Source organism: Silurus aristotelis, assembly GCF_946808225.1.
Source record: "Silurus aristotelis genome assembly, chromosome: 20".
NCBI lineage: Eukaryota > Metazoa > Chordata > Actinopteri > Siluriformes > Siluridae > Silurus > Silurus aristotelis.
In genome coordinates, this window is record NC_139593.1 from 15,247,549 (window position 1) to 15,319,637 (window position 72,089).

Genomic DNA, 72,089 nt, shown 5'->3' on the forward strand with positions numbered 1-72,089 from the left:
TTTTTATAGTTGCATTTAGGAACAACCAGAGAGGTAAGTCCAGAGGAGCGGAGAGTTCTGGCTGGTTGGTAGACCTTTAATAATTCGGCGATGTACGGCGGGGCCAGATCATTGAGTGCCTTGAACACAAACAGCAGGACCTTATACTCCACCCTAAACCGCACCGGAAGCCAATGAAGCGAGCGGAGGACAGGGGTGATGTGGGAGCATTTGGAGGTGTTGGTGAGAAGACGTGCTGCTGCGTTTTGTACCATTTAGTCCTGACACTCCAGGCTCTTCTTAACCTGCTCCCTACTCTCACCACAAATCACAATATCATACGCAAACAACATAGTACACAGAGACCTCGTCAGTCAACCTGTTCATCACCGCTGCAAACAGGAAAGGGTTTAAAGCCGATCCTTAATGCAATCCAACCTCCACCTTAAACCAGTTTGTCGTTCCTACTGCAGTTAGAATAACTGATTGCAAACTTTAAAAGGTGGGTGGTGCTTTAAATAATTGTTCTTCCTCAGCTGCGGGATCGAGGCACCACTAGTGCAGAGCTTGCTCAGGAATAGCAGCAGGTAGGTGTGAGTGCATCTGCACACACAGTGAGTTGAAGTCTTTTGGAGGATGGCCTGGTGTCAAGAAGGGAAGCAATGAAGCCACTTCTCTTCTAAGGAAGTTGGTTTACTCACAAGTTTGTCTAAAAACGCATCTATGAATAAAGAATGGTACAAAAACATCCTCCAAGAGCAACTTCACTCAACCATCCACAAACAAAAACCCACAAATTCTGACAAACCTCAAGCATTGATTATGCAAGAATGGGCTGCCATTAGTCAGGATGTGGTCCAGAATTTGATCGACAGCATGCCAGGGTGAATCGTTGAGAGCTTATTGTCTTAATGTAATTACTAATAAAAGCATTTGACATTTATAAAATACTTGTAATTATACTTTAGTAAACCATATTAACATCTGAATAAAAAGATTCAAAAACACTGAAGCAGCAGACTTTGTTCAAATTCATATTTATGTCATTTATAAAACTTGGCTCGGCCATGGCTGTAATAGCAATTTCGTAGTAGGTGGTACATTTTAGGGCTTGTAAAATGTAAGAATAGAAGCTTGAATTATATACCATCTGCATCTGACCTCATCAATAATACCAAGGACCCACCATCATATCTGAACTGCTTCTATTATCACTAACATTACAGTTACCACTACACTGTAACCCTGCACCTTAGACTTATTCAGAGAAAATATTATTGCACTGCCTCACTTACATTATTATTTACACTGCATCCCTTTGGATACCCTAAACAAACTGTTGTGTTATTGTACTATATGGGATTCTACTATATTTTTCTAATTTATTATAGGTTTTCATATGTTATAGCACAAGCACACCAATACAAATTCGTTGTACATGCAAGCCATGATACTTGGCAATAAAGATGATTCTACTTCTGAACTAGGAGTTACTCTCGAGTCATGTTGAAATAATAACTATAAGGATGACTATGATGCCAAGGTGCTACAGTGTGGATTAAAGTGCAAAAAGATGATCAAATGTCATGTTTGTTGCGTAAATAATAATTTATTTATTTATTTATTTTTAATGGTTTCCACCATTAGGTCTTATGTTTTTTGTGTCCAGGATTCTCTTTAATTCATCATAGTTTTTTAATGACTGTAGGATTTCTATAAAACTATCATGATGGGAGTCAACGTCACTCGACTTATCTTTAGTTTTTAAGGTCAAATGAAGTCAATCTTAAGGATAATTAAGGCCTTTAATGTAGTAACAAAAACGATTTGAAATCCTAGTTGTGAAGGCATCTACTTCTACACTGTTGGCATCCAGTTTTTACTTATTTTATGTTGTAAAATACTTGACCAAAGCTCCCAAACAGTGGCAGACACTCAAATTAGCATTTAAATTTGAGAAATTATGGTCCCATTAAAAAGAGAAGGTGAGGTCCATGTGTTTCTTGAAATCATGAGGTTGCAAGCATATATCAAACCAGTTCTGCAACAGCAGTGTCATATACAGTAGTGCTTTCTCTAAATATTCAGTCAGTGCACTTTAAGTAGAAAAGCTTATAAGGGCTGTCCTGTTGCTTCAATTGTTGTAAAAAAAAAAAATAATAATAAATGCAGATTTAATGCATGTGTCAGAGAAATGGTCAACTTCTTACATTTTTCTTTTTCTTTTTGACCATTAATATGAAATAAGCTATCCACTCCTCTCGTTTCCCAGAACCAACAGGAACTGCCTGTAAAAACTGTAGAAAGCTATTTCCTGGAATTGTACCCTTTTTACACACTAGACCTCATGTTTTTTTTTTTTCCCATTTCAATGTTTAATGACATATCATGTTGAATCCTATGTCTTAATTTCAAGAAATTTTGACTCGTAATTGGAACAAACCCAACTGGACTCTCTGATCGCTAATCAGCTGCTCAAAGTGTGTGATTTTTTTTATTCAAATGCCGAGCTACATGATGAAGATAATGTGTTGTGTTCTGTATTGCCAGTTTCACAATTGCATTCCTTGCTTCTGGTCAACAGCCCATATTCCAGCATTCTGCACTGTACCAAACTGCCAAACACACAACTGTCAGAGAGTAATGTAATGGATTTTTTTATTGGATAGAAAAGAATGTGCAGTACATTTGGGGTACTACCTGAAAAAGCATTTCTGTAGCAAAAATAAATAAGTCAGCATGGCATTGTGGGAGAGACAAACTGTTATAAAAGCATGTATAACAAATGATAGCTCAGAAAGGTTTTCCCTTTTGTAACTCTAGAACTAGACAATATTACTGAGTTATGAAAGTCGTGACTGTTAGTTTTTAATCCACTTATTTATGCCTGAGTCTGTACTTGTGTAATCATGGTAAGTCTGGTGTTCTAGTGTACGCTGCTTAATTGAGATGTCTCTCAGAGAGACACTTGTGTTAACAATAGACAAGGACTCTCAGTGCATGAGTCACTCTTAATGAAACAGTCTCATTGACAGCGCAACATTTCTACAGAAAATGTGGACAGAAAAAGGCCTCAGACACACCGATTAAACATTTTTTTTTTTGCTGAATAAATTAAAGGGTGGTAGTGTACAGCATGTTAAACCTAAACTATAAGCTGCCATCTATAGACTGTAGTTCTATCTATGTAAATCACTATCTATATAATCATTTATGGTGATTTACTGTATGTACTGTGTTATTACTACTGACCATCAGTTTAATCTAATGCTGATCATTTCAAATCAAAGTCAAGAAAAAAAAAACAGACTGATTTACATGGAAGTGCATTGGACGAGCTGCTTCACTCAATCACAGTAGACGCTTTATGTTAGTAAAGGGCACCGGAATGGGAAACATTTTACGGTACTAGAAAAGAACATTTACCCAATTTTGTAAAACTTTTATAATGGTTCATAATGACATTTATGGAAATCTTAGAACAGTTGGGCAGCCGAAAATGTTTACAAGAGTCCCATATACTGTGTCTGTTAACCAGTAATTCAATCAATAGCATGTTAATTTAATCAATAGCAAAAACAAGTTTAGGTCGTATTATACAAACACATTATACACATTGATTTCCTCTCACATATCTGTTTCATCAGGGTTCTATGTTTGTGTGATGTTTCACATGTTACACCTGTGAGTTTTCTGCATTTTTTTTCAGGTTTCTACCATTAAACATGCTAAAAGGTGGATTGTACACTAAATTTTCCTTAAGAGTGACATGTGTTTGTGTATACAAGACCCTGCATAGTGGGTATTCTGGCTTTGTGCAGTGTCTGCTGTAATAAAGTATGCTGTAGGTACATATTTGTGCTACTATACAATATATTCCCATTTGCAACATTACTGATTTGACACTATACATTGATAGGATAATGTTCCCAAACAAGCAGGTTTTCATGTCTTTTCTCAGTACAAGTAAACGTGTTAGCTCTTGTTCCTTTGTCTGTGGTATATGCATCATTTTCACATCTAGGACGCAACATACAGAGGGTTGATCCGAAAGAGTTGGCATATTCCTCTGATAGTTATAGTTAATGATAAAATTTAGTATTAAACATAAAACCTGGGTATGACAATAACAGTTGTTAAAAGTGGAAAAAAAAAACCACTATGTACAAATACACTATATGGCAAAAGTATTGGGACACACTTTTCCAGCCGTATGTGGCTCTTCCCTAAACTATAAGTACAAAGGTAAAGGCTCACAATTGTAGATAATCTTTGAAAGCAGAAGCATGAAATTTTCCCTTTAATTGAACTGGGAGATCCAAACCTGTTCCAGCATGATAATGCCCCTCTGCACAAATCCAGATCCATGAAGATATGCTTTACATGAGTTGAGTGGAAGATTTTAAATGGCCTGCTATAGAGCTCTGACTTTAACCATATTGAACACATTTTGGGTCAATTAAAATGATGTCAGCAGCCTAAGCCTTCTCACCTCGCCTCACCTAACTCAGTATATGATTTTACTAACACCCTTGTGGCTAAAAGAGCACAAATCTCCACAAGCACACTCCAAAATCTTGTGGAACAACCGTCCAGAAGAGTGAAAATTATTATAGCACCAAATAAAGACTAAATGTGGAATGGGCTGTTTAAAAAGTATATACGAGTCATATATTTAGGTGACCACAAACTTTTGTCCATATAGTGGATACAGGCATAAATAGGAAAAATGTCATAGGATAAAAAAAAACAAAATGATATTATTAACTGTCAAGTTTCTCAACTATATATTTTGTATTAAAAAATACATAGGCAAATTATGAGAAATGAAAAAGTACACATATACAGTAGCACATAATGGTTGTGGGCACATTATGTCATTGTGGAAATGAGAGATGCAAATCTCAGGACGCCACAAAAAACGTCATTCGCTGTCTGATCTCATGAAGCAGCATGGAGTGTGTCATCACAAAGACTTGTCTGTGCACTGTGCACAATTAAGGCCCCTTATGCTTATGGCCACTGTAGGGCTTTCATTACTCACACTGCTTTATCATGGTCCTGCAATGACTGTATGTGTTCTACCTGAAAAAACACAAACACATACTGTCCTATAAGTTCCTTTTACTTATATCTTTGTATCTGCTTGAACCGAAGCATCCACACCTTTAACTTTAAAAGTGTTCGAAGAATAAAAGTACACTTTCGCAAAGTGACATTCGATCTCACCACCAAACAACTTTCCAGTTTTAAGTTTCTTCCCCGCTTGAAGTGCAGAACAGGTGTTTTTATTTAAGAACGCAAAGCTTCTTTGTTAACTCGAGCTTCTCCAGCACAGTCTGGGTGTCGCTGCAATAAACACGAGTCCTCCTTTTAATCTTCAGAGCATTCCAGGATGAGCGTTCCAGGATGAAAACGAGCGCCGAATAGCACGTGAAAATATAGTGAGAAGATCAGTGGGCAGAAGCTTGGGAAGCGTACAGATGCCTGACTTTGCTGGTCAGACTATGAGTGAATCTCTGCTTAGGAGTGTGTTCTGTTACAAAAAAAAGAGAAAGAGAAAAAAGAGAAAGTGTAAATGACGCTTTGTGTGTTCATGCAATGATTAGTATAAGTAAACTGTGACAATAGTGCAAGTGAAGGGTTGTGAGTCAATTATTGGAATTTTTATTTCAAAATATATTATCCTGTTTTGTGTATATACAGTATATATAAATATATTCTGTATTTATAAATAACAAAAAAAAGCAGCATTAAGCAGCTAAAAATATATAACTAATCAGGGAAGTAAATTAATCATGGCAAGAGGAATAAGCAAATCCTACAACGATCCCTAAGAGTGCCTCCTATAACATTTCATTTGACTGTTTTACCCACATGTTTTTTAGTATTATGGCATTTAAAAAAATAGGTTTCCTTTACAGTCTCAAAAAAAAAATCACGTGTCTCTTGTTTTAAGATTATACAGGAATCCTCAGCCATAATGTCATGTTCCTCCGAACTACCCGTTTACGCTCTATGGGTGTTTGGGCTTTTTTCCTCACATGCACCAAAGATGTAGAATTCTCTCCCAACTGAGATTAGACAGGCCGAGTCTTTTACTGTTTTTAAATCTGCTTTTAAAAACTCACTTTTTCAGGATAGCTTTTATGTGATGTCTTATTTTTGTGATTTATTTATTCTGTGATGTTTATTTACTTATAAATTTTTATATTTATACTTATTTTATCTTTCTCATTATTATTTTTCTTATGATTTTCTTATTTTATATATATATATATATATATATATATATATATATATATATATATATATATATATATATATATATATATATATATATAATTTTCTTTTTTTTCTCATCTTTATTTACTTTTTTTTTACGCTTGGAAAGCACTTTGAGATGCTAATTTAAATGCGCTATAAAAAAAATAATGATTATTATTATTATTATTACCAGTGTGTCTATGCTATTTATAAACATTGGTGAAATCCATTATACAAAATATCAAGTATTTCACTGCAAAACGCGCCGTTCATTTATTTAACGCAAACTGTTTGCCTGAAAATGTCCACAGAAGCCCTTAGACACACCACCAGCACAACTCCACTGACACACAGCTTCAGTTAGGATTGTAATAGTCTTTTCTGTTGTGTCACCGAGGTGGCTAAATGAACTTCCCCTAGATGTCCGAAAAGCTGAGTAAACTGCCTATCTTCAAACAATGGGTGAAGGCCTACCTCTTCCTGAAACACTTTAAATAGCACTTATTGTCTCTGTTATTTTATGTCTTTGTTAAAAAAAGTGCTATAATGCCTCCCAATAGAGTTTTAGGCTGATGGTATCCTAAGTGTTGATTTATTCATTGATAGAGACGTAAGTCGGTCTAAATAAGGTTGTCTGCTAAATGTGGTAAAAGTAGTAGTTATAATGGAGCAAAGTTTAACCTTTTCTACTGTAGTTCTCTCTAGTTTCTGACAATCTAGTTTAGGGGTTTTTAACTGGTTCTGTGCCAGGGACCACCATTCTGACTAACAAGTAATCCGTGGCCCACTATTGTAAAAAGCGATCCATGCTGGTGCTGACTAGCAAACTTCACCTTAGTTAGAAACGTTAGCTAACAGCTCCACTCCAAATTTCAATTCACCAAAACTATTAAGCGTCTATTCAATAAAACCTGAATAATGTGTTTTCTTAACTCCGAGATGCTGGTCTATTTTGCGCGCAAGATGAATGTGTACGTATATGACGCAAAACACAACGTTAGCAAAGCATAGGCCTGATAGGTGCAAAGCTAGCCATCCTGTGTCAGTTTGAATATTTTAGATATTTTCATTAAATTCAGTTTTCCCACTAATGTGCAAATATTCTGGAAATGTTTGAAAAAAATTTATTATGGAAAAAAAGTGATTTTAATAGTGAAATTATGTAGGCTGTCACGGACCACATGCAATGCCGTCGCGGACCACCAGGGGGTCGCGGACCACCGGTTGAAAACCCCTGATCTAGTTAATGGATATTTTCAATCAGTAAAAACAACCATATTATTTGATTTTCACAAGTCTGTTATAATATTAGTCAGGATCCTGTCGTGTTTCTGTTTGTAGGGAATTTTGACTGTGTTTAGCTGCTTTTGAGTAGGATGATGGATGATGAACTATTTCACACATCTCTACAATTACATTGGTTCAGAAATAAACACAGAAAAGCACAACTAAAGGTTCTTTGGTAGCGACCAAAATATACAATTTAAAGCTTGTAGAGCTTTTCTAGGTTAAAGAAAAAAACAAATACTTCCAAAATACTGTAAATTGTTCAAAAGCTATTCAATATGACCGATGCCATTTACCTCTTTATGAAGTGTGACATTGGCAAATAAATGTATGCTGGACACAGGTTCCACATTTTGGCCTCCCAACATGACGTTAAGTGATGATAATGAACGTCTCAAATGAGGTGAATTGGGTTCGTAACTAAATGTCAATCACTGAAATAGTAATGAATATGACTGACATTTCGACCTTTAACTGATTACAGCGTGTTTGCAGTTGCAGTAGACAGTCAGTAACCTAATCTACTGTATATCCAATATGTTATTATGTCTTTAGAAATAGTAAACATAGTAAATACGTTGCAAATTTAAAGTTTTGCTTGATTGTTGGCATGCCTTTTATAACTTTATTTATAGTTCTAGATACATTCCTCTGTTAGATCTAGTTCTCAGAACAGCTACTTCTGTGTGCAACACAGCAGATATTAATAAACCCAGTTTCGGAAAATTCTTTGGATGCTTATGGATTCACAGACAGCTGTGCTTTTCCTATTAAAAAAATAAAACAATAAAAAACACCAGACCTATGTATTAGTGCTGTATGTAGCAATGAAAGCAAATATTAATCTCAGTGAAGCACATTACAAAGCTCTATTACAGTGTGTACAGGCAAAGCAGGTACGGGTTCAACTTAAACGCATTAAACCAATCAGTATAAAATGGCTAAAATAATTACAATTAGCCTCGAATCCAGGTTCATAATCATATGTCTGCTTTAGATTACATTTGATAGATTCAATTTGATTTCATTTGATTTAAGAAAGGCAGGACAGCATATTTTCTAAAGGTTTCTCTTACTATAATAATACTATTCTATACAACTGTTGAATGACTATATATTTCTGTTTCATAGAAACAAACACCCACTGCCTTTTCAAGTTAATACAAAATATACCAAAACATACACAATATGGACAAAAGTTTGTGGACACCTGCCTATAAGATTTCTATGTGCTTTTTTGGACATGCCCTGCCACCTTTAGTCCCCATTTGCTCTTCTGGGATGCAGTCAGTGTTCCAATTTATCCCAAAGGTGTTCAATAGGATTGAGGTCAGAACTCAATAGCAAGAGATCCTCCACTCCAACCCATATAAACCATATCTTCATGAAGCTTCAATGCACAGGGTCATTGTCATGCTGGAACAGGTTTGGGTCTCCTAGTTCAAGTAAAGGGAAAATGTAATGCTATTGCATCTAAAGACATTTTATACAATTATGGGGCTTCAACTTTGTGGTAAAGAAGAACCACATATGGTTGGAAAAGTCAGGTGTCCCAAAGCTTTTTTGTCCGTACAGTGTATAACTTTATTTGGGTGACATATTCTGCCTTATCACCTCAATCTGACCTTAAGCCAAAACGATCAGGCATAGAGTGAGCTCATACAATTTTCAGTCTGAACAATGGCAGACATAATAAATAAATGGCCACAAATATTTTGGGATTTTATGTACCGAATTAGCATTTAACGGTAATTGTTTAACATTTTACTACTTGGTTTGTAACTTAGATCCATATACATTAATTAATTGAATGAAGGAACTCAATTTCTTAATAAAAACCAACTCCAGCTTGTTGGTGTTTTTTTGATTCAGAGTGTGCTCACGGGCACACAAATCTTTATTTTGGCATCTCTCTAACTGTTGAAATGTTAGCGGTGTTAAAGGTTTGGGGGGAAAACTCAAACGGAAGCAAACCCATGCTTCCGAGTACATTTCTTCTCCTGTTCTTTTTACCTGTGTACAGGCTATTTTCTGTTGTTGAAGCGAGGTACAAAACGAACCGTGACTAAAAAACCTAGGTCTGAATCAACTTGTGCATTCTGTTCATCATAAAATGTCTATAAGAGATAAACATGAAATAATTGATCAAGATGTGAGTTTTGAGGAAATCTTTTAGAGTGCAAATACATGATATGGCTATTCTCCTCGGATTTCCTCACAAATCTTTTTTGTGTCCCTGAAATTTTCTTAAGCACTCTAAAGGAAGATTCATGAAACACTGAGCCTACATATAACTCACCACTTTACGCGGCCTACTCAGTTCCTCTCTATTTTCCTGTTCTTTTCTGGAGCGTGTGGAGGTTAAAGGTTGGTGGGAGTTCACGGAGCCTCGAAAACGTTCCGATTCCCTTTCTACATATGGAGGCAACGACTCGCCTTCTTCTGTTGGCCGGTGGCTAGCTGATCGGTTGCTGGGTGAGTGACTGTTGCTGCTCTTTTGAGAGCTATTCTTGGAAGGCCTGTCTGTTTCCTCGTCATTTTGGCCACCTTTCGAAGACAAGCTCCTTCCAGCTTTTGCTTTGCGTTCCAATAACCTATTAAGCAGGGCATCGTCATAGTCCTGCCCACACTCATCTTCCTGCCTTCTCGGATCCCACGCGTTGTGATCTCGCCGAAGATTGCTGTCCCCAGTACCTCGTCGTTTTGGATTTCCTGAAAGAGGAGCAGGACTGTGAGGACGGGGTCTATCTTGGACATCTTTAGGATAATAACGTTTGGAGCTGTAATTTGGATAACGGTCACGCTCCATCTCCCGTTCTCTCCACAACTCTCGTTCGTGTTCATACTGCCTTTGCTTTGCGGATGTCATGTATTCGGCCTCGTCGTCGCTAATGTCTTCGCGGCAGCGTCGCTGCACATAGCCCATTGCAAATTCTTCAAGTTCGTCCAGCGAGCCAGTGCGTCCTCCCATATTAAAAGCCTTCCTCTGCAAGTGTTCGGAACGTGGGTTCCACCTGTGGAAACATCACAATCACCTCTGCCCTTTCCAAGTTACCCTAAAGATAATATCTTCCCTATATATATTTATTTCAGTGCATATACAATAGACTATTAAAAAATACAAGAATACACGTACAACAAGACCAACACACACGTCAAAATTTGCTATATGATTCATACATTCATCTTCACTATATGCTCTTTTTTCTGCTCGGGGTTGTGGTGGATCCAGAGCTTATTTAATGAAATTACACCCTGGAAAAAATGCCACAAAAATTCACTCTTATACATAGCGACAATTTCACATAGCCAGTCCAGTTTTTGCAGAGTAGAAAGGCACTGGAAAACCTAGATGGAATCCAAGTGAACATGTGAAGAACCTGAACTCAGGATCAAACCGGGGAGGTTGGACCTTTAAGGGAAACATATTACAAATCTTAGTTACCTTGGGTGATCTTCGTTCGCTCGAGGAGGAGGATGCCGAGCGGACGTTTGCGTATGCCCTGACGACATGTTTCTATCTCTGCTCAGTACAGCTGGAAGGTCATCCATATCAGGAATGGATGGTAGTGCTTTCTTCTGAACCTTCCGATAAGCCTGGTGGAAGTCGGTTTCTGCTTCATGTAAAGAGCTCAGTTCTGACATACTGCAAGCTGGCCAACAGGAGGAAAACAACAAGGAAATAAAGAAAAAAAAAACACTCCTAATGTTCATTTCACAGATAAATGCATATATTTTAGATTAAGCAAACAAATGTTTATGCTTTTATGCAAAGTCGTTAAAGCAGTCACTGATTACATAAACTCTTATTAAGTCATATTTCAAATCAAAAATGATATTTTCAACAAGAAATGTATTAATCGGATAAACATAAAAGATCATTTGAATAAAAATATTAATTCATATTAGGTTATGTTCAAGCTGCTTATGGTAAGTATAATTGTCTAAAATACATTTATATATATATACAGTGAGGAAAATAAGTATTTGAACACCCAGCTATTTTGCAAGTTCTCCCACTTAGAAATCATGGAGGGGTCTGAAATTGTCATCGTAGGTGCATGTCCACTGTGAGAGACATAATCTAGAAAAAAAATCCAGAAATCACAATGTATGATTTTTTAGCTATTTATTTGTTTGATACAGCTGCAAATAAGTATTTGAACACCTGAGAAAGTCAATGTTAATATTTGGTACAGTAGCCTTTGTTTGCAATTACAGAGGTCAAAAGTTTCCTGTAGTTTTTTCACCAGGTTTGCACACACTGCAGGAGGGATTTTGGCCCACTCCTCCACACAGATCTTCTCTAGATCAGTCAGGTTTCTGGCCTGTCACTGAGAAACACGGACTTTAAGCTCCCTCCAAAGATTCTCTATTGGGTTTAGGTCTGGAGACTGGCTAGGCCATGCCAGAACCTTGATATGCTTCTTACAGAGCCACTCCTTGGTTATCCTGGCTGTGTGCTTTGGGTCATTGTCATGTTGGAAGACCCAGCCTCGACCCATCTTCAATGCTCTAACTGAGGGAAGGAGGTTGTTCCCCAAAATCTCACAATACATGGCCCCGGTCATCCTTTCCTTGATACAGTGCAGTCGCCCTGTCCCATGTGCAGAAAAACACCCCCAAAGCATAATGCTACCACCCCCATGCTTCACTGTAGGGATGGTGTTCTTGGGATGGTACTCATCATTCTTCTTCCTCCAAACACGTTTAGTGGAATTATGACCCAAAAGTTCTATTTTGGTCTCATCTGACCACATGACTTTCTCCCATGACTCCTCTGGATCATCCAAATGGTCATTGGCAAACTTAAGACGTGCCTGGACATGTGCTGGTTTAAGCAGGGGAACCTTCCGTGCCATGCATGATTTCAAACCATGACGTCTTAGTGTATTACCAACAGTAACTTTGGAAATGGTGGTCCCAGCTCTTTTCAGGCCATTGACCAGCTCCTCCCGTGTAGTTCTGGGCTGATTTCTCACCTTTCTTAGGATCATTGAGACCCCACGAGGTGAGATCTTGCATGGAGCCCCAGTCCGAGGGAGATTGGCAGTCATGTTTAGCTTCTTCCATTTTCTAATGATTGCTCCAACAGTGGACCTTTTTTCACCAAGCTGCTTGGCAATTTCCCCGTAGCCCTTTCCAGCCTTGTGGAGGTGTACAATTTTGTCTCTAGTGTCTTTGGATAGCTCTTTGGTCTTGGCCATGTTAGTAGTTGGATTCTTACTGATTGTATGGGGTGGACAGGTGTCTTTATGCAGCTAACGACCTCAAACAGGTGCATCTAATTTAGGATAATAAATGTAGTGGACGTGGATATTTTAAAGGCAGACTAACAGGTCTTTGAGGGTCAGAATTCTAGCTGATAGAAAGGTGTGCAAATACTTATTTGCAGCTGTATCATACAAATAAATAGTTTAAAAATCATATATTGTGATTTCTGGATTTTTTTTTTTTAGATTATGTCTCTCACAGTGGACATGCACCTACGATGACAATTTCAGACCCCTCTATGATTTCTAAGTGGGAGAACTTGCAAAATAGCAGGGTGTTCAAAAACTTATTTTCCTTACTGTATATATTCACAAATTTTGAGATTTTTAATTTGTATTGACATTTCCTGAGTCAGTGAGACATCATTAAGTAATGAACAGAGCATGAGGGTTATATAACTGGTCAGTTTTATGAAAGAAGGAAGAAAGAAAAAGCCTGTAAAGCTTCATGCAAAATACTGGTACTAATTTAAAAGCAATCAGACACTGTATGGAGTCTACAGGACATGCTGTGCCACTGTATGAGCTCGAACTTTAAATCATGCTGACTGCATTCGGTAGGCTATTAAAGAATAGAGAAGCAAAGAAAAAAAAAAAGGGAGCTACTGGAGAACATTTTGTAGCTGAATAGAAAATTGCAGCCTCATATTAGGAGGCTTTTATGATAACTGCATTTTTGAGAGCTGCACGTGGCTTACAATCATGACTGCTGTGGGACTTGGACGGGTTGAAATTCACCAGTTCTCTTTCCACATACTGCAGCACCTTCAGTGAATTCTGATCAGGTGTGGGCTGCAGACGATACCCACTGTGCACTACGAGGGAGGGACATGTAAGTGTGAGTGTGACTGCATTCATGTGCAAGACACAAAATTTTTATGCTTGAGCGAAATTCCAAAATACATTTAATGTCCATATCATCATTCATGTCATTATCTGATCACCTCAACAATAATGGAACTATAATGAATGAACATTTGGTGTCACCAAGACGAGAACAGGTTCCTTTTGAGGTTTCTCTCTCATTTTGTCTCATTTTTTCTTCCCATTATCGCTTTTGGCTTACTTATTAAGGAGAAACTTATGAATTTAACAATGCATTATAATGTTATAATATTCTATAATATTCTGTAAAGCTGCTTTGTCTATTGTTAAATCACTACATGAAAACATAGATCATCAGGAAGTACAAAATCATGGAAAGTTTGGTCAGAGTTTGGTCAATATTTAACGTAGAATATCACAATGTGAGGAAAATGATCTCAATGATATTAACTTGGACTGGTTTACTATTTGAGAAACTGCAGATCTTTGTTAAAATATGAATAGGTTAATTAATGAACATCATTTATAAATAATAAATAATAAATATATAATACCACGCCCTCCGGTCTCAGGTGTCAAAACATACAGCACGTGATGTCAGTTATTCGCCTCTAGAAGCCGCTCTCGTAATGACAGCGGACCGGAAGCCGGAAAAACTATTGGTATGGATTTTTGCTGATAGCTGATAGTTCCAGCAATCAATTATCGGTGCTGATTAATCAGAATCCGTCGACCTCTAGTAAAAATTGCAGGGATCAAACTTTTTTCCCCAATTCTGATGTAAAAATGACCTGAAACTCTTGACTTGTATCTGAATGATGGTTATGCACTCTGTTGCTGCCACAGGATTGGTTGATCCTTGCATAAATTAGCACAGTAAAGGTGTTACTATTAAAGTGGCCATTAACTGTACTGTATGCATGCTGTAGAATCTTTATAGCTCTGAAAACATTCGCTACATACAGTACTGCTTTGCTTAACGATAAAGACAGAAATAACAATAAATTCAGTGCCAAGTGCTTTTATTCTCTCTGTGGGTCTTTTATCGAGGGCCGTGTTTGCACACATTGACATTGATAACCTTTGCCTGATAAGAGCCTCTGAGTTGCATGAAACAAAAATAAAAGCACTACCAGCTATAATCCAACTGGTTCTTATCTGTCTATATTTCACATCTGTTTGCTAAGCAAATACACTTTATGAGGCTTAAACAAGCATATAACTGTGCTGCAGAGCAGTGTACTGTATCAGTTGCATCATCTCACTGACACAATTGAATGGTAGTTACATTTCCATTTTCTATTCCAGTTATTAAATTTGTATTTTAAGTATGTGTATTAAATCTTAGTAGAAACAACAAAAATAAAAACGCATATCACATGAAAAAGTTAGTGTATCAATACTAGGGAGAAGGCAAAACTGTTTTTGGAAATAATATTTCTAGTTTTTAGCATTTGGCTAATGCTATTGTGGTCACATCATTTTTAGACTAATCATGTAATATCAGCAAATTGTCCAAACACAACATAACACAACACAACAATGTGCATTGTCTTTTGTGTAAAATGTGTGAAATATTCACCCAAAGACTGCTGAGGTGAAGGGATATTACTATCGATGGATGGCGCAGCAGACACCTTGGGTTCTATTAGTGAAGGAGGAGGGATAGGCACCATTGCAGGCATGCCTTGCATGTAGTACGGAGGGTAGATTGCTACTGGCGTGGAGGGTGATGTCTTTATTCCTTTTCCTGCTTCATACACTGTGGGGAAAGTATATTATTTAAAACACTAAGTATACAGTAGATGTTAGGTCCTACTGGCTCATGCAATCTCTTTGTACTATAGCAAGAAGATTGTAAAATACGGCATTCTGTACAATGTTTTCTGTACACACAATACAGCCTTATCTCGAACGTTAGCAATTGGATGGTTTATGTAAATAAAAATGTCACAATATTATATTAAACAGCCGAATTCTTGTGGACATCAGATCCATATTTGCTTGGGGAATACCCCATTTCCGATTTAATCCCTTTTTGCAGTTATAATAGTCTCTGCTCTTATATAACTTCTAAAGCAAAATAGAATAATGCACTTGATAACTTAAAATAATATACTAATCAGTGTAATAATGACAAGATATGCTGCATGCAAGGCTCCGTCTCGACTATATTCAATGCCAGAGATCACCAGATCATTAACAGCCACCAGAGATCATCAGTACTAACGCAGCTACACACATTTAATGAACTGTCATACTGTATATAGCAGGATAAATATCCGCTTTTGCATGGCAAACAGTAAATCCTAACCAGTGTTGGACGCTAGAGGTGTGCAATATCAACAAAAATATATATTTTGGGGGATTTTTATCAATAACGATAATAAGACGGTGTGTTATTGTGCTGGATAACATAAGAATTTTCCAGAGATTAATTAATTTAATTGTTCCAATAAGTTTGGATTGATTTTTTATCATTAATGGGCATTTTATACTTACCTTTATAAAGCAATATTTTCTAAAAATGTGCATTTTTTGAGTCAAATTCTTACATTTAATAAGTCATTTTGGCTGTTAACTAGCAAATTAAATCAGTATCCACAAAATTCATCTTAGCAATGCAGAGGAAATAGAAGCTGCATTTAAAGTGGCATTTAGATGTATTTAAACATGCTTTAATTCAGCTCAGAGGAACATGTATTGCTTTAACCCGCAGTTACAATTGCATAAATAATGTTTTGGATTTAAAACATTAATTTTATTGATTTTATTTTAAACATAAAACGTTGAATACGGATATGCGCGTAATTTAAAAAATTTGACTTTATATGTGAAACAAAACCGCCAGTAAGTCACTGTTAATAACTGAGTCAATGCGATTGAGCGAACCACCTGTTTAAATGATTCGGTTCAATCGAGACACAAAACAGCGCAAAACGAGACGCTCAGATACGCAACACGGTGCTGTCGTTTTGTTTGGAACTATATTTGTTGGCAAAATAGAGCAAAATAAATGTATCTTTAAAAATGTATTTCTTGTTTATTAAACTATTGCATAAAATCAATACTCGCATAAATTAACTGTATGATATGATATAAATGTAAATTTCTTTGCCCCCATATTTTTTTAAATGCATTATATTAGACTGAATTATAAAGTTAAAGAACGCACTCTAAATGCACAAGATTCGAACCTACTAGATTTCATCACGTAATATATGCGTTCACTCTGTAGTTGTGTTTTTTTAAATTTTGCAAATATATTAGGTAATGCCAAATCATTAAAACAACAATTACGATATTATCGTAGACGATATATATCATACACCCCTAGAGGACACTAATGTCTTCTTTACTGTACAGTTCAAATAATCAGAGTATGTTCATTTTTAGGGGAAATTTTCACTCCTCAACAGACTTGCAGACTTTACAGACTTGTTAAGTAAATACATATATACATTTTGTTGAATGAGAACCTGTTGCGAGACCACAAGCGTAACCCTAAGGTTCTTGCAGAGTTCGTGTTGAGTTAACATATCAAGAAGCTTTTATTGTCATTTCAACCATATACTGTATAGCTGACGCAGTACACAGTAAAATGAGACAACATTTTTCCAGAACCCTGGTGCTACATAAAACAACATAGAGCTACATAACAGAACATAGAGCTACATAACTGAACAGAGAGCTACAGCTAACAGGACAGAAAGTTAAGGACTAAAGTAAGTGTCCTCACCACATAAAGTGCATCGTGTGCAACCTGGTGCAAACAGTGCAAGACAAAGACAGTGCAAACAAGCACCATAAACAAGAGTGTATGTGCAGTTGTGAACCCAATGTTGTTCAAAAACAGCATGTAAACAGTATACTATGATTAATATATTATGGGTGGTGCTGAAGACCCGGATGCGTACGAAGTAAAGTGGAATGAGTATTGAGTGTGTGTGGAGTTCAGGGTGTAACAGTTCAGTAACTATAGAAAACTCTCTATTTTTAATGGATCGCAAGGATCAAATGATCTTTGACTTTTGATATTCGAGTACATTATAAAGCAAGAACCTTTGCACTTTTACTCATGCAGAAATGCAAAAGAAATACCTTTCCTAGTAATATGAAACGATTCCATTGAAATGATGCACCTGCTGCACACTGCTACAACTAATTGTAGATAGCTACTAAAGTTGAAAGGCCACACACAATCCGGTTTGTCTAATTTGAGTCAATAGTTTGCATGTGTTACAAAATATAACTCTTAGTTCACCTGTCACATGATTGATGACAGATTATGCCGGATTGAGTGGATGTACTCACAGTGACGAGGACAACAGCAGGTTTCGGGGCAACAACAGCATTGCACGTAGCAGCAGCAGGAATGAGGACAACACTGACACCAGCACACACCCGCCAGGACAAAGAACAGGATACTACCCAGAACTACAGCTCCTACAAACACCCACTCTGAAAGAAAATGCACAGTGTTGGGATTAGAAAATAATGGATTGATTTTGCATGATAAGTCACAATATATGCTTGAAATGGCTGACATGACCATAACACAAGTCCTTTACACTATAACAGGTATACAATATACACTTTATTGAAAAGGGTATTGGGACACCTGACTTTACCAGCTATTTGTGATTCTTTCCTAAAAAGTATGGAGGCACAAAAATGTATAGAATGTCTTTGGCTGTGGTCGCATTAAATGTTTCCTTTACTTGAACTAGGGGACCCAAAACTGTTCCAGCATGACAATGCTTCTGTGCACAAAGCCAGCTGCAGGAAGATATACTTTACGTAGGTTGGAGTGGAAGATCTTGAGTGGCCTGCGGTAGAGGTCTGACGTCAACCCTATTGAACACCTTTTGGATAAACTGGAATACTGACTGCACCCCAGGCACAAATCTCATTTAGTCCCACAACCACACTCCATCTTGTGGAATAACTTCCTAGAAGAGTGGAGGTTATTATAACAGCAAATGGGGACTAACTGTAGAATGGGATGCATGGTCAGGTGTCCAAAAACCTTTGTCCATAAAGTGTATATTGCCTGAATGACAAGGAAGATTATTACAGTCTTAAAGCAATGACACTCAGCAATCATAAAATATCAGTTCTAATGCTTTTCAAGGGAAGAAGGTACAAATCCTGTTGAAGAAAAGATTACAGTTACAGGAAGTTCCACAAACATGCCGTATTTACGTATAGCAAAAAGACGATATTAACATATACGTAAGTGAATGGAATAATCAGGAAAAATGGTTGATTCATTACGTCCGCAAACACAAATCTAAACAATCTGAGAGAACCATGGACATTTTGATAACGCTATGAACAAGCAGTCTGATTATGTCAAGGACAAAAACAAACCTAGCCTTGCCTAGTAATATGTCCTTTACAAATTGTAGGATTTTATGTTTATATATGGTGTTTTATCACCAATATACAAAAATATTTTTTTGTTTTAGAGTGCACAAAGAGCATCTTACTCACAGTATTATAAGACACAAATCAATATACTCACATTCTTATGAGATATAAACCAAATATACTGACATTATTATAGGATATAAACCAATGAATACACATTATTATGGAATATAAACGAATATACTCACATTATTATGGGATATAAACCAATGTACACACATTATTATGGATATACTCACATTATTATGGAATATAAATCAATGAACTCACATTATTATGGGATATAAACCAATATACTCACATTATTATGGGGTGTACACCAATATACTTACTTTATTATGGGATATACATCTATATACTCACTTCATTTTGGGATATGAAGCAATATACTCACATTATTATGGGATAGAAACAAATATACTCCCATTATTATAGGATATAAGACAACATACACATTATTATGGAATATAAACAATAGATTATGGTGTTAGCAGGTATTGTTATTGTTAGCTGGTATTAGCTGGTATATGGTGTTAGGTGTTAACTGATAATAAGTAATTGATTACTGAACAATAGCAGAGAATGTTCTCAGGACAAAATTAAATGAGTTTTGGATGTCAAAACCAAATAGTTTAGGAGATTAGACTGTAGAGGTATGTTGTACATCATGACTACAGCACTCACTGAAGATAAGACTTAATAAAATCAGCTGTGACTAATGTTGTAAAATTCTGTTTGTGCTTCATGAGTCAGCCTGAACTTAGATGTTCATGCAAAGCTGCTTTGAGACAATGTCCATTCTTAAAAGTGTTATAAAAATAAAAATGAATTGAATGTTCATACTGCTGAGTACTAACATTGCTCTCTGTACTTCTGTTTAAGACATTTGGTTGTGGTTAATTAGCTGAAAAGCCATACATATTCCCAGAATCATTCTGATATGAAGGAAAAAAATGAACAGCTTTATTGCTTCGTGGTAAAGGACATAACACTATATAGCATTTTAGAAGATACATTATATCGACAACATTTTGTGTGGACACTGACCATAAGATCTCTATGTGCTTTTTAACATCCATTTATGTCCCTATTTGCTGGTATAATAACCTCCACTCTTCTTGGAAAATGTTTCACCAGATATTGAATTGTACATGTGTAGATATGTGCTCATCTAGCAACAAGGGTGTTAGTAAAATCAGGTAATGATGTGGTGTAGTCAGATTTCAAGTTCATCCCAAATGTGCTTAATATGATTTATAGCTCATCTTCCACTCCCACTTATATAAACCATATTTATGGGTTTCCTAGTTCAAGGGGAAATGTAATGCAACTGCATCCAAATACGTCCTATACAATTGTGCCTCCAGCTTTTGGTAACAGTTTAGGAAAGATCCACACAAGGCTGGAAAAGTCAGGTGTCCCAATACTTTTATCTATATAGTGTAACAGTTTGGCTTTGCGTATAAAACATAATTGCAGCACAACTCGTTCAAAACGATAGGTAAAATAAACAAATTTTTTAACTATGTATTACTGAAATCTGTGTGACTTCAATTAATTTTTATTTGTATTGTGCTTTTAACAATGGACATTGTCTTATCCCTACTAAGTGAGCCAGTGGGGACTGTGAAAAGAAAAAGTTATCTTAGATGGCATAAGGAAGAAACTTTGAGAGGAACCAAACTCAAGAGTGAACCCATCCTCATTTTCAACGAATGTCCAGTTATTAAAGATAAACAATTTTGAGGAGTGCAGTAATGGTAATTAACAAACCCCTTTAGATTCAGGTCTGAAACAATGCTGTATTTCATCTAATGTCTATGCAGTCATGATAAAGAAAGTTAGGTGATTGGTGTGAAAAACTAAGGCAGGTGGGAAGTTCCCATACCTGGCATAATCTCCAGATCTACCTCAGGCAGGAGATCGTCAGCCACACCTGTCTGACCTGGAGAGAAAAGAGACAGAAGGAGAGGAGGAAGAAAAGCAGAAGTTAATCAGCCAAAAAAAGAGGTGCAAGATAAGATTTGAGAAGAGTGTTGGCAAGAAATTGGTGGCTGGTGCATGCAGCAGAAAATTAAAGAGGAAGAAAGAATCAGCTGACCTACCTGTGGAAGGCTGGCAAATTCTGCACTAGTTTGCATATACTGGGTTACTGCATGCATGATTGTGTTAATGAGGGTAGCATGTGGCATTGATGAATCTAAACTGATGCTTCAACTCAGTTAGAGTATAATGGAGATGAACTGACTGTGTTCACTTCAAGACTAGTGTCCACTGAGTTTGTCAACAAGACAAATAGTAAGAAACCAGTCTGACCGTTCACAATTACACAACACATACCTATTCACATGATGCTAAAAACTCATACTTCCACATATCCATCCTTTCTGCTCACAGGAGGTTCCTGAGGTTTCCTTTGGGGGGCAAAGCTTAACCAATATTGGGTCCTCCCGTTCGGCCTGGTGCTCTCCCCCCGCACCTTTACAAAATGCATGAATGCGGCTTTGACCCTGCTAAAGCTTCGGGGCATCCGCATTCTGAACTATATCGATGACTGGTTGATATTAACTCGATCAGAGCTTCTGGCAGTCCGACATTCTCGCCTGTATGAAGGAGCTGGGGTTAAGACTAAACACCAAAAAGAGTATGCTTTCTCCAGTAAAAAGAATCACCTTCTTAAGCGTGGTGTGGGACTCAACCAGTATGCGGGCACAGCTGTTTCATGCTTAGATCAAAGCTGATCAAGAGGCTGCTGGGAATCATTGCAGCAGCGTCCAGTGTGATTCCACTTGGCCTCCTGCACATGTGACCTCTACAGTGGTGGCTCAGAGACAGAGGGTTTTCCAGAAGGGGCAATCCACTCTGCACTATCAAGGTCTCGCGGTGAGCCCTTCAAGCCTTAGATATATGAAAAGAACCCGCGTTTCTGTCTCAGGGCCTTAACTGGGAGCTCCTTGCCATCGTGTAATCCTAACGACGGATGCATTCCTCATGGGGCGGGGAGCGGTCATGAGTGGAACAAGCTCCATTTTATGTGGCACATAAACTGCCTGGAGATGCTGGCCGTGTTTCTGGTTCTGAAACACTTCCTGCCAGACCTGAGGGATCACCATGTGCTGGTCTCTTACATCAACCACCAGGGGTGTCTCCAATCTTGCCCCCTATACAGGCTGACATGGCAGATCCTCCTGTGGTCCCAGGGGAAACTGCTCTCATGAGGGCTGTCAACATCCCGGGATTCACCTCCGCTCAGAGTTATAGAGGCTGTGGCCCCTTGACAGGGTACAGTTCTTAGCAGCTGGTCTCTCTACTGATGTAGTGGAGATCATCCTCTGATTCAGAACTCCCTCTATGAGGAGGTCGTATGCTGCTAAAATGGCCCCACTTGCTGGGCAGTCGCATTGTGCTGGTGACTCTGTCAGAGCCCCCCTTCGAGCCATTGGCCGAGGTGGCCCTTAGGTATCTGTCTATCAAAACGGCTTTCCTTCTTGCTATATCCTCCCTGAAGAAGGTCGGGGACCTACAGCTCAACTATCCTGGAGTTTACCCCTGGCATGGCCAGTGCCTTCCTTTAACCTAAACCAGGGCATGTACCTAAGGTGCCCACGGCTCCCTACAACCTGTCATGCTTTACCTGTCATTCTACCCTCCTACTTTTTAAGCCCCTGACCACGAGAGAAACAAAACGGACACGTAGTCGGTGGAGGAAGTCGGAGCAGCTGTTTGTCTGCTATGGCCCCTATAAGAAATGGTTTCCTGCCAACAAGCAGACTCTCAGTAGGTGGATTGTGGATGCTATTGCCACACTCCCTGCATCTCTGCCGCGCTTCCCTTTTCATTTGCAGAAGTTAGCGTTGGCTCGACTGCATGCGCTTCACTGCATGTAGCTTCCTGGTCATGACGTCAACCTGCCGGTGATGTCGCGTCTTGCTGTTGGCTGGATTACACCCATGATTCAGAGCGTGTGTCAAATAACGATATTTTCAAGTTATGGTAGGGTCATCGGAATGCATGTCCAACGTAAATCAGGGACTACCTGTAGATACTTACATTACACTGGCACATTGTTTTGATAACATTTAAAAGTTCAAGAGTAATCTTCTTAACATCTCCATGTTGGCTTTCGGTTATTAAACCATTTTGATAAGCCCATAGTTTCAAAATTCATAACTAAATTCATAACTATCCCTTTATTTAAATGCATCCTCACATTCTCAACCATGTACCTGACTGTACAAAACAGAAATCACTCCTCATAACAAAACCACTAGTTGATGGCGAGGTCTACTTATGTTATAAGTCTATCAAAGCTTCTAGATATTGTTAGCTACTTAGCTCTTCAATATAACAGATAAAATCACAATCCTTGCCGATTTAAATGTATACACATTTATACCGATTAGCCATAGCATTAAAAACACAAACAGGTGTTAGTAAATAATAATGATTATCTTATTGCATAGCACCTGTCAAGAGGTGGGATATAATAGTCAGAATGTTAATGGTTAGATCTCTTTCACTGGAAGTAGAGAAAAATGAAAGGAGTAAAAGTAAGAAGTAAATTTTAAGACTAGACGAATGAGTCATTGCACCTCAAAAACACCAGGCCTTGTGGATGTCCCCTTTCATGGAATGGTTTTCCATAGAATAAATCTGATCTAGTTACTGGGAGGATAACATCATAGACTACAGGTAAACGCTGACATCTTTGCATGTGCATACTGTACACACATACACGACTTCACAAATGTAAATAAAAACACATTGGACCAAATGCAAGACTGTGTACTTGCATGCTTTCCAGCCTTATACTTTGCACTGTACACTTTATACACACATACTCATTACTTATGTACATTTGTAATTCAGGTATTTTTTTATTGCTTATGTCCTCATAATGTATGCTATTGGTGGCTGGATGAATTTCCAGAGTAAGAATTAAGTGCATGGGGTAACAGACTGTTTCCTGTATTATCGACAATGGATACCTGATCCATTGAGGCCCCACCTCACAACTTGTAGGACTTAAAGGGTATGCTGTTATTGTCTTGGTTAAAGATACTACTGCCCACCTTTAAAGGTTGTGTGGTGTCCATGCCTCAGAAGGTCAAATCTGTTTTGGTAGTTTAAGGACCTATACAATATTAAGCTTTTTAGGTTTTTATGTCTGATTGACTGAGCAGACACTTGATCTAGTAAGACATCTAAATAAAACACTCTTATAAGGTGGCAGTACTGATAATTAAATCCTTTGTTTAGAGAAATTGGCCATGAAGTTGTGAACATTTTGTGGAAAAATGCACCCAAACCAGCATCAAACATGTCTTACTCCATGACCTTTTCCAATCTTTGATCTGTACTGCATTGTTCGGGACAGACTGCTCAAGTGTTCAAAGCAAAACAAGCTGAACAAAGTTGTAACAGACAGAAATCAAAGAGGCTTATATAGAGATCTGGCCCTGGACCTCCTGGGCAGTGCTAGTGTATGCTTAGATCCAAAAAGGCTTAACTCAGCCAGAGCTTGGAATTTGCTCTCTATCCTGAGGTCAGGGATGTAATTCTTTTTAGCATAACTACACAGTGTACAAGAATGCGCCACTCATTCGTGAGCGTGCTTGTTCTCGGGATCTCCTGCCACTCCTTATGAAACGTATGAGGCTAAAACACTACAGCTTTCAGATAGGATAAGTACAGTCGTTTTGCTGTTTCACATCATTCTCCTACTGACCAGTGGTAATTACTGCATCACATGATGATTTATCAGCTCATCTGCAGCCTCTCCCAGTAATAATCCAGACAAAGCAAAACAAAATGTAAACAAAAGAAAAAGCCTTGCAGTCTGGAGTCAAAACCAAGTACATGGAAATAAATACTGTTTGTGTGTGTGTGTGTGTGTGTGTGTGTGTGTATATATATATATATATATATATATATATATATATATATATATATATATATATATATATATATATATATATATATATATATATATATATATGTAACAAGTTTCTGAAACAGAAACAGATTTGGTTGCAGCTTATCGAATCTCATGTGTAAATAAATTTGCTGACGAAAGATCATCAGATCAATGTCTAGCTACAGAGCTATGGATGTTGAATTTGAAAGGAAAAAAGAGTAACAACATGCTTTCATAGACTTTTCATTTAATTTGCACTCTCATCTGATTACAGAAATGACGATGTGGCTTATTTACACAAAAGGAGAAAACTTGGGACAGAAAGGACAGGAAATAACATGTTTAGTCTCTCTGGCTAACATTCAAAACGGGTGCCTCTTTGGTTTAGTCTGTAATGCAATTGAAAAGTTTTATGTAAAGAAACAAACATATTCATTGCAAATAGTCTTATTTATAGTCCCAAACTATAACTCAATAGCAAAACATTCAAATGGTGACAATTGTCCCCATTCAACCATGTTGGCTACACTGACATTTTTAAGCGAGGATTTTTTAATAGCTGGACCTCTGGTTGAGAGAATGCACTTAAAATAGCCTCACAACAACCCCCGTCCTCCCCAGCCGTACATTCTCTTCTACCATCTTTTTCCCTCCGGCTCACTCTTTCTCGTTCTCTTTCATTTACGCTCATACAATAGCTGCTCACGTTATCCTTCATTGGAAGACACAGAACGTCCTTCTGTTGCCATGGGAGCATGTCTCCAAGTGGATGATGCTTGAGTATGAGAATGGTTGGCACCTAAACACTGTTCATTGTCTCGAGTATGACATCACATTCAGGCTTTTTTTTTTTTAAACACACAAACACTCATTTGACCTGTCTGTATAGGGTGTATACACTCTAGTAATAGCAGCCTCAGCCTTGGCAAGATAGAAGACCATCACACCAACTCCATTTGATACACGCACTGGTAATGTTCCTGAGAACCATGGAATCTTCTAAATATAGGTAGAACATCTGGCTCAATTTTTTTCCCCAACCGTATACATTTGTAATTGAAAAATCCAAAATCTTAATAAATAACGCGTGAGCTACACTGAGAAACTTCAGAAATTGTACTAAACACTTTTTAAATTACAGACTTTTCCACAATTTGTAGTGTAATTACCTGGAGGTAAATCCGACTTAACTGGACTTACAGTATATGGACAACTATAAGTATTGGAACACCTGACTTTTCCAGCCATATGTGGTTCTTCCCCAAACTGTTACCACAAAGCTGGAAGCAAACAATTATATATGAGGTTTTTGGATGTGGTAGCATTAGATTTTCTCTTCACTTGAACTTGGAGACCCAACATATTCCAGTATGTCACTGCCTGTGCATAAAACCCAAATCCATGTACATATGGTTTAGATGGGTCAGGATCTTGAAGTGACCTGGTACAGAGCTCTGATCTCAAAACTATTGAACACCTTTGGGAATAATTGAAAATCTGACTGCCCCTCAGGCCTCCTTAAAAATATATCAGAACCTTACTTTATAAAGACCCTTGTAGCTGAATGAGCACAAATCTCCACCAGCACAGTCCGAAGTAAGAGTGGAGGTTATCATTATTACAGCAAACGGTAGGATTTTTATGTTTAAATTAATCTACACAAAAGCTTTTATTGCATAAGTATTCACCTCCATTGCTGTGTTGCCCCCTAATGTAGTTCTGTGCAACCATTTACCTTCAAAAATCCAATAAATGTGTGCAGTCATAAATATTTTTGCGAGCTATATTCATTTCTTCGTTCCCCTCAATACTATGAGATATTTTGTCTATAATCTTAACATTGCCAGTTCATGTAGAAAAGTCAAAAACTGATTAAGCACACTCATACAGCTCTTCCCGATTGTATTTTAGACTAAAAACCCACTAGAAAAGTTAATTTCACACATTCTGAAAGTTTAAGAGGTGCAGCAGTAAATCATGCTGCTTAACACAGTAGACGAAGTCTTTAACGAGTAGCGCGGTGGTTTCCCAGTGAGGCATTTGTGAAGCAGCACCCATAATTCACAGGGGTTATAAAAGGCAGAAGAGCCTGGCGTCTTTCCTCCTGCCTATAGTTGTTGTGTAATGGGTCTGAAAATGTACGAGGACTGATATTGTTCCAATGTGAACAATTCTGAGAAGCCATTAATAAATAAAAACCTACAGACATGTCATGAAGACAGAGTGAGGGATCAGTTACATTCTAGCTATTTTGGTCTCTGTCTTAGTAGTTAAGGAAGAGGAAATTGTTCTCAAAGCGTGACCTTACATCCTAAGCAGATAGCTGGAATTTGTCACTTCCTGTGTTATGGTGTAGTCTTTGATGGAAGGAACCTTGCAGTTCACTAAAACGTACGGGTCATTAAGAAAACCGATCAGGACCTTCGAATAGAAAGAAGAGTTCTATAAAAAAAAATTATGTCTGCTTTCATATACTATATGAATACTTTTGTTTAAATAATGTATCTTGTTAGATATCTTTCATAAGCTTAAGTTCACTGTGAATGCCTTAAGGTAATATATACGGTACAGGGCCTCAGCTACCAAAGTTATTCTCCCAAAAAACATACTTGTAGATGGCTGATTCATGAATTCATAAATGTGTTTTTTGGTGCAGTACGATGAACAAGTGTTTAATTAAGTATCTCTGGTCAGACCAGTGTTCCCAGGATAAGTTTCAGGTCTACTAAAACCCTGATGATCATGAACGATTAGTCAAGATTTGAGAACGACTTTTTTCAAACAAGTATCATATGCATTAGATTTCTTCACAATAGAGAGAGAACATTAGCTAGACTTTCATTGTAGCAGATTTTCATTTGTAGTATATGGTGGCTCACCCAGAACAAGGAGTTCCACATAAGCTTCATTCGGGCCCTCTAAATCATCGGCAATCACCACCTTGCAGTAATAAACACCACTGTCACCCCAGTGTAACTCTCCGATTCGCAGGTCAGCCTCTGGGGAAAAATGACATAAAACAAATGGAAAATGTGGCAGAATTAGCTTTCTAGCAAAATTCAATAAGAACAATTTTTCATTTTTAAGAAGAAATGGAGAAGCAAAAAGCATAAGTTCAGACCTGCTTATCTATTATTGTTCATTTGGGTGTCAATTTGCACAACTGCTATTATTTGCATTTCCTATTTATTTGCATAGTACCAGTACTATCTATCTATCTATCTATCTATCAACACATATCTCCTAATGATGTAAGAGCTATAAATACTATCAAATAAACAATAAAATGTACTAAAACAAATCGAAATATGTATACAATATTTTGTATTAAGTAATAAGAAAATTATAATTAAATCATTTAAAAAAAAAATTCACTTAAAAAAATTCCGTCCAGTGCGTACCATGTAGACTCGTTACGGTTGATGACTAGCTAGCGGCGACTCTCCTTTGTTTTATAATTTTTTCTACTCCGAACAAATTTAACTTTGAAGACACGTTTGTTCATATCCGCAAAGTTAATTTAAGGTACATTTAGAACAGATAAAAAATTGCGATTAAGTTAAATATTTACATCGATTGATTTTATTTATAAATATATATATAGCAACAGAAAGTAAGACAGCGCACACAGATTATATATTATTCAGATCTGTTCTATGGCACTAACAGGTACTAAGCAAACGAAGAATGTGTAACAAGTAAGAGGACAAGCAGGAGGAGGATGGAATGTCGCAACTGTCAGTTAAAATGTGAAGCAGGGGGGCACCTCAGATCCTCCCTCATAAGTAAACAGGCCTATTTCAGGAAAAGGAAACATTCAGCATTACAATGGAAGGCCTTTCCTGTAGGCAACGTAGTGCAGCCTGGCTGCTGAGCGTAACATTTTTTATTTATTTATTTTTTGCTAATCTACTATCCAGTTACATTCAAACTGACCATTACGTGACTCCAAAATGTTTTTAATCGTAGCATTTTAAAATGCTAAGGATTTCTGGCAATGTTACGATAAGTAAAAAATTTGGGGATTTTTACATAGTGATCTAAATGTCACAGAACATCACTCACAACTCATTTCTTTTTGTTATACTTTCATTCAATCACCTAATTGCTAAAACATGAAAGGGGACAACCACATTGTTTTGCAGTTAAAATATCCTATGGTATTTTCACATCTTTATACTAATAACTGTAGGACACAAAGAGATTCTGACCACAAAACTTTAAAATTTCACAATGGAGCTGTTTGTGAGCTGCCAGGCTAATAATTAGCTACATAATAAATTATAGCAGTTACTCTCCTGTGTAGGACACGTCCCTAAACATAAGCTCCATGCAATCACTGTATGCATGGAACACGCTAAACATCTAGTCATAATTTTTTTGCTGACCATAGTCATTATACCATAGATCCACTAATTTCTAAAATCCACTACAAATATAGCTCACACAGTCAGACACAATATATCAAGATAATACAAATGCATTCTCTGTAAATGATTCCCCTTTAAATAAACTGTATAGAGTTTGAGCATTTCCAGTAATGAGAGTCCGACACAGTGCAGTCCTAAGCAGTGTAAGAGCACCAGCTTGGCGTGTTTGAGCATAGCTGCGAGTTCACCAGAGGAACCATGGCCCATAAATATCCTCGATAAAAGAGACAAAACGAAGACAGAAGTGAAACTATGGAATAAAGACTGGACGAACAAAACAGCTCTACAATGTGAGAGTACGATTTAATGCCAGATATCTCCAGCAGTACAGTTAAGAATGCTAAGTGCACTTGAAACAGAGCCAGGCGCCTCAGTGGACTTTACCGTGCCCTACACACCAGTTAATGGTATAGACTGCCAAACAGGTAGCCTGCTTGGTTCTTCACCTCAATATCTATTATTGTTCCTTGCCCAAACATTATACCACATTGTATTCCCATCCATTTTAGAGATTGTGAGCAATCAAATAACCTATGAAGTAAACAAGGCTCAGATCTTTTTGATCATTACTGCAGTAGCTTGTCTGCAAACAACCTTCTCATTGTAGACCTATTCTAAACCATGCCATTACCTGCTGCATAGGAGTTATATGAATGTTTAGTACACTCTTTATGTCACCCAAATGAGGATGGGTTCCCCTTTTGAGTCTGGTTCCTCTCAAATTTAAACATGCTCCTGAGGCTCCAGTGACCACTGTTCCTGCCCCTCTCCCCTCTGTGGATCTTCCCACTTCGTCCAGGCCTGCCTCTGGATAGTGTTCTCTTCGACTGGAGGCCACTCTGTGCAACTTTGGACGGTTTCTCATCAACACCTTGGGTGGTTCCATGAAATTCCGGAGTAAGTACGGGAGCTTTGAGGATGGATTAGACTGTAGTTAATGTCAACAGTCTGCTACATCGACTCAGGACAACTTTTCGCTTCTGATCATCATCACTGCACCCCGCAACATCGTATATCTGGTGTAATTGGATATTCGGTGCAACCCAGATGAGGATGGGTTCCCTCTTGAGTCTGGTTCCTTTCAAGGTTTCTTCCTTATGCCATCTCGGGGAGTTTTTCCATGCCACAGTCGCCACCGGCTCACTCATCAGGGACAAACTTACTTATAAAGAACATATTCACTTTTAATCAGCACATTATCTGTGTAAAGCTGCTTTGAGACAATGTTCATTGTTAAAAGCGCTATACAAATAAAAATGAATTTAATTAAAATTTTCTTCCTCATAACATCTAAGGGAGTTTTTCCTTGCCACAGTCGCCATGGCTGCTCATCAGGGATAAATACACACCAGTCACCTTAACTGTTAAATTCTGTAAAGTTGCTTTGAGACAATGTCTGTTGTGACAAGCACTATAGAAATAAACTTCACTTGACTCTACTGAGTAGACCTTTTACCCAAGGATCTTCTGATACACTTTCTATGATCCATAAAAACATCTTTAGAAATCCTCGAACCCCTAATAGTCCCCACCCTGAAGGTGCAAACAAAAAAAATGTAAAAAGAAAAAAACCTTATCGACTGTATAGTAAATAGACATATATATATTCATTCATTCATTCATTTTCTCCCGCTTATCCGTAATTCGGGTCGTGGGGGCAGCAGTCTAAGCAGGCCCCCGCCTTCGACTGCTGCCCAATCCTCACAGCACCGTCCCTTACGGTCCCTCCTGCAGGTGGTGAGCCCACGGGAAGGACATATATATATATATATATATATATATATATATATATATATATATATATATATATATATATATATATATATATATATATATATATATAGAGTTAGGAAAATAAGTATTTGAACACCCTGCTATTTTGCAAGTTCTCCCACTTAGAAATCATGGAGGGGTCTGAAATTGTCATGGTAGATGCATGTCCACTGTGAGAGACATAATTAAAATGTCCACCTCCACTACATTTATTATCCTAAATTAGATGCACCTGTTTGAGGTCGTTAGCTGCATAAAGACACCTGTCCACCCCATACAATCAGTAAGAATTCAATACTAACATGGCCAAGACCAAAGAGCTGTCCAAAGACACTAGAGACAAAATTGTACACCTCCACAAGGCTGGAAAGGGCTACGGGGAAATTGCCAAGCAGCTTGGTGAAAAAAGGTCCACTGTTGGAGCAATCATTAGAAAATGGAAGAAGCTAAACATGACTGTCAATCTCCCTCGGACTGGGGCTCCATGCAAGATCTCACCTCGTGGGGTCTCAGTGATCCTAAGGAAGGTGAGAAATCAGCCCAGAACTACACGGGAGGAGCTGGTCAAAGACCTGAAAAGAGCTGGGACCACCGTTTCCAAGGTTACTGTTGGTAATACACTAAGACGTCATGGTTTGAAATCATGCATGGCACGGAAGGTTCCCCTGCTTAAACCAGCACATGTCCAGGCACGTCTTAAGTTTGCCAATTACCATTTGGATGATCCAGAGGAGTCTTGGGAGAAAGTTATGTGGTCAGATGAGACCACAATAGAACTTTTGGGTCATAATTCCACTAAACGTGTTTGGAGGAAGAAGAATGATGAGTACCATCCCAAGAACACCATCCCTACTGTAAAGCATGGGGGTGGTAGCATCATGCTTTGGGGGTGTTTTTCTGCACATGGGACGGGGCGACTGCACTGTATTAAGGAAAGGATGACCGGGGCCATGTATTGTGAGATTTTGGGGAACAACTTCCTTCCCTCAGTTAGAGCATTAAAGATGGGTTGAGGCTGGGTCTTCCAACATGACTATGACCCGAAGCACACAGCCAGGATAACCAAGGAGTGGCTCTGTAAGAAGCATATCAAGGTTCTGGGGTGGCCTAGCCAGTCTCCAGACCTAAACCCAATAGAGAATCTTTGGAGGGAGCTCAAACTCCATGTTTCTTAGCGACAGGCCAGAAACCTGACTGATCTAGAGAAGATCTGTGTGGAGGAGTGGGCCAAAATCCCTCCTGCAGTGTGTGCAAACCTGGTGAAAAACTACAGGAAACGTTTGACCTCTGTAATTGCAAACAAAGGCTACTGTACCAAATATTAACATTGACTTTCTCAGGTGTTCAAATACTTATTTGCAGCTGTATCATACAAATAAATAATTGAAAAATCATACATTGTGATTTCTGGATTTTTTTTTTTTTAGATTATGTCTCTCACAGTGGACATGCACCTACGATGACAATTTCAGACCCCTACATGATTTCTAAGTGGGAGAACTTGCAAAATAGCAGGGTGTTCAAATACTTATTTTCCTCACTGTATATATATATATATATATATATATATATATATATATATATATATATATATATATATATATATATATATATATACACATACTAAACTAAATGGACAAAAGTTTTGACACACCAGACTTTTCCAGCCATACGTGGGTGTAGGCACACAGTTTCATAGAATGTCTTTGGATAAGGCAGCATTACATGTTCACTTCACTTGAACTAGGAGGCACAAATGAATATATGCTTTACATGGGCTGGAGTGGGAGTTCTGACCTCAACCCTATTGAATCACCTAAACAATGATGTAACTGTAATGAATGGATCTTCGGTGCCAACCAGATGAGGATGGGTTCCCTTTAGAGTCTGGTTCCTCTCAAAGTTTCTACCGCATGGTATCTCAGGGAGTTTCTTCTTGCCACAGTCACCACTGGCTCACTCATTAGGGATAAACTTTACATTTTTACAAATTACAAGGTGCAAACTCATAGACAGCTTTGTGACAATGTCCAATGTTCTCCAAAGCACTAAACAAATAAAAATGAATTGAATTGAAATCCTTTAGGATACATTTGAATGCTGACGGCACCCCAGGCCTCCTCACATCTCCTACATCAGTACCTGACTTTACTAACACCCATGTGGCTGAATGAGCACAAACATTCACTATCACACACCAAAATCTAGCAAAACATCTTTCAGAGTGGAGAGTGGAAAATGAAAACTAAATGTGAAATAGAACGTTTAAAAAGCACATACGAATTTTTCAGTCAGGTGTCCACCAACTTTTATACATATAGTGTATTCCTCCAAATCCGGGCATAGCTTTGTTTTCTTAGTGCAAAGTAGACAATCAACACAAAACAAAACAAATAAAAAGATTTAAAAGGCATTTTTGTTGCTATTAGCTACTAGGGATGGTAAGATTTACCGATTTGCATTGGTGCATCGGCATAAAAGTGACGCATCAAGAAACAAAAAAAGGGTGCATTGGCTAAAAAAAGCGATGTAATTATATATAATTATTAGTAGATGCGCTATACTTTTATTTTTTAGAAAGTCACTAATCAATTGTGAAAAATATTTTATACGTAGATTGATTTCTTCTCAGTAAATTGTTTCTCAAGCACGGTCTCTCAGCACCGCTGCTGCTACATGAATGTGACTCTCAGGCGTGTCCTGAGAGTCACATTGAATAAAGATTTACATGGCAGAGGTAGAGCTGTATCTTTCTGGAGACGGAATAGGAAAAGAACATCTGGTTTTATTTCATCATTTTTTTTTTGCACTACAAATGCCTGTTTGTGAAAGGGCCATGCGTTCGAAGTAAGAAAAGTACATTTATAATTCGTTGTCTGTCTGAACTAAAGAAATAAAAGCGAACTATCTGTACCAGGGATGCCATGAATGAATCACCTACTGTAAACAGTGGCTTAACTACAGCACTAAAAGAAAAGTAGAAAGGTAAGAAAAGTGCTGCTGATCGTGGCAATAAAAAAAGACTACAAAAGATATTACTGTTAATAATGGAGATGTCTCTGTCTTTGTAGTATTCAGCAATGGTGAGAGAGGATCCCTGTCCAGAGGCCACAGCCCGAACAGTCCGGCTGCTGTCACTGCAGTCCAGATGGGATGTGGGCCCCAGTTCAGACCCCCTGACTCCCAGAGAAACTGGAAAGCTGAATGAATCACGTGTGCGGTCACGACAAAATGACTTGTACCACCACTGCACCACCGGTGTATGGGTAGAGGTGCTCGTGTACTGACACGGCAAAACCACTGACTGGAAAAGCATGGCGAATCGTTCACTGTCCCGGATCTGTACCTGCACCGCTTCACACCATGGCACAGCTGAGGAAAAAAAGAAAAAGAGAAAAATAAGTGTGTTTTAAGCTCACTTCATGTTTATTTATGTAGAATATTTTTATGTACTACTCGAATGTTAGAAAGTTAAATCTCTGAAGGGGGTTTTCTGATTTACTCTGCATATGTGGGCCTCAAACTGTTGCCACAAGGTTAGAAGCACACAATTGTCTAAAATGTTTGTAAACCAGTGACGTAATGGTACATTTGTTCGTACTTGAACCAATTCGATACAAGACTTTCGGTACACTACACATGTGGCAGACCATCAGTTTTTTTAGTCTCCTGCTCTCAAATCGATGACGTCCTGTCATTGGTGAACATTTTTACAAAAGCCCAGTGGTATGGATAACTTTGAGTTTTATGTACAACTTCAAAAATTTCTCTTAAAAGTAGAAATTCCTGACAATTACACATATCGAGAAAGAAAATGAATGAATGAAGAATAGAAAGAATTAATAAAGTGAATGAATAAATAAATCAATATCTTGTGTGTTTCTTGAATGCAGACTTATGACATTAAAGTATGCTGAAATAAGTAAAACAGTTAAGTAGAACATGTCTTTAGGAAATTTTATATTAAATGTAATAATAAAAAAAAAAACCCACAAACACACACTTATAAAAGCATCTTTATTACCCAAATGTGATCTAACAAATGCAAAGTGTAAAAATGAAATTTTTCTATTTTATCGAATTACTCAATTGATTCAACATAATTCAAGTGTATTTCTTTAATATATATATATAGAACTTTATATTGATGTAAAACAATTTTATTGAAAATTGTTTTAAAAAAAGTATAATAATAATAATAGAAAGTGATGGTAATAAAAGACGATCAGCAATTTTATGTCAGGAACTGTTACTTAAAAACCGAACACTGCATTGTTTCTACCGTTACACCCCTACTGTATATGCTGTAATATTACGTAACTGGAACTAAGAGTCTCAAACGTGTTCCAGCATGACAATGCCAATGTGTCTTGGTTTGCCGAGTGAGAGAACTCAAGTCTCCAGTCAGTACCTGACCTCACTAAAGCTTTTATAGCTAAATAATCACATTTAGCAATACAACAGTAAAGCTTATTTCAACAGCAAGAAACAAATTTGGCATATAATGTTCATCATTATACATATGGGTATCATGGTCAGGTGTCAACTGCAGAACGTAGGAGAAAAAGAGACAATAATTGCAGGGCCCTAATACAAGTACACACCATACATAGAGACAGAAAAGGGAGTGAGATAATGAGAGCAGTGACAGAAGAGTGCAGGGCGAAAGGGGACATGGAAAAGAAGAGAAATGAATCATGAGACATTTCAAAGGAAAAGTGAGACAAAAAAAAAAAGGCTATCAAGAAGCCTAAGCAATAGGGAGGCAGGGTGGGTTAGGGTGGGTTGATGACAGTAATGGAAGAGGCCAGAATGTGAAAGAGGAGAAAAAGAAAACACGTTGCACCACAGCACATTCGGGAAACTAAAAAGGGAGAGTCAGCGGAAGACTAAACTGTGCAGGGTGCACATGATACATAAAGTGTGTAGGAATAGATTGAAATGCAACGGGGGGGGGGGGGGTGTAATGAAACAAAACAAGCTGACGCAGCTTCTACCATCTTACTCAGCCCGTCTGATAAAACGCACAATTACGCCACTGCTGAGACGTGCTTATTACCATCCAAGCAGCCACACTCAACAACAGCCCCTCACAGCTCAAAGCCTGCTGGCGTCTGCTTCAGGGTAATGGCTGTTGCTTTCTCAACAGGTTTCTGGCACTAAAAATACATTTCTTAACAGAATAGGCTGAAGAACATTGCAGACAGTTCATACTGACCCACTCACACCCCTTTGAGCTACTGAGCTTCTGTATATAATAATAATCCTTATTTCATTGTGGTGGGAAGCTTTAGGAAAACATACACGCCTAGAAACATCTGGAGTGGGAAGGCTAGGCCATGTGAGGGATGAGCAATGAGGAACAGAGTTGAATATTTCAAGATATGAGTGGGTGTGAGATGCACCTGGTCTCTACAGGGAATGCACTATTTGTGAATCCATGGTTACATTATCCAACATTTAGAACATCTTCATTTTATATAGAGCAGGAACATCCTATTCTACATTTAGTCCAAATCTGCTGACCTTCACTCTTCTGGGAAGATGTTCCACTAGATTTTGGAGAGTACTTGAGATTTGTGCTCATTCATCTACAAGCATGTTAGTAAAGTCAGGTACTGATGTAGGTGAGGTGAGGAAGCCTGGGGTGCACTCAGAGGTCCATTTCACCCTTATGGTGCTTAGTAAGGTTGAGATCAGAGCTCTATATCAGGCTACTCAAGATCTTCCAATCCAACCCAAGTAAACTATAACTTTGGCTTTGTGCATAGCGGCACTGCACAGGTTTGGGTCTCCTGGTTTAAGGCATCCAATACAATCGTATGCCTCCAACTTTGTGGTAACAGTTTGGGGAAGAACCGCATATGGCTGGAAACATCATGGGTCCCAATACTTTTGCTAATCAGACATCCATTAGTGATTTTTTGTTGAGGAATATTAAATCATGATTCTATTACACATAATCAGCATCAACAGGGTTGCATTAAAAAAGCCATGAACTATAAAAATTGTGCTTAATATAACTATTGTAATAGTGTGTTACCTTATAAATCTATTACATTTTTATTTCATTTAAATTCTGTTTAGATATAAATCATTTAAAATCATTATTTTACAATTTTTAAGATTTCGTGTTAAAACCACATCACATTTTAAATGTTTTTTTATAATTATTTGAGGATTAAAGTATTTAAATAAGGAAACGACTGACAAAAACCTCAATCTACTAATGATATTAAATAATCCCACAATTAGGTTTTTTGTCAGAGAGTTCAATATGATGCTCCAGTTCAGGTTGCAGTCGGAAGGAAGACGTTTTTTTTTTCAGTTCACACTTCCTAGATAACAAACTGAAATCTTTATTTACTAATGATACCCATGAATCACTCATTTTAGCATTGATTAACAGAATGATCACGTATTACATTACTTATTTTATAAAGTACATATTTCAACAATATCTCATTATGATGACATTTTAACTGACCGGGTCTTTTATCAGTTACAGAAAATGTATTAAAATGATTGTATATATTATTCATACAATGTTTATGCCATTAAGGATTTTTAACTGCAGATGTGGAGATTATGAGTTTGAATCCCACAGATACCACAACAATCCCTAACCAAGAGTCAACACAGCAAATTTGGTCTTCCTCTGAGTGGGAGGAACAGTGAACTCTCTCTCCCCTCATGATTACCAAGACACTAGTCATTTACGAGCATCTTTGAGGTCAGGTGGGGCAACGTTCTGTTAATGAATGCTAAAATGAGTGATTAATGCGTATCATTAGTAAATACAGATTTCAGTTTGTTATCTAATGAGTGTGAACTGGCGTAAATTATCCTTTATTCTGACTGCAGCCTTAACTGACGCATTATATAAAACTCTCCACTTACACATCAGTACCTGACTTTACTAATGACCATGTGGCTGAATTGAGCAGAAATCTCCACAAGCATGCTTAAAAATTTACTGAAACTTCTTCCCAGGAGAGTGGAGGATATTACAACAGCAAAATGAGACTAAATATGGAATGGAATGTAAAAAAAACAAATGAATGTTATGGCACAAGGTCCATGTACATTCATTTATTTATTTACTTCGTCACTCTGCTGTGAGGTTAAACTTCTTCAAGTTGTAAGATTATAATGTGTGTTTGTAGCTAAGCATCTAGATCTAATTACTTGTAGCTAGTAATTACTCTAACACGAATACTTGTGAGTGTGTGGGGGGGGGATTTAATGTGAATTTAATACAGTTTTATTCTGTGTTTAACAGGATAGATAGATAGATAGATAGATAGATAGATAGATAGATAGATAGATAGATAGATAGATAGATAGATAGATAGATAGATAGATAGATAGATGGATGGATGGATGGATGGATGGATGGATGGATGGATGGATGGATACATACATACATACATACATACATACATACATACATACAGTATATACATACATAGGTAGATTCATAGAGTATACGATATATAGCATATGGTTTTACTATTATAATTTTGAAATGACACAGAGGTCCGTCAATTTCAGACACATGTTCTACAGGACATTTCTTACTATCACAACTGTAAACGGACTTTGTGTTATTATTTTTATATTATACTTCGAAGCGAAATAAAGTGAACACTTTGAAGCAAGACTGTAACAATATCAAAGTAATTATAACCAATGGAAATCAACCTACAGTTAAAATTAAAAAAAGTATAAAAGGTGATATTAATGTAGTACAAAATATTTCACATGGACAGTTTGTACAATCATGGAAGATACGTAGGGACTGTACCTGTAGTACAAATCTTTTACCTAGAAACATGTATAGTGTATGAATAAAGTTTTCCCAGTAATGCTGCATTCTCATTTCCACACCATGAAACACCATGACCAAAGAAAAGTTTCAGAAAGGTACTGTTCTTAGGGGGTCTTTCTTTGGGATACTTATAGACCACAACTGGACAAGATATAATCCTTTTGATGGGATTAACGAGTTTTAAAATCAGGCTTATTGTTCGTATCAAGTACAAATAAAAACACAAAGAAAAGCTTAAGTTCACCATCAAAGAGAACTTTTATGTATATATATATATATATATAACAAAAGTTCTCTTTGATGGTGAACTTCAGCTTTTCTTTGTCCATGTAGGGTCACAGTACAGTCCTAAAAGTTATAAAGTACTTAATACGAACAATAATACATTTATACACCTGTTTACCAGTTTAGAAGCTCAATATTTATAATACAAGTATTTTGTTGTGTTGAAAACAAACAGCCTGCAAATCAAAGGGTGTTTGTGCCATTAACAGAAACACTGTAGAAACACTGTATGAACACTGTATGAAACCTGGACCACTGTTCCAGGTTTCTGAAGCTGGATTTGAACCATGGAGTCGGTTTGAACGAAAGAAACAAGTGTGAGTGTTAAAAGTGTGTGTGTGTGTGTGTGTGTGTAGTTTAGCCAAAGTCTGAACACCAGCACCAAAACAAAACTCACTTACCTATAAAAGTTATAACTGAAATCCACCAGGCCAGAAGTAAAACCATGTTTTTTACACTGAAAGCGTTATAATCCGAACAAAAGTCATGGACATGTTTCCCTTCCCCTCGCCTCATCCTCTGCTGTGTGTGTGTGTGTGTGTGTGTAGAATAAGTAACGGGACTGCGTAATCAGGACCTCATTGTGCTCGGAGTCCCAAATAAACCCTCTGCTGGATATGAAGTGCACTACCGACAAATTTGAGTCAACTGGGATTCATTCAGTACATCTAAAAGCCTGTTGTATACCCTTAAGAAATGCATTACTTTCCGAATAAATCTCAATATACTTTGTTAGTATCAAAAAACATAATATACACGAATCAGCAAAAAGATTAAAACCACTGACCGGTGAAGACAAAAACATTAATTACTTCCTTGTTATATTTTCACCTGGCAAAAAGTAGACATCATTTAAGTTCAGTTCTCAAAGTTGAGGTGTTGGAAGCAGGACAAATGGGCAAGCACACGGATCTGAAAAACTTTGGCAATCCGAGAAGAATCGCTTTGATTGAAGCAACTCCGAACAACCACAAAATTAATCATTTCTACACATTATTATTATTCATATTTTTGCCCAATTTATCTTTCAGGACCCAAACTCGATAATTAAAGATCGGACACACTTTGCATGCACACACACACAAACATTAGACATAAACGAATAACTTCATTAACTGTTTGCACAAAATTGTCATTTTGCAAGAACTGCTGCTAAAATTATGCAGTGTTTATGTGCAGGATTTATTTTTTGGACAATTTATTTGCCTACACTTCTAAATTAGTGTAGAAGCAGAAGTAATGCTGCGTTCACTGGCTTTTATGTTCTGTGGTGATTCATATGACACTCCTACCACAGTAAGTGCTTGATCCTAATCAGAGAATTAACCCTAGATATTGCAAGAAACATTCACATACTCATTCTTAAGAAGGAATGTTGATTGGCCAATCTGTCTACCTGCATGTTTCTGTACAGTGGGAGGAAACCAAAGCATGTTCATGTGTGCTTCCTCTGAACTCTATTATCTGCATATGTTTCACTTTCAAACAAAATACAATTTATAAAACAAAAAGATGGTACATGGTTTAGTATTTAGCTAAACTATTAAGTAGCCCAACATTTTTTTAAAGAACACAAAACACCTAAAATGAGGCCAAACAATGAAACTATTAGAAATAACAAAATAGTTTCTCAGACTTTGCACAGGGGAAAACAAACAACAAAAAAAAAAAAAAGTCACTGTGGTGCACAGAAAGTGTTCTATACATCAATATTACACATTTACTGCACCAATACTTTGGTTCAGCTTGTGGAAGTGTATGTTTCGTGTAATGTGTCATGTTTCTAATTATAAAACAATCTTTTGAGGACTTTTTTTTTTTTTTAAGGACAATTTGTGATTTAAAAAAAAAAAAAAAAAAAAAAAAAAAAAAAGATGACCCTGGCAACCCGGTCATTACCAGTCCTTTCTGAAAAATGAAGTGATAATTACTATTAAAAAAAGAAATGCATAGTACGGGAACTGAGGGATTTATGAAGATTATGAATGAAATGTGGTGCTGAGCTGATGTAAAAGCTTTTAGCTGTCCAATTCGGTTTCTCTTTTCCTGGCTTTAGACTATAAAATGTATAATGTACACCTACATATATACTTATTTTTAAAGAAAGAAATGTTGAATACTAAATAGACAACTAAACAAAGACATAAAAATATCAGCATTTATTTATTAGCAAAGTCAACTCCAGTACAGAATAACAAATAAATGGGTTTGTTTTAATGGTCTAGGGAAGCCATAGAATGGGTATAATTATTTAACACAGACATTTGTAGTTAAATCTCATTCGATCCCAATTCCTGAGACAACCCATGACCATCTAGTGCCATTTTGGAGTCATCATTATTACCACTGTAAAACATTAAAATATTTATAATTACCCATCACTCAAAAGTCCCACATAGACTACAAGTCGTTTATAAAAAGATTTAATATTGCTTTAACTCCTTGAATGGTAACAAAGCCACGTTCAGAACAGCAGTACACACCTATGTTTTCTGCAAATCAGCTCATCTTTCCTTAAAAAAAAAAAACCTCCTTTTGGATATTTTAGGAGCTTAAAAATATATTTTAAAAAGCAGCTCCTGCAGGACCACTTAGCCTCTAGTGGGCTTATTAGCAGGAATAATTGGAGGTCTACTGCGATCATCAAGGCGGTCCCGACGACGGTCGTCATACCGATCGCCTCGTCGATCATCATATCGATCACTTCTTTGGTCGTCGTAGTCGCTTCGACGGTCGCCGTAACGATCCGAGCGGCGGTCGTCGATACGGTCAGAGCGGCGGTCGTCGATACGGTCAGAGCGGCGGTCGTCATATCGGTCAGAGCGGCGGTCGTCATATCGGTCAGGGTCATACTGCCGGTTGTCTGGCCGGCTTTGCAGTTTGTCACGATCTCGCCGGTCATCATAGGGCTCACTGCCCTCTTCTTGTTCGTCACGCATGTCCGCTTTGCCCTCGACGTGCCTCTCTTCACTCATTTCAATCTTCTGCGGCTCTACATCAGTGTACTCAACATGCTCTTGTGATCTGTGTGTAATAAAGTGACAAATGTTTATGTTTCCCCCCCATACAGATACACAAGCAAGCCAAACAGGCAGCAGATCAAACAATGGAAAAATACAACACTACAAAATGTAAAAGATAAAAATTATGTTTATAAAATTATTTTGAAAATGTTTTGCCCCACAACCAAAATTGAGATTAGAACAGGTCTTGCTCAAGTGTTGCATGTGCTGCTTGATAAACCAGTTTTCACAATGAAGTTACGACGTACCCCATGGCATACTCAACGTGTTTCCCCTTTTTCCTTCGGTGGTAGCAGCAACAAGCAACGACAATCAGGATAATGAGACCAGCTGCACAGCCTCCGATTATTCCTGCTGTAGAGCCGAGTTTCATAGAGTCTGATGGAAATCAACACGGCACAATGCCAAAAACAGATCAGTAGGAAAAAAGGTCAACATTATAGTATTATAATAGTATGATACATTTTTTTTTTATATATATATAAAATACTTGCATGGCATGACGGACAAAGTCAGATTACAGGATTCGGAGTGAATTTTATTGGTGGAGGTGCAGATGTAAAAACCACTGGTGTCCGTGGAAATATTATAAAGGGACAAAACTCCATTCACTGAAGAGGAGACGAGACAGTTATACAGCAGGAGAACAGAAAGGGCAGAATTTTCAGACATTATAATGAATTCCAGTGTCAATATACATCAACACAGGATCAAAAGCATTTACACATACCATCAGTGGCTTTGGGTGGATTATCTTTGGGATTATTACTGACATCATATCTTTGCCACTTGTACGTCGGTGTTGGCATGCCCTCCGTTGAAACACAGGTCAGGCTGATGTTCTGGTAAAACTCTGCTGTACCCTGAATAGTGCAGATCGTAGCTTCCTGTGACGTAGCTTCCTGTGACGTAGCTTCCTGTGTTTGACTTGTTTGCCGCGAGTTACGTGTTTGTATCTCTCGGCGTCTTTCAAACAAACTTTGCTATCTATCTATCCGTTTTTCCTCTTTTAATAATCCTTAATTGTTTTTGTCTTCCTGACTTGTGCCTGTAGTTAGTTAACTCGACTATAACTAGTGTTGTTTATATTTATTTTCTCTCACTCACATCTCTGTATAATAAATCTGTTCGTGACGATAAGCACTATGCCGGTTGTTTGTCTGCATTCGAGCACAGGTGAGGACTCGTTCGAGTTGCAAACGGTGGCGTTGGAGATGGAGGCATTGGAGAAACAGATTCGCGAGCTGCATGTAAAGCATGCCCGGCTGCGAGAGCGGAAAGCGGCGCTGGAAACATCCCGGGCGGACGCGCACTCATCCCAGGTAAACTCCCAGGTTGAACCTAACGCTCCCAGCACATCAACTCCGCGTGCTTCTATGCCCAGGCCCAGCGCACCTACAACTCCGGCACCGGTGCAACATGGACCCTGGATGCGACCGCGGCGGAAGAGACAAGCCAAGCCCCGATCGAGGACGTCTCCACCTCCACCACCGGCCTTCGAGATCTCGACCGAGAACCGCTTCGTCCCCCTCCGCGAGACGGAACGCGACACTGTTATTCTCGGAGATTCCATCGTCCGGCATGTCCGCGCTACCCGAGCTAAAGGTAAGGTGCACACTCGCTGTTTTCCTGGTGCTCGTGTTCTGGATGTCGCTGCGCAGGTACCCGCGATCCTGAACGAGAACTTCGGAGCGGTTGTTCTCCATGCCGGATCAAACGACACCAGGCTGCGGCAAACGGAGATCTTAAAGAGGGACTTCAGGATCCTGGTGGAGACGGTACGCAGCACATCACCCACAACGAGGATCATTGTGTCAGGACCTCTTCCCACTTACCAGCGAGGGGCTGAGAAGTTTAGTAGACTTTTAGCTCTAAATGAATGGTTACAGTCATGGTGTCGAGAACATAAACTTCTCTTTGTTAATAACTGGAACTGTTTCTGGGAGCGTCCTAGGTTCTTCCGCCCTGATGGCCTGCACCCCAGCAGAGTTGGAGCAGCAGTGCTATCAGATAACATCTCTAGGATACTACACACCATCTGACTGGTAAGACATCAAGAAATCTTCAACTATAAGAACACGCATACTACAGACCAAATAGTTACAAGTTCACACACAGCCCAGTTTATAGAAACCATATCTATTCCTCGGGTAGTAAAACCAAGAATTACATACACAAGATCCAGAAATAATCTTATTGCAGTTAAAACTGAAAAATGCCAGATAAGCAAACACAACAAAGTTCTAAAGTTCGGTCTTTTAAACATTAGATCACTTGCACCCAAAGCACTGATTGTAAATGAGATGATCATAGAGAATAATCTCGATGCACTCTGTCTCACTGAGACCTGGATTAAACCAGGTGATTATATGGGTCTAAACGAGTCTACACCGTCAGGATATGTTTATAAGCATGAGCCCCGTCAGACTGGTCGTGGGGGGGGTGTAGGAACCATTTATAGTGCTTCTCTTAATGTTAGTCAGAGATTAGGATTCAGCTTTAAATCATTTGAAGTGCTCGTTCTTAAAATTGCACTTTCAGAGATGCATAGAAAACTCGCTCTGGTCACCGTGTACAGACCCCCAGGACCCTACGCTGATTTTCTTCATGAGTTTGCTTGTTTTCTCTCAGACCTCCTGATCAGCTTTGATAAAGTGCTGCTTGTAGGAGATTTTAATATTCATGTAGATGATGAAAACGATGCCCTAGGATTATCATTTGTCGATTTACTAAACTCTTTTGGAGTTAAACAAAACGTCACCAGACCAACCCACCGTTTTAACCACACACTAGACTTAATAATATCCCACGGAGCAGACGTCACTGATATAAATATTTTACCTCAGAATGATGACATCACAGACCATTATCTCCTACTGTACACACTACCGGTAGAGCAGATTAACCGTGTTTCACCACGGTATCGACTTGGTAGGACTATTATTCCAACCACTAAGGACAGATTCATAAATAACCTGCCTGATTTATCTCAGTTTCACATTAAACCCATAAATGCTGATCATCTTGATGAGATGGCGAACAACATAGACCTTATCCTCACTAGCACTTTAGACACTGTTGCCCCCATCCGGTTAAAAAAGGTTCGAGAACAAGCAACTGCACCTTGGTATAATAGTCATACGCATGCCCTAAAGAGAACAACACGTAATCTGGAGAGAAAATGGAGGAAAACTAAATTGGAGGTATTTAGAATTGCGTATAAAGACAGTATGCTTAGCTACAGACAGGCGCTAAAAGCTGCTAGAGCTAAACACCTGAGCAAACTCATAGAAAATAACAAAAACAATCCCAGGTTCCTTTTCAGTACAGTCGCTAAATTAACAACAAATCAGGGATCTGAAAAATGTGTTCCATCACAGTTTAGTAGTGAAGACTTTATGAATTTCTTCACTGAAAAAATAGATAACATTCGAAAAACAATTGTGGCAGTTCAACCTCTGACAGCATCTCCTGACACAATCGTACTTACAACCCCACAACTACACTGTTTTACATGTATAGGACAGGAAGAGCTGTATGATGCTATTATGAAAGCTAAATCAACAACATGTCAGTTAGATCCAATTCCCACTAAACTACTGAAGGAAGTGTTATATACAGCTGGTGAGCCTCTTTTAAATATTATTAACTCCTCACTATCGTTAGGTCATGTCCCTAAATCCCTCAAGTTAGCAGTTATTAAGCCCCTCATTAAAAAACCTAATCTGGATCCAAACACGCTATCGAATTACAGACCAATTTCAAATCTCCCATTTATGTCTAAGATTTTAGAAAAGATTGTCGCTGCCCAGTTATGTAACCACTTGCAGGAGAACAATATCTTTGAAGAGTTTCAGTCAGGTTTTAGGCCCCATCATAGCACAGAAACTGCTCTAGTTAAAATCACTAACGACCTGTTTTTAGCTTCAGACCAAGGCTACATCTCCCTATTAGTTTTACTAGATCTTAGTGCTGCGTTCGACACTATAGATCATGATCTTCTCCTCGATCGCTTACAGAATTACATCGGTATTCAGGGACAGGCATTAAGCTGGTTTAAATCCTACCTGTCCAATCGTTACCATTTCGTAGATTTAAATGGAGAGCTATCCAGGATAATGCTAGTAAATTATGGCGTGCCACAAGGGTCAGTTCTGGGACCCCTGCTTTTTACAATATACATGCTTCCATTAGGAAATATTATTAGAAGGCATGGAATTAGCTTCCATTGTTATGCTGATGATACCCAGCTATATATTTCATCCAAACCAGGCGATACAGCTCAATTAGCTCGCATAACTGAGTGTGTTGAAGAAATAAGAGATTGGATGACCCATAACTTTCTGCTATTAAATCCTGATAAAACGGAGATTTTGCTCATCGGCCCAAAAAATAGTACACAGAAGCTCCAGCATCTCAGCCTGCATTTAGATGGTTGTTCTGTAACTACTAGTTCAACGGTAAAAGACCTGGGAGTTATTTTAGACAGCAACTTATCTTTTAAAAATCACATCAATCAAGTTACAAAAACAGCCTTCTTTCACCTTAGAAATATTTCTAAGCTAAGAAATATGTTATCTATATCTGATGCAGAGAAGCTCGTCCATGCGTTTATGACCTCTAGAATAGACTACTGTAATGCATTACTAGGTGGATGTCCTGCATCATTAATAAACAAGCTTCAGTTAGTTCAGAATGCCGCAGCAAGAGTTCTTACTAGGTCAAGAAAATACGATCATATAACCCCAATCTTATCGTCCCTACATTGGCTTCCTATTAAGTTTCGAATAGACTACAAACTACTGCTTCTCACTTATAAAGCACTAAATGGTTTGGCTCCCATGTATCTATCCAGTCTTTTAACACGCTACAATCCGTCACGCTCCCTGAGATCTCAAAACTCTGGGCTTCTAGTAGTTCCTAGAATAGCAAAGTCCACTAAAGGCGGTAGAGCATTTTCACATTTAGCTCCTAAACTCTGGAATAGTCTTCCTGACAGTGTTCGGGGTTCAGATACACTCTCCCAGTTTAAGTGTAGATTAAAAACATATCTTTTTAGCAAAGCCTACACATAACACACATCACGCACATCACATCACAACCTTGTGCTCCAGAACATCTGATCACATGCACATTATCAACTTGTGCTGTTAATATCATGAACAGCAGCTACGCTAATTCCTCTCCACTGCTTCTCTTTCTCTCCCCATCCCGAGGCTTCCTGAGGTTTGGCCAGCTCCAGTCACGTCCCACCTCGTGAAGATTATGGACCTATGGATGATCATGGAGAAGTAGATGCCGAGTGTTTAAAGGCCCTGGCATGGAGAAGCTGATGCTGGATCTATGATGATCACAAATTGTTCTGTATTGTTGAAAGATTTATGACCAAACTTTTGATGTCACCCATATGAGGATGGGTTCCCCTTTGAGTCTGGTTCCTCTCAAGGTTTCTTCCTCATATCATCTAAGGGAGTTTTTCCTTGCCACTGTCGCCACGGCTGCTCATCAGGGACAAACGCACACCATTCACCTTCACTGTTGTTTTCTGTAAAGCTGCTTTGAGACAATGTCTGTTGTGAAAAGCGCTATACAAATAAACTTGACTTGACTTGACTTGACAGATGGGCTTGGAAGGAGCCACTGTATAACAGAAGATCAGTGAGAAAGATCACACTTTAGATTAGTTGCATATCTACAGATTTACTGCATTTGGCAGGCACTCTTATCAAGTACAACCTGCAATTATCTCAATTATACAACTGAGTGGATGAGAGTTAACAACCCTGCAAAAAGTCCCAAAAAAAGAAACTGAGTTGAACTCATGTCCATCTGACCATAAGTCCACTGCTATTGAGCTACCATTTTCACTTGAACTAGAAGACCAAATCTGTTTGAGCATGATAATGCCCCTGTGCACAAAGCCAGCTCTAGGAACACATGGCGTACATGGGTTGCATGAAAGATTTTGAGTGGCCTGCGATAGAGCTCTGATTGAACAACTTTGGGATGAATTGGAATTCTGACTGCACCCCAGGCCTCCTCACCTCACCTACATCAGTACCTGCCTTTACTTACACCTTTTTGTTGTTTGCACGCATTGGCTGATAAAAGAATTGGTGCTTGCGCATTACAGTTATTATATATTGAATATTATATCAGCAGAAAAGTATTTCGAAACATCCATTATTGCCTCTCAGCCGTAGCACTCATCGTTCATTCGGCGATCGATCGATCTGATTTCTATTTGCATAATATTTACTGTTCAATACATTGCCTATTCCCAGTCCTTGTACTTACCCAAAACCACAAGATTAGTGGTGTCTACTTGTTTTCCCTGTATGTCACCAGGAATTTTAACATCACACTGAAACACTCGCGAGTCCGTCGACGTTAAAGATGCGAGGGTCAGGTTGGCCCATCCATTAGGAATGTCTGGCAGGAGTGATGCTCGGTTAGTATAGTCAACACCGACATCCAGTTGAGGAGGCATACTTGAGTAGTAGTAATACGTCAGGATCAAAAGCTACAAGACCAGAGAGATCAGAATAAACAGAATCATAAAACAGTTTGTGATAATATTTCATAGAGAATGTACTATATGAACTACATGTACTACATGTACTACATGAACATGGAACATGACTGAATCAAGTGTACAAGTTAAAGCTTCTCTTAATACACTCCCCAATGGGTTCATTACATCAGCATCTTCAGAATTATCTGCATGTGCAGTCCATGTGACGATGATTGAAGGGTTTGTTGGTTTTAGGGGTTTGAAGAAGCATGGTAAAACAGCGGCACCACCACGAGCAAATTCATATTTTGGGAGTGGGATGTCAACATTTAAACATGAAGCCAGGTGAATCACTGAAAGGAAAGAAAAAGAAAATTCCCATTATCATCATACATAGCAGTGTAAACAGCATGGCTAATCGTGTCCAATACTAACATTTCTTTTACAGTGTGTTTCAATTTGGCAACACTGATTTTTCGGATGGTAAACTCCATTAGAGCTGCAACATCTGAACGATAAAAATGATAATCAATAATGAAATTCGTTGTCAAGAAATGCCGTTAAGCAGTTGGGCTGCTCAAGTTACGGGTTTAGCGTAAACATTTAAATTTTTACTCACTGTTGAGGTTTTCAGCGAATGTTTATGTATTTGCACACCAATTCATACTTTTTCCTTTTTTTTTAATTAAGCCTGTTCGCTTGCAGCGTTTCTCCCTTCCATTCTCTTTTTATAGCATTTGTCCACAACAGTAACTTCTGTATTAAAACGTGATTTGCTGCGGCTTTACTGCGTTCAAATGTTTGTTTTCAATGTTTGCATATTTGAATTATGCATATATCATTTAAATATTAAAACTGAACAAAATGTCCATTTCTAAACCATCTCACCATCTGCAATTATCATTTAACAATACAAATGTTGATTTACACAATTTACACATTTTGCATACATGGTTAAACTCAATATCTGGTTTTCGCCATATTTCTAAAGCACATTTTTTTACAAATAGAGTTTTTATATAGTTATAATAAACAAAACAGCTTTTTTTTATTGTATCCGGTAAATCAATTTATAATATTATTAATATAATATATTGATTAAATATTGATATTTAATCAATATAATAAAAGTGAGTCATTTGATTTATTGTATTTTATTCGTACATATTTTCTTTTCAATAAAATATAATAATATGTACAAACAAATTGTATATATATATATATATATATATATATATGTATATATAAAGTGTGTACATACATAAAAAAATTATATAAAATAAAAAGTAATTAAAAAAACACTTCACTTTGCAGTTTATAGTCATCTCATTTATTTCAGACATTACTTTGATTAGTTTTGTAGTACCACTTTGCCTCTAGCAGTCACCAGCAAACAGGCTAAATCTAAATATTCACACCGTTTACAGAGATTATCTGATCAAGTCACTTCATGTATGAGCAAGTGACACTTAAATACAGTCATAAGAAATAAGGTGGTAATATGCTTATTAGTAAAGCATGAAATGAACTAATGTGCAAACAAATTAATAAATTATTTGAGTGACGACACAAGAGTTTACTAAAGAGCAAAACATTTTCCGTTTAGACAAAAAAAAAAGGATTACTGAAATAACTTTTTTTTTACACAGCGCACATTAGTGGCACCTAGTGGACAAAAGCATGAAGTGCAATCTGTTTGTTTTTTACAATAACAAAATTGTAACAATAACAAAAGGACACGTTTATTCAAAATGAGCCTACTATCTAAAACATAAGAGAAGTGGTAGCTCATTGGTTAAGATGTTGGAATTCTGATCTAGTTGAGAGCTCAAATCCCAGTACCACCATGCTGCCCCTGCTGGGGTGTTAAGCAGGGCCCTTAACCCTCAACAGCACCATGTAAAAACAAGATAATACTCTGGACACTCTGGATAAGGGCATCTGTCAAATGCAAAGCTAAACTACCAAACCCTAGCACTGTACCCTTAAAAACCACTAAGAAAATAAGCCTTATGTAACCACATCCTTCACACAAAACACGTTTCTCGCTTCAAAACATAACGTCTAGCAAATCTCTACTTCCCCTTAAGAACTATTCAAACTTGACTGCAGTATAGCTGACACGGCGCTTTAAATGATTTTCTTCACACATGCCATAGAGTTTCACTATCAAGGGTGGCATCATTCCTGCATTTTAACCATTTAACTAGCTATGTGTACACGGACATGAACTGTCGACAAGCCCAAGCTTCAAACCAACTACATTTTTGTTCCAAATTTTTTTAGAGGAAAATCTGATAATGTAGCAAACATTGACAATACACAACGTTATCTTTTGCTGCATTTAGACAGATGAGTACTTAAGCCTTTTTAAATAGTCTTTTGTTCTCTTTATTATTATTATTAAATGACCTACAGAAATCACTAAAGCTACAGTGTCTAATTTCCTTGAATGATTTTAAACATTATGTTAAATCTATAGAACATGAGTCTATCCACACGTGCAAATGTTTTAATTAAATGGTATTAATTTTATTTAAATTGAAATGCACTTGAGTTGTCTTTTGCGTTTCTGTTCGTTTTGTGATTGTGCGATTTAATTTTGTTCTGCTATTTTGGCCAGGTAAACATAATTATTGATTATATTTTATGCATATAATTTTGCACACTTTTTATTTTGTATTTATTTAACCAGGTTAGTCTCATTGAGAGATAGAATCTCTTTTTCAAGAGAGCTTGAAAAAGCTCTCAAAAAAGCTTGAAAGCTTGAGAGCTTGAAAAAGCTCTCAATGAGACTAACCTGGTTAAATAAATACAAAATAAAAAGTGTGCAAAATTATATGCATAAAATATAATCAATAATATAAATGTTTCCGCATGTGTTTGGGTTAGTTTTTGCAATTTTTTTTTTTTTTTTTTTTTTTTTTTGCTGGGTTGCCAAGACCAATGTTAACAAAAAAAATAACTAAAAATTTACATTAGACCCTCCTTTACATACAGTATTAGGCATGTCTAAACAGGACTTCAGGATTTTCATTTCCAGTACCCCAAATCCATTTATTTTTTATCTAGTCATGTACTGCAATTTTACATTTACATATATTTTGTAATAATAAATGAAAGTTTGGAAATATCTGGCCTTTTTTGCTTATAAAAACCATACATGATTTCACAGTTTGTTATTAATTGTTAACAGTTCAGGATGGAGTAGTGGAACATCTTTGGCTTTTTTTTCCCTGGTTAAAAGTAAATAAGCATCAACCAAACCCCACCACCTTGCCATGTTTAATCTAATTAACTTATATTCTTCATTTATAAAACGTACTAATAGGTAAGTAAAGCAAAAACAAAACAAAAAGAGGACGCCATAAACAAATTCAAGTGCTGAACACAAGGCGTTGGCTCTCGACTTCCGCCATCCAACTAGATCTGGTTTCAGAAGAAACCCAAAAAGATCACTTGTATCCAATGAACCTGGGGGGAAATTTTTTTTATAAATAAAGACCGAAATTCTCGTTTTGAATAAATGGTATTCGGATGCAACTTTTTTTTTTTATTGTTGTTGGAAAAACAAAACCCCACAGTAGTAGGTATACAAGTGTCACGTGACTTGAGCTTTCAAGGTGAGGTTAGGAAAGGTGTATCTAGTTAACTTAAAACTGAAACATTTCACAAGAAAAAAAAAAAAAAAAAAAATTCAATATTACATTTATTAGCTTTATTCAATACAAATCTTGTCTTAGACAGACCCTGAACATTTTATTGTAATAATCTCATTCATGTACAGGTCATGTTTTTAACCCTCGGATTAATAATACATTTATGAGATGCTAGAAAAGTTGACTTACCCGCACAAAGTGAATAAACCTTCAGAATCATGCTTGTACTAGAATTAAATAGGAGCGTAAACGCCGCGAGAGAATGAATAAATAAAATACAATAAAATAAAAGGAGAAACAGCTCCGGCTGAGCGCGCGCCTGTTTTCAGCCTGAAATATGAGCCGCCGAAGCCCCGCCCACTAATCCAGTCTCATCATGTTGATGCCTACAGGTGTTCACACACCTGGGCTGAGGGTTTCCCCACAGGGAGAATATACACACATACTCTTGCTTTTCATTATTCTTTTTCTTTTTTGTCAGTTCAGTGTTTTTTCTTCTCTTTTTAATTATTTTTTGTTCATTGTGTTTGCATTTAGACGTTGAGTGTATACACCCCCTGATGGGCAGTAACAGGAAGTATGCAACGATAGATGTGCAAAAACTGGTTTGGTGAGTTTAAGACACCAAGGGAAGGCCAAAACACACACACACACACACACACACACACACACACAGTGGTTAAGTGTGATTTCCTTTAACCCAGTGCTGGAGCTTAATATTTAACACCTACCAAAGTTGGCATACATGTTCATTCGTCCTGCTGTATTTTATCCTGCGTTTATATATACATTCAACACATTTCACGATGTTCTTTGTTTGTTTGTTTTTAACAGATCAGTAAGTCTTGCAAATAAAGTTTAACTGATGGTTTCAGTGACAGATTCCAGCAGCAGAAGACCAGTCTTGGTATAATGTTAATACTGTGAGTCTCAGTTAAACAATCTACATGAAGGTGTCAATTTCTACAGAGATCTCCCCAAAGATGATCCTACACCTTTCTTTTAAAACAGGCAAAAAAAAGTCTAAGGCATTATAACAAGAAATTTATCACAACGATGTTGAATTCTGTAACCTGGTCTGAAATAAAAGAAAGTTATTGTTTAATACAAACTCTTCATTGATGAGGGCCAGAGAATAAGTCACAATATTGGAAGTATGTCCAGGCATGATTTGTAATTAAAATAAACTGGTTTTATACAGTATAAGGCCTGGTGTGTTGGTTAGTTCATGGTTATTTATTTGAGAAAGCGGTGATCAATCGATAAATGCCGCCAAATGTGTGACTTAATTTTTTTGTTATATCTCAGGCACCTCCCTACATAATGGAGCTAAATGACTTTGTTCAGTTTTTTGTTTGTGTCAGTTTTTGGATTAGCTCATGAACCTTCCCCCCCTAACAGAAAAGGGGAAATACAGTAATCCTCCGTTTATCTCGGGGTTACGTTCCAAAACCGCCCGTGCTAAACGAAAAACTGTGCTAAACTGATGCCACCACAAAAATGCTTTTTTTTAATTGTTTAAGCCATAAATCATCCTCCCACACACTTTAAACACACACAGAAAACATTTGCAAGAATATAGTGAGGTGAATTTTGTGTAAATCCGCAGAAATACAGGACACTGTATCACATTTATAGTACAATATACAGTTCGGTAGTAGCGTAGCCTATGAATAGTTTCTCTGCTTGTTTAAGTCCTATGACGTCAAAAAGAGGTTGAGACAAATTAGTTATGTGGCAAATGCAATTCTGCGATAAACCGAAGGTGCGAGATCTGAACCGCTATAAAGCAGGGGATTACTGTATATAATATATACTGTATATACTTTATAGAAAAATGATTGGAAATGTGTTTAGGAACAGGTTTTAAGCCAAATCCAACAAAGAATTGCCAATTTTTTCCCTGTACTAGTTTTAAATTCTTGTCCATTGATTTGGATGCTTCTTCTTCATAATTGCGCCTTCTACGTTTTCACTCTTCATCTTAACCTTTTTAAGAAATATTTGCACATTTGTAATGGTATCCCTCATTCTATATGTTTCTGTTGCTATACATTAAGAGTTTAATTTTGGGGATTTTAATCATTTTTTTTAACAACCAAAATAGTTCCAGTATAACAGCAGGTGTGAAGATTCACAAAAAGAAACAATAATAACAACCTTGCAAAATTCATCAATCACATAGAAACTAGTCAGTCTGAAACTACATAAAAGTGAATACTGCTAATTGCTCAGAGATTGATGTTATTTTTTTTTTGCCCAATCTGTTATGATTGCTCTGGATAGAGTTCAATAAACAACGCTGTATCTCATTAGGACAGTTTTCACTTTTTAAATAGTTATGAAACTGTCACAAAATCATAGGCACAGCCCTGCACATCATTCAGTGGCTGAATGGAAATCGAATGACTGAGGCATTTCACAAAGACTTCACAAAGACATGTGGCAAACAGGTGTATACTTTAGGTACAATGTAAAAAAAAAAAAAAAAGATTTGTGTGGACAAGTCTGAACTGCATCACAGGAAAACATGGGGCTGTTTTTTTTTTTACAGAATTCCCACCGACTCAATGGAAAAATGGATCCTTTAAAATTAAACTTTATACAAAGACCATTGGTAATATTGGATACAGAATCTGTGCATTTAGGACGGTTTTATCTTGTACTATTCCAAAAATTCGGACATATTTTACTAGATAATTTCAATACCTAAAGAAGCCCACTGAGCACATGTTGAAGGATCAGAGTAAAAAAAAAAGTTAAATACTTCTGATGCCAAAACAAGTCACAGCATGCTTCAACGTGTAAGCGACTGTTACCTGAATCCTCATGTCCCAATTACTTGAGTCCCCACCTTATTCTTCAAATACATCATAGTTTACCAGTTATTATTATACTTGCATGTTGAAAACTTAATACTGATACTAATTAATTTATTACGTTTCAGACTTTCTAAATATATGGTTCCTTTTTTTGCTTTAATTAGAAAGAATACTCGAGCTGACTGCACAAGTGTCAGGTTTAGAGTTGTGTAACCGGTTTTGTACTGTGTTGTCTTGTACTGTACATTGCTCAGGGCGCTCAATATGTCCATGCAAATCGCTTTACAGTACATTCTCGATATTCAAGCATCTGTTTAAGTATAATGGCTTGTAAAAAAAAAAGTTCCTACCAACATGTGCTTGGTGCATTCGTAGTGGCAGGCTTAAAATAAACCAGAGTAGCACATGCTACATTATGTAGGTGAGAAAATATGAAGTGATATACAGTATGTACCTACTGTGTGTGCCAGCCAAAACATGGTCAGATGATGATCAATTTATATGCTGTCTTGTCGTGAGCTGCTGAAAAGCTGAAACAAGAGAGCTGATGTGAAACTGATTTATTAAAGAATTTCCTAGGAAGTATCTTATGAAGCCTTTGGGAGTGCTATTAGTGTGTTTTTTTCCTTTTTGTATTTATTCTTGATGAGTGTCATGCCAAAAAGTACACAGAGAAAAACACACCAATGCTCTTTTTCTCTCATGCTTGCTTTACTCCTGTCCCTCAGGTCCTCCGTGGTTCACACCTTAAAACGTTTTAACGAACCTTCCCAATGAATGAATAAAGAGGGGATTCTTTTGTGCCCTACTATGTAATCATTAAAGTATTTAAAATACAGTCCCTACCATAAATAACTTTAAAATATGTCATAGAGGCTGAAAGTGTGGCGTGGCAGCTTAGACGTTTACCAGAATGTCATTAGTTCAAATCCAAGTACTACAGTGGCCACTGCTGGCCCCTTCACCAAGCCCTTAACCCTCAACTATTCAGTGCATTGAGGATCGGCTCTGAGCCCTTTTCTGTTTGCAGTGGTGATGGACAGGCTGATGGACGAGGTCAGACAGGAGTCTCCCTGGACTATGATGTTTGCGGATAATATTGTGATTTGTGGTGAGAGTAAGGAGCAGGTTAAAAAGAGCCTGGAGAGGTGGAGATATGTGCTGGAGAGAAGGGGAATGAAAGTCAGTAGGAGTAAGACAGAGTACATATGTGTGAATGAGAGGGGGGCAGTGGAGTGGTGGGGTGGAGGGAGAAAAGGTTGAAAGGGTGGGAGTTTAGGTACCTGGGGTCAACAGTGCAAAGTAATGGAGAGTGTGTTAGAGAAGTGAAGAAAAGAGTGCAGGCAGGGTGGAGTGGGTGGAGAAGAGTGATAGCAGGAGTGATTTGTGATAGAAGGGTATCTGCAAGAGTGAAAGGAAAAGTTTATAGGACAGTGGTGAGACCTGCGATGTTGTATGGATTAGAGACAGTGGTGTTGACTAAAAGACAGGAGGTGGAGCTGGAGGTAGCAAAGCTAAAGATGTTGAGGTTTTCATTGGGAGTGACGAGGATGGACAGGATTAGAAATTAGTTTATTAGAGGGACAGCACATGTAGGACGTTTTGGAGACAAGGTGAGGGAGGCGAGATTGAGATGGTTTGGTCATGTGCAGAGGAACAGATGGGGTATATCGGTTAAGAAGAATGCTGAGAATGGAGCCTCCAGGAAGGAGGAAAAGAGGAAGACCAAGAAGGAAGTTTATGGATGTGGTGAAAGAATGATCTGCTGTGGTGACCCCTAACAGGAGTAGCCGGAAGAAGAAGAAGAAGAAGAAGAAATAGAATAAATGTATGTTACTTTGGATAAGGATGTCTAATGTAAATAAGTTTTGTGCTTTCAGTTTGTCTCAACACAATTGTCAACCATTCTTAACATTTTTCCTGTCACAAACAGCCGACATCTTAAGGATTTCAGAAATGTGTGTAAGGCACTGAGGTAATAAAAAAAAAAATCTAAAACATCTCTCCTTTTTCTATTCATTTCAAGCCGTGGGATACACAATCATGTTTCCACTGTAAGTTTTCAGCAACAGTTTATCATGTTTGCAACAGAATCAGTCAAAATACAAGTGACCTTGTTCCAAGTGCTCCACTCCACTCCAGCAAATACTGTACATTTTCTGCCACCTAGGCTTGTAAAAAGGTCAGTGGCATTGCCAATATTTATGGACAAGCAGATATACTGAGTAAGGCTTATTGCTGACATGTATGTGTTTTTCTTAATGGCTGACACTGCTGGGCCCTTGAGCAAGGCCCTTAACCTTCCACTGCTCAGTTGTATCAATGCAATACCATAAATGTAAATGTAAACCTTAAAGCCTGAAAGAAAATTTAATTAATAGAAAAAACTATGCAACATTTTTTTCTGCATACAACAATGCAAAAGTACAGTGCCTGCCTTTACCTGACTCTCTAAATCCCCTACCCGTTTTGTAGAACCGAAAATACAGGAGGCAGGTGCAATTTTTAGAACTTTTTAAAACCAAACACTGGAAAGGCTAAAAAAAACTTTAACTAGAAAAAACCTACAAGTCATGGTCAGAATAGACAAAGCGTCTATAGTTTGTCTATGTTAAATGTGTAAATTAAATCAGGAAATGGAAATGCCAACGAAAGAAGAACTTCAAAAAATGCACACAAGGGTGTGCTCTGGAGGCCCCGGAGGCCTTGCAGTCTGGCAGAAGAAAATAACCAACGTTTCCATGACACTACCAGGGTGAATGACTTAGTTATCTTGTATCTAGTTCAACCACAGCTTTATAAAGCTTCTACTGTTTGACCTTTAGTATAAAAACAAACCATTAAACTCCAGTCAACTTAATCACAAGCAAATAAAATGCAATTTATACAATAACAGCATTCATTCTGAAGAAAACTTTAACACTAAGGAAACTACAGTGTAAAAGCCGGACATTTGGTGTCGTTTAAATGAGGATAGGTTCTCTTTTGAATATGGTTTCTCACAAACTTTCTTCCTTATACCATCTCAGCGAGTTTCTTGCCATCATCCGGTATGGAATAAATGTATTCATTTAAAATGTATTTTCTAATCTGGTCATTTCCATACAGCTGACTTGAGACAGTGTCCACTGTTCAAAGTGCTATACAAATAAAACTAGCATTTCTTTATGCCTTGGTCTTAATATATGTCATAGAAACAAATTTCGATCATAAAAAAATATTCTGCTAACATGCACACATTTGTTAATGTTTCTTATGTATGTACATAAACCAGTGTTGTGAGCTGAAGAGCAGGTATGCACGCCTTCTAGAGACCTATTTTTACTATAGCAACTGCAATCTCCATCTGGAGGTAAGTCCATGTCTTCACGTTTTTAGCAAGAGCCCCACTGAAGGAGAAAGCAATAAGCACAAGGCAGCACTGCGCAATGTGTTAAAACAGTAACAGGAGACATGAAAAATACACATAAACACACGTGAAACACGTTGTTCGAAGCATTCACACATGTTCTGTGAATAGTGAAAATCAGTGTGCAGAAAACAGAGACAATAATCAGTCTGATTCTCTGCTTATATTTTTTTATTATTATTTATTATTATTATATTTATACTATCTATCCATCCATCCATCCATCCATCCATCCATCCATCCATCTATCTATCTAATAGAGTTGACAAATAGGTTCGCAAACCTGTTCGAAATCCATTATGTTCCATAGCAACCAGTTGCTTTTTCTTTGACAAGTTTCTACATTTGCATCAGATATGTCCAGCACAATGTGGATGGTGAAAGCTATAACAGAACAAAATACTGTTAATACTGTTACTCCGCGTTAAAAAGTAATTGATGAGTGTGGATGCAAAAATTTGTAGTTCTCAAACTGCATTCAATTCGAATGCCTTAAGGTTTATTACAGAAATGTATTTACTCTTTAATTACCCTTACCATTGGATAAACCTCTACCACCTATTTTTCAGCCTCATACCCAAACGATTAACGGTAAAGCCAAATTCAAAAAGTTTTTTTTTATAGAATATTTTCAGCAGTATTCATTTTATTCACGATAGTACATATACATAGTAGAGTATAGAAATGCTTAATGAGGCTGTATCAATGAAATTGCAAACAAAATGTAATTAGTTCATCCATTTAAACTCATGTTGAGAATATAACCCAATTCAGGGCCTGAGCCTATGAAAGTCAACAAAGTACAGTATAAACATGAGCATGGAATGTTGTTTTTTTATTTTTAAGATAAAGAAGCTACAGCTGCACCATCATAGAAAGCCAGAGCTGGGGTTGAGTTTTAGTTGATAAGCATCCACGACGATATGTGAGCATGCCAAGATCCGAGCAGAAGTCGTGGTATCTGAGGGAGGAAAAGAGAAGATAATTTGAGTGTCATCAGCATAGCAGTGGTAAGAAAAAACATGTGCCATGTAGGACACCAGTGGAGAGTCTGCGTGGGGCAGATGTGGACCACCTCTATGTAGCAAACTATTCCCAAGCTGCTCCATGAATACCAAGGCTCCTGAGGGTAGACAAGAGAGTCTTGTGGTTGAATGTGTCGAATACTGCTGAAAGGTCTAGGTGGGGCATAATAGAAGAATTGTCGGGCAGCCAAGAAGGAGTTGGTTGTTTGTGCTAAGGAGAAAAGATAACTACCGTATTTTTCGGACTATAAGCCGCTTTTCTTTTTTTTTTTTTTTTTCCGGTTTCACAAACTTCAAGCCAAAAAACTGAACCCCATAACATTAGACCAATGAAATTTCCGAATGGAAACAGAAAAACGCACCTCACCTGTGTTCTGAGCTGCACGGCTTCGGGAGAAAAACTTCCACCGGTGGCGCACGACGATGCCAAAAGATAAACTCCCTAGAGAAATACAGTGGTACCTTGATCTACGAGTTTAATTCGTTCCGTGGACGAGCTCGTATCTCAATTTGCTCGCACATCAAATCAGTTTTCCATATTAAAAATACTTAAAATGGCATTAATCCGTTCCAACCCTCAAAATGACACCCCATTTTTATGTTTCATGTTATTAAATTGGAAAACACATTTCTAAATAACAAATCTTGTATAAAAACATAATAGAAAGAGTATGTAAATATATAATAAGGTTTTATTCAGTAAATTTTCCTTGGAGATGAGACGACTTGAGCTAAAGAAAATGCCGGTGGGGTGTGTGTGTGTGTGTGTGTGTGTGTGTGTGTGTGTGTGTGTGTGTGTGTGTGTGTGTGTGTGGAGGGGGGGGAGAGGTGATAAGCGGAGGCGGAGGAAAAACTAATTTTTTACTATTACTCCTGTACACTACGTATCCCTAAACTTTAAAATCTTAATTTTCGTCACAATCTTCACTTTCTGGCTTCACTTCGCCATCTAGCAGCGGCGTCTCGAGCTCGTACCTCAATTTTTTGCTCGCATACCAAGGCAAAAAAATCGACCGAGTGACCGCTCATACCTCGGAAAACTTGTACATTAATGCACTCGTAGGTCAAGGTACCACTGTATTGGAAAAGGAAGGAGGAAGACAGTGAACAATGACTTCCTTGGTCGGCTACTGTTTAGATACAAGCCGTTGTAGTGCGTGGAGTCTGGGTGAAGGGAGAGCTCGCTTACTCCAGTTACAACAGAAATCATATAAGCACAGACAGGTTTCCAAAACTTGTGTTTTTTTTTTTTTCTTGGCAACAGCGTTACGGGTTAGTCAAAGAAACTTAGAAATAAACATCAGAAAATAATAAGGACATAATCCTCAGTCTCACACGCACACACACATGCAGTAATACCGGAAGAATGCAGTGGCATGCTCTTCCCAAAATACCGCTCTGCTCCTAATAGAAGCGCAACATATTTTACCCGTTACACCGTGTGTAACGTGTCTTTCGATTAGAGTCTGTGTAAAGTACATTAGTGTAGACAGGCTTATAGACAGGTACGGCTTATTTATGTTAAAAATAAAAATATTTGTCAAATTCAGTGGGTGCGGCTTATATGAGGGTGCGCTTTATAGACCGGAAATTACGGTTTATGAAATTGTTAGATTGTTAGCTTTGGAAAGATTATTTTTTTTTTCTTTCTTTTTATAAAAATCTACTTGTTGATCCTGAGAAATGTTTTTACTTGCATAAGAAGAGATTCCAGGCATTGTTTAATATCTACAGACAGGTTACAAATTAAAGGGGAAAATGTGAATCCATGTGTATGTGTATAAAGCATTTATAAAACCCCTATCACTGATATTTTACCTTGGATTATAATAGTTGGAGGAAAACATTGATCGTGAAAGAATGTTTTTTACAGATCGAGGGTCACAAAAAATTGTTTAGATGGCTGCTCAGCTGCCACCTGCTTTTAGATTAATGAAAACTTAATCTGTGTAATGCATACATAACACACTCTATATGGTTAAAATCATTATCATTACATTTCTATGAGCATGCTGAAATCCTACTCCCAAACCATGGCACTTTATATTGAGTTGTCCTATTCGTTGGCACTTATAATAGCCTGCACTGTTTTTGGCAAAGATTTTTACAATTTGGAAGTGTGTTTGTGAGAATCTGTGCCCACTCAGTCAAAGTGCATTTGTAAGGTCAGGCAGTAATGTTCGACAAAAAGACCTGGCTTACAATGAGCATTCAAATTCATTTGAAAGTGAGGTTGGGGTTAAGGTCAGTGTTCTGCGCAGTTACTGTGAAATAGGTATGAAATGTGCCCACATTTCCCAAATGTGGGCACAAATTTAGAAGTGTGCAAATGTCAAACATGTCTGTAGGATTAACGCTATAATTCAGTTGAACTCCTGTCTGTACATCTTGAAAAAAACATCCCCAGACCATTATCTCACCCCCACCCAACATTACTATTGGCACTATGCCAGTAGATAGCGTTCTCCCAGCATTTGCCAAAACCAGATTCATCCATCAGGCTGCAAGTTAGTGAAGCATGATTCATCACTCTGGAGAACACATTTTCACTGCTCTATTGTCCAGTAACATTTTTTTTATGACACCAGCCAACGCTTGGCAGTTTGAACAGATATTTTAGGCTTGTCTGCAGCTGCTTGAAAAGTAAACCATTTTCATGAGGCAGTTTGGAGATTTTTAGTAAGTTATGGACTAAGAGATACATCTTTTTCTCTGTGCTGGTTTTTCTTACACCAATCAATGTTTGGGGTTTAGCTTATAATGAAAAAGAGGAAAAAACTTTCATAATATAACCACTTTATGTTTGCCTTGTCATACCTTTCCTCTGGGACAGACCTACCAAGAGAATCTATCATTACAAGGGTTGCAGTGTTGTGGACCCATATCACATTGGCCATGAGACTTTTTTTAACAACACAGGTGGTATCTCAAAAACATTTGTGGCCCTGAAGGCTAAAATGAAACAATTATCGTTTCATGTTTAGTTTGTTGCCAGTTTTCTCAGCCCCACTTTTTGGTCACTGAAATTAATCTTTGCAACCTTTAGTTTATCGTGTTGTTCACATTTTATTTGAGAAATAACTGTTTACCTACATTTACAGCATTTGGCAGACAACCTTATTCAGAGGGAATTACATTTTATTTAATAAAAAAAAACTAAGCAGCTATGGGGTGAAGGGCCTTGCTCAGAGGCCCAGGAGTGGCAGCCTGGTGTAGCTGGGACCCAAACTCATCACAATCTTACAATCAGGGTACCAAAATGTACACATGCTAACATCTGTAGAGTGGAAATAAGTCTTTAAATTATTAAGAAATGTAAATACACTATATTGCCAAAAGTATTGGGTCACCTGACTGTTCCTGCTATATGTGGTTCTTTTCCAAACTGTTACCACAAAGCTGGAGGCACACAACTGTACAGGATGTCTTTAGATGCGCTATAATAAAAATTTGCATTCACTGAACTTGGAAACCCGAACCTGTTTCAGCATGGCAATGCCCCTGTGCATAAAGAGAGCTCTTTGAAGATATGATTTACTTGGTTTGGCGAGGAAGATCTTGAGTGGCCTGCTATAAAGCTCTGATCTTATCCCTACTGGAAACACTTGGGGGTGAATGTGAAAACTGACTGCACCCCAAGCCTCCTCACCTACATCAGTACCTGCCTTTCATAATACCCTTGTGGCTGATGAACCCAAATATCCATAAGCACACTTCAAAATCTAGTGGAACATCTTCCCAGAAGAGTGAAGAGAATTGCCAATATAGTATATGTATATATACCAACACATTACATCATAATAGTTGGTCTTAAGATACACCCAAACCATTTGTTGGATTGCTGTACTGTTGTACATGTTGAATGTTGTCTGTATGACTATAGGAATTGCACTTTCATTGTTTTGGAGATTTATTCATTTTCTATGTAAAGCTTAAGCCATTTACACTTTATGCACTTTGACTCATAACATACAGTAAAAAAAAAAAGTTCTTGTGTCAAATGAGCTGGTGTGTATTGGGAACATTGAGGCACCAAATCAATGCTGATTGGAAGATTTTTCATTCAGATTTACTTGTGCTGACCCTTGGCGTTCCAACTGGTGCTAATGGAGTCTTTGATGAGTGTCCTCTCAGACAGCCTGCTGTGTCCATCAACCAGTCCAATTGACAAGTGCCGTTCTTTCATGCAGCATGCTGATGGTTAATATTTGGACATTAGGGGTCTGCTACAGCCCAGGCTGTGCAAAATTTCAGTCATTACAAAGCATTATAGCACTAATGAAAACGTAGAATGTCGACAAGGCTTCAGCAATGGGTGGGCAAGAAAAAGCAAGAATGGTAATACTTCTGTTAGTGATTTTTTTTTTTATCGCCAGTCTCATTCCATCGCCATGTTGCTTTTGCTAGTGGGCCTTGTCCTTCTGCAGTTGTCAGATACTATTTGTTTTTTCAGTCATTTGTCTTTAGTAAACCACTAAAGATAAGTGGTTTATATTTAGATTCAATTCTGACTCATGAAACCACTTACTAGCTTGCTTTTAGGAGCTGGAAAAGGACAGAAAAATATGCAAAAGTCCATGCAGCCTAAAAACTCCAGATGGAACAAATGAAAACGCTTCAAGGGATTTGTTTGTTCGAAAAGTACGTATGAAATATTAAGTTTTCTGAATGCCACAAAACCCAGATTCTGAAACTCATCAATAAAGACCTAAATGAACATTGTAGTTCAGAGTACAGAAAAAATATATAATGTACAGCGCTCTATTTTAACTATGCATGCAGACCTTCGATTCTGTGTTTCTTTTTACCTCAATGTTCTGGTTATTTTCTTTAAATGCTCATTAAATGTTTGGTTAAATTGGCTAATATAGAAAAGGAAGCAAGAATAATCTCAGTTGAAAACAATATGCATTCTGTAAAAACATCTGGATCTGAATTTTTTTCTACTATGACACCAACTGGAGTAAACCCACTGGTGACATGTTTGATTGCCTGATCAGATGTTTCGAATTAGCCACGTGCAAATGAATGATAATATGCTTAGGCTTCTAGTTAACGAATTTCAGCCACTTTGCATTTCAGCATTGCTTTTAACAAATACTGTCTGGTCTTTCAGAATTTAGATAAATGCAATCATATATTTATTTGGATTTTATAGATGTGGAAAAAATGCAAATAAAAAAATAGAATGAAGGTATCAAACCTGCACTCCCTTGCTTCAGCTTCCATTATCTTTCCTTTTATTTTTTTATTTCAGGGCTTTCACTGTTGCTGTAGCAACTGATAAAGCTACATTAAAAAGCTCAGTGAGGCAGATTTGGTTGTTTGGCTGTAAGTGCATTAACATGGTGGGAAGAAGGAAATTAATGGCAACATTCTACACATTCTGGGCAAATTTCTATTTACAGGGTTAAAAACACACCTGTAGGAGTATTGGCTACTCAAAAAAATACTCTTACTTGTGAAAAAGTGTGCAAATGGTTTTGTTTGTTTAAAAGCCATCATGTGCTGCTAAACCATGTACTGTATGAAGTAAAGCCAAGGGCCGAGTTATTTGTAGCCCAGATTGTAGATTGTGTCATGTGAAAACATAGAGTTAGAGGTGACTTAATTCACTTAGTTTAAATGACCATTGTGGATACTTTAATATTTAACTTTAAAAGGTGCATGTGAAATACAATAAAAGGAATAGGCACAGGAAAACCCAGTTCTCCGTGTCTGTACTTGGGTACTCTACCTATTATTGAATATACAGTAGTAACTATAATGATAAAAAAAAATAAAAAAAAAGATTTTATATTCAGTTGCATCCCATACACATTCTCTTGCATGCCTTTCTGGTTTAATGTTTGCTATTTTACGACAAGACATAGCAAGGTTAGTCAAGTGTCTTATAAACAAGCAGGATGCACAAATGTTCCATCTTCCACTAAATGGGATTCAGTCAGTTGGTGGAATAGTTTCATAATGCTACATAATCAGTTCATTATGGTTTCTAATGGGACATAGATTTTGTCCCCATTCAGTCTCCCCATTTAATTCCAGACCCTGACCTGCCATAATTAGATCTTTATAAACTACAACCTAAGTAACAGGTGTACAGTGGGTACGGAAAGTATTCAGACCCCCTTAAATTGTTCACTCTTTTTTATTTTGCAGCCATTTGCTAAAATAATTTAGGTTCATTTCTTTTCCTCATGAATGTACACATAGCACCCTATATTGACAGAAAAACACAGAATTGTTGACACTGTTGCAGATTTATTAAAAAAGAAAAACTAAAATATCACATGGTCCTAAGTATTTAGACCCTTTACTCAGTATTTAGTAGAAGCCCCCTTTTGATCTAATACAGCCATGAGTCTTTTTGGGAAGGATGCAACAAGTTTTTCACATCTGGATTCAGGGATCCTCTGCCATTCCTCCTTGCAGATCCTCTCCACTTCTGTCAGGTTGGACGGTAAACGTTGGTGGACAGCTATTTTTAGGTCTCTCCAGAGATGCTCAATTGGGTTTAGGTCATTACTCTGGCTGGGCCATTCAAGAACAGTCACAGAGTTGTTGTGAAGCCACTCCATCGTTATTCTAGCTGTGTGCTTAGGGTCATTGTCTTGTTGGAAGGTAAACCTTCAGCCCAGTCTGAGGTCCAAAGCACTCTGGAGAAGGTTTTCGTCCAGGATATCCCTGTGCTTGGCCGCATTCATCTTTCCCTTGATTGCAACCAGTCGTCCTGTCCCTGCAGCTGAAAAACACCCCCACAGCATGATGCTGCCACCACCATGCTTCATTGTTGAGACTGTACTGGACAGGTGATGAGCAGTGCCTGGTTTTCTCCACACATACCGCTTAGAATTAAGGCCAAAAAGTTCTATCTTGGTCTCATCAGACCAGAGAATCTTATTTCTCACCATCTTGGAGAACTCCATGCGGGTTTTCATGTGTCCTGCACTGAGGAGAGGCTTCCGTCGGGCCACTCTGCTATAAAGCCCCACTGGTGAAGGGCTGCAGTGATGGTTGACTTTCTACAACTTTCTCCCATCTCCCGACTGCATCTCTGGAGCTCAGCCACAGTGATCTTTGGGTTCTTCTTTACCTCTCTCACCAAGGCTCTTCTCCCCCGATAGCTCAGTTTGGCCGGTCGGCCAGCTCTAGGAATGGTTCTGGTCGTCCCAAACGTCTTCCATTTGAGGATTATGGAGGCCACTGTGCTCTTAGGAACCTTAAGTGCAGCAAAAAAATTTTTGGAACCTTGGCCAGATCTGTGCCTTGCCACAATTCTGTCTCTGAGGTCTTCAGGCAGTTCCTTTGACCTTAATGATTTTCATTTGCTCTGACATGCATTGTGATCTGTAAGGTCTTATATAAACAGGTGTGTGGCTTTCCTAATCAAGTCCAATCAGTATAATCAAAAATTTCTGGACTCAAATGAAGGTGTAGAACAATCTCAAGGATGATCAGAAGAAATGAAGAGCACCTGAGTTAAATATATGAGTGTCACAGCAAAGGGTCTGAATATTTAGGACCATGTGATATTTCAGTTTTTCTTTTTTAATAAATCTGCAAAAAGGTCAACAATTCTGTGTTTTTCTGTCAGTATGGGGTGCTATGTGTACATTCATGAGGAAAAAAATAAACTTAAATGATTTTAGCAAATGGCTGCAATATAACAAAGAGTGAAAAATTTAAGGGGGTCTGAATACTTTCCGTACCCACTGTAAGTCGATGAGTATCTGATGATTAACCTAGTACAGATATGAGACTGCAGCACGAGGCACAGAGTGACTACGTAGTAGACAGTATACAGCAAGCAACATAGCTCGCCCATCATTTGATGGAACAGAACAGCTTTTTGAAGCAATTTTATAGCTGGGTTTTTTTTCATTTGGGTATACAAACCCAAATCCAAAAAAGTTGGGACACTGTACAAATTGTAAATAAAAAAATGCAATGATGTGGAAGTTTAAAATTTCAATATTTTATTCAGAATACAACATAGATGACATATCAAATGTTTAAACTGAGAAAATGTATAATTTTAATGGAAAAATAAGTTGATTTTAAATTTCATGACATCAACACGTCTCCAAAAAGTTGGTACAAGGCCACTGTGTGGCATCCCCTTTTTCTTTTTATAACAGTCCCATGTTGTCCCATTCTTGTCTAAAACAGGCTTCTAGTTGCTCAACTGTCTCAGGTCTTCTTTGTCGCATCTTCCTCTTTATGATGCGCCAAATGGGTGAAATATCTGGACTGCAGGCTGGCTATTTCAGTACCCGGATCCTTCTTCTACGCAGCCATGATTTTGTAATTGATGCAGTATGTGGTCTGGCATTGTCATGTTGAAAAATGCAAGGTCTTCCCTGAAAGAGATGACATCTGGATGGGAGCATATGTTGTTCTAGAACTTGGATATACCTTTCAGCATTGATGGTGCCATTCCAGATGTGTAAGCTGCCCATGCCACACGCACTCATGCAACCCCATACCATCAGAGATGCAGACTTCTGAACTGAGCGCTGATAACAACTTGGGTTGTCCTTATCCTCTTTAGTCCAGATGACATGGCGTCTTTAAAAAATAATTTTAAAGTTTGATTCGTCTAATCACAGAACAGTTTTTCACTTTGCCGCAGTCCATTTTAAATTAACCTTGGCCCAGAGAAAATGCCTGCGCTTCAGAATCATGTTTAGATACGGCTTCTTTTTTGACCTATAGAGCTTTAGCCGGCAACGGCGAATGTCACAGTGGATTGAGAGGCTCTTTTTATACCTAATCATGTTGCCAATTTACCTAATAAGTTGCAAATTGGTCCTCCAGCTGTTCCTTATATGTACATTTACATTTTCTGGCCTCTTATTGCTACCTGTCCCAACTTTTTTGGAACGTGAAGCTCTCATGAAATCCAAAATGAGCCAATATTTGGCATGACATTTCAAAATGTCTCACTTTCAACATTTGATATTTTATCTATATTCTATTGTGAATAAAATTTAAGTTTATGAGATTTGTAAATTATTGCATTACTTTTTTATTCACAATTTGTACATCCAAAATTTCAGTAATACAGCAAGTTCATGAAAAACACTACAGCAGACCAGAAAAAGGACATAGAAAAATCCAAAAATGAACATTTAATCCAATATAAATAACAGCATATTTAGGTAAATTGTATAAAGACAGAAAAAAGATAGATCTGTCATCTAAAGACAGCTAATTTGACCAGACGATCTACATGTATCTTTTTATTTTAACCTCTCTGGTTTGATCAGAGTATTCCTCATACATAGCCGCTACATTTTTGAAAGCAGGGGGTTTTTCCTTGCCACAGTCGCCACTGGCTTATTTATTAGGAAAACACGTTTAATTATAAGAACAAACTTATAGATACTAAACTTAGACACTCTTTTACACATTCTTTATAACTGCTTTATCTCTGTAAAGATGCTAAAAAGTTGTTAAAAGTGCTATACAAATAATATGAATTGAATTGAAAATTGTAATAAATGAATTTGAAACCTCCACACATTCTCACTCCCAACTCGTCACACATGGGCGCATTCGTCAGCATCCCTTGGCTTCACTTTTTAATGCCTTGGAGCAGGGTTAGGGTTAGGGTTGGTGAAAACGAGTTAGGGTTAGTTGTGAGTGAGAATTTGTTGCTGAACGCTGTTTCACAGACGCCATTCTGATATCAGACAGCAAATGAATTTTTAAATCAAAAGTCAGTTAATGAGCTACTGTAGATAAATATGACCTCGGGGCAGTCTGCTTACCAAACACGTCAGATTTCACCGGTTCAGAGTGCTAAGTCTATGGTACACATTAGAAAATGATGCCAAAGGGGCACCCAGTGTGTCAAAAAGTGACACCAGGGGATCCTGACAAAGCGTCCATATGTGACAAGTTGGGAGTGAGAACGTGTTCGAAACCTCCAGATCATGTTTTCCTTCTGCTCTTGGTACAGGTAGGTGGACTTGATCATATGTTAGGCTCCTAATATTATAAAAAATACTGTGCATAAGTAATGACTGCTAATGAAAAATAAAATGACTGCTGCAAATACAGATGATTCAATCTTTGCTTCAAATCTAAAAGAACAATATAAATTCAAAAAGTAGTTTTTGGAATCTTCTCAACAAACAACAAAACAAACTAGCTGCTAAAACTGCACATGGCTTGTAGGATTTCTGCATGTCTCTGTTTCACTCCGATTTTCTAAAATGTTGAATTTTAAAGTTGATGTGAATTTTGAAGCTTGCAGTCAAAAGAGCAATATCACTTCAACATTTCAGTGTCACTTCAACACTCAGAAAGCAGCAAATCACTGCATCTAAATTACTCATTTGAACTTCTGGGTCAACCTGACAACACTTTAATATGATTAGGACTTAATATGATTAAAGTACTTGTAGCTCATTTTTTAGCAGTCTAGAACATTGGCGCTAGCCAATAAAAAAATGCTGTCTGAAATTTTCTGAATTTTCAATTCATACTTTGTTTTTGTTTTTTTTGTAACAGGTCTTTAATACTGTGCAGTCTGTAAGTTTATAAATGTCTATAGCTGTTTTTTTTTTGTTTTTTGCCATTCTGGTTTTGTCCCCCCATACTTCAATATACTGATTATAATAATGTAAGGATAAATGTAAGAATAAAGATGAACATATTCAGGGATTTGCAACTGAATTTGACAGCGGCCAGTAAAGTAGGTCATAATCAAATCATCCACTGACACTGCTGGTCTGAGTCTACCGGGTTTCTAAATTGCATGTGTGGCCTTTTGAGATACTGGGACTGAAATCTCAGATAAAAAGAAAAGCTGTGGGGGGCAAGCTGCAGACTGAGCTGCCACTCAGAGAATACTAACCTCCACCTTTTCCCCTCTTCTCTTATAAAACCCTAATTTAAGCTCCTTCTCCATGGCCCAGGATAATGCCAAGGCATACCTGAAGATGTTTGAAGGTACAGACTTGCCTTGTGAATGGCAGAGAGAGGAATGTGGGCTATGCATTCAAGCCTGTAGTTTGCCTGTAGAGTGCCAGCTGGATTATACGGCTGTAAGTAGATGCTGTCATGCTCAAACAGGTCAGCTTGTCACCAAGAGAACATGCTCTGCTTTTCTGGTACATGCTGGTAGGGGAGGGGGAATTGGCTGTTTACATATGCCCAGCAACTTCTAGACCCAGCAAATGTTTGCTGTGACTGGACCCTGCCCAACTACAGAAGGTCATTTAACAGGTGGCAAATAAACAGTGTGTCCATCAGCTACCAGCCAGAATGTCAGAAATTGATTCACTGTTTGAGGCCATCTGATGGAGTATGAAGGCTCAGGGCCATGTAGTGCCCTTCAGTACTTCGGTAAACAAGACTGTTATACAATTAAATTTAATTCCATATTTAAATACTCATTATAATCAAGGATATAGACAAGAGGCAGCTTTACAGAAATCCATGTATAAATTTGTAATTGATCAATTGAGTGTCAGGAAATGGTGGCAACATGAAGAAAGAATTCTAAAAGGAACCAGTGAACCCATTATTGGTGTGATGGCTACAGCTCTTAAAAGGTCAACAGCCCCAGTTTCTGAACCTGCCTTCTCTTTACCAGCCCTGGTAGAGGAAGCTGAGGTGGCACCTAAGACAAGCTGGGTCCACTCACACGGTACACATGGCCACCCAAACCTCTATGACTTTTTTGTCTTTCCTTTCCACAGGGTACCATTGAGAGCTGGAACAGGGACCAGGCAGGTCTGGTATACCTGCAAAGAATCAGGAAATGTCTGTGCATTTTGCCTGAGGATGGACATGGACATGGATCTCTGTGGTCCAAAATCCTGCTGTAGATCCAGGGCTGCCATAGGCTTGGTTGGTCAAGGAGGTATATGTCAGGCCTTGGTAGATTGAATAGTGTGCAGACTTTGAATGATCAAAACTAGATTGAACTGTAGGCTATTATGCTATACAAATATTAAGATTGGGCTGCATTTATCAAAATTCAGAAAACTCTACGGTGGTAAACGTGTTTTGCACTTCTCAGTCACCATGATATCCTTCTACTTTTTCTTCTACTTTTCCAAATATCCTTCAAATTTACATAGAAAACAAACGAATGGAAGCTTTTTACTGTATTTTTTTTCCATTTGCAATTGTAGTTATTACATTTTCACAAAAGAGATCACAGTCTTACTTATTTGTAACAAAAAACACAAAAATTCTATATTTTTACACCTGATTTAAACCTATTAAAGGGTAGATTTAAGATGCCCCCCATGACCCTTCCTCTATTTTCTTTTGACCCCACATTATACGCTGAATGGATGACCATAAATTCACTTCTTTT

At 37.8% G+C, this 72,089-nt stretch overlaps 2 protein-coding genes across 7 annotated transcripts; both read right to left on the minus strand.

Annotated features, from left to right (window-relative positions):
• Nucleotides 1-2,620: 2,620 nt before the first annotated feature.
• Nucleotides 2,621-39,978, minus strand: LOC310715705 (immunoglobulin like domain containing receptor 2). Of its 6 annotated transcripts, none has more exons than XM_083522337.1 (10): nt 39,702-39,978; nt 34,224-34,556; nt 27,861-27,980; nt 20,953-21,009; nt 17,946-18,092; nt 15,214-15,393; nt 13,505-13,621; nt 10,979-11,186; nt 9,833-10,547; nt 2,621-5,515 (listed from the first exon to the last, which is right to left on the minus strand). In XM_083522337.1, exons 1-10 carry the CDS (start codon nt 39,814-39,816, stop codon nt 5,480-5,482), a joined length of 2,028 nt encoding a protein of 675 aa, XP_083378463.1. In that variant the 5' UTR covers nt 39,817-39,978; the 3' UTR covers nt 2,621-5,479. The 6 variants fall into 6 exon arrangements, with proteins under 6 accessions (XP_083378463.1, XP_083378465.1, XP_083378467.1 ...); XM_083522336.1 differs by lacking the exon at nt 2,621-5,515 and adding an exon at nt 6,379-9,650; XM_083522339.1 differs by lacking the exon at nt 20,953-21,009.
• A 1,466-nt stretch (nt 39,979-41,444) lies between these two features.
• Nucleotides 41,445-52,956, minus strand: gpa33a (glycoprotein A33 (transmembrane), paralog a). The gene is made up of 8 exons (XM_083522409.1): nt 52,686-52,956; nt 49,024-49,190; nt 48,621-48,846; nt 47,942-47,963; nt 43,054-43,196; nt 42,818-42,934; nt 42,572-42,701; nt 41,445-42,324 (listed from the first exon to the last, which is right to left on the minus strand). Exons 1-8 carry the CDS (start codon nt 52,714-52,716, stop codon nt 41,892-41,894), a joined length of 1,269 nt encoding a protein of 422 aa, XP_083378535.1. The 5' UTR covers nt 52,717-52,956; the 3' UTR covers nt 41,445-41,891.
• Nucleotides 52,957-72,089: the final 19,133 nt, after the last annotated feature.

What these genes read in the sequence shown, in the direction of transcription:
- LOC310715705 (XM_083522336.1), bottom strand. Translation starts at nt 39,816, where the DNA reads ATGAGGCGAGGGGAAGGGAAACATGTCCATGACTTTTGTTCGGATTAT. An exon ending in TGTGGAACTCCTTGTTCTGG is followed by an intron (nt 21,010 to 27,860) that starts GTGAGCCACCAT and finishes TTTTCTCTCCAG; the next exon opens with GTCAGACAGGTGTGGCTGAC. An exon ending in TTCACCTCAGCAGTCTTTGG is followed by an intron (nt 13,622 to 15,213) that starts GTGAATATTTCA and finishes CCTCCCTCGTAG; the next exon opens with TGCACAGTGGGTATCGTCTG.
- gpa33a (XM_083522409.1), bottom strand. Translation starts at nt 52,716, where the DNA reads ATGATTCTGAAGGTTTATTCACTTTGTGCGG. An exon ending in CACTAATCTTGTGGTTTTGG is followed by an intron (nt 47,964 to 48,620) that starts GTAAGTACAAGG and finishes TCTGTTATACAG; the next exon opens with TGGCTCCTTCCAAGCCCATC. An exon ending in GACTTTGTCCGTCATGCCAT is followed by an intron (nt 42,702 to 42,817) that starts GCAAGTATTTTA and finishes GATTTCCATCAG; the next exon opens with ACTCTATGAAACTCGGCTCT.